The sequence below is a fragment of the Solanum pennellii genome, chromosome 4, assembly GCF_001406875.1.
Source record: "Solanum pennellii chromosome 4, SPENNV200".
NCBI classification, from domain to species: Eukaryota; Viridiplantae; Streptophyta; class Magnoliopsida; order Solanales; family Solanaceae; genus Solanum; species Solanum pennellii.
In genome coordinates this window covers 43309772-43377283 of record NC_028640.1, presented here as the reverse complement: position 1 = coordinate 43377283, position 67512 = coordinate 43309772, and the positions used below count along the sequence as shown (strand labels likewise).

The window sequence follows — 67512 nt, the reverse complement described above, 5'->3', positions numbered from 1 at the left end:
TAATAATAATAATAATAATAATAATAATAATAATAATAACAACAACAACAACAATAATAATAACAACAATAACAATAACAATAACAATAACAATAACAATAACAATAACGATAACAATAACAATAACAATAACAATAACAATAACAATAACAATAATAATAATAATAGTAATAGTAATAATAATAATAATAATAAGAATAAGAAGAATAAGAAGAAGAAGAAGAAGAAGAAGAAGAAGAAGAAGAAGAAGATTTAAACCATGGTTGAAGATCAATCTTGCGTACTTAAATTACTTTGAGAAGAAGAAGAAGAAGAAGAAGAAGAAGAAGAAGACGATTTAAACCATGGTTGAAGATCAATCTTGCGTACTTAAATTACTTTGGACTTTGATAGTGAGGTATGATAGTTTCATTCATAAAGTTCCCGATTTCCTCAATTCGAAAGATCATAATTCCCCAATTAAGTTAGATTTTTCTTCAATTATCACGGGTTTTCTTCAATGTTGATTTAACTAATTCAATTACGATCTTTTATGCATGAATCGATGAAATACTATGATTTTATGATGATTTCCCATGAACCCATGTAGATCCCATATTTTTCAATTATGATGATATAGTGTGGTTTTGGATTATGAATGAAGGTATTATGAAATTAAGTATATATTACAAGTTTAACATGTATTTATGATGAAATTCATATCAAACTCGTGTCTTCTATAATTTTATGATTGAAAGTGGACTTTGACCTCAAAAGGTGAATGATGGACTTATGCATTATTTTATAAAATCTATTCAAATGTTTTAAGAGTGCTTTGAGAGTAAAGTATCAATGATGATGATGTCATTGTGTTGTTGAAAGGATATTCTCATAAATACATAAAAGCATGATGTGAAAGGTTTTCTCACATAATAAGGATTCTTTGGTTTAAAGGTTTTGTCACCTAGTTGAATAAAACATTAAAAGCTATTATAAAAGATCATGGACGGTCAAAGATTTTCTCATGAGCTATCCTAATGAAACTAACTGTGTTTGGATGTCCAAGGTCACATTTCCATTGACTATGAGATGTAAAAAGTTAAAAACTATTTTGTGGGATTCATGGTTAGCGCCGAGTGGATATTGTAGTGGGATAGAAGCTCTCCCTCAGAAAGGTCGGGTTTATAGAAGCAATCTCGTCTGATGGAAGTTCTCCCATATAATGGTTGGGTTTCTAGTAACAATCTCCTTATCCCATAAACTATGTGTCCCCATTAGGATGCTTAACTAGTGGATACACCTATGATAAGAGATTGTGGTTCTACCTTAGTAAAGTAACCAACCCTTTTTGGTGTGGGAAACACCGAGGATCATGTAATAGCTCACATGGCCTCTTGTTGGTTAAGGATAATTACCACAATAAGATTAATAATGAGCTAAGATATGCTTAAATAAGCATCCCGTAGTGTTCAAAGATTTTAAAGATGATGTTGGCTTGCGTTGATCATGATTTATGACTTATGTTTTACAATTCTTTTATATGATGTTTAACTTGGTCAATTGCATGTCATGAAATAAAATATCCCTTTTGGCATGTTTTAAAATGTTTTATGCATCGCAATCATACTTGTACACTGTTTTATAATAATGCATACTCTTTCGTACATTTTTCCCAAATGTAGGGTCCGATATTCAGGATATTCAGTTTTGTGGGTGGTTGGTGTTTGATTGATGATGACCTTTGGTGAGTACTCATTCTTCGAGGACACATTTTTATTATCTAGTTTATTTCATGTATTTTCTCTTTTGTACATGATGTATGGACTAGGACAAATTTCATTCTACTGTATTAGATAGCTATGATGAGACAAGACTTAAGACTTTTTCCTGTCGGTTTATAAAATGTTTTGGACTTGGACTATGTTTACTCTTATTTTATATTTCTTATGTTATGAGAGCTAAGTGTCTTGTATGGAGTTCTTTGGGGTTTTGTATGTTATGTTACATCTAGGTGGTACATCTATGTTGTGACAAACTTGGTAATTAGAGCACAAGGTTTAGAATAGTCCTAGAATGTTTCATAAGTCACGTCTAGTAGAGTCTTGTTCATGAGTGTGAAGCGCGTCATATGTATGAATGAGAGGATACCAGATAATTAGGGAACTCCACTTCTATTAGTCCTAAGTCGTGTGATAGAGTTTAACTTTATAATATATCTCTCCTAATCCTTATCCTACGTTCATTGGGATATGACTACTAGAAGAGCTTTTGCTGGAAGAAATGTGATGGAGAGTGAGGAACAATTAGATCCTCCCCAAGCTCCTCAAGTTATGGGTGATCCTTTGTCCAAGCATGTTACAAGCGTGAAATCTAGGGTGTCTTTTCAAGTATTGTTCCAAGATATGATGGCCCAACCAAATAGGGAGGTAGTAGTTCCCGTGAACCTTAATGTGAATTCGGCGGCTTAAAGAGTGAGGGACTTCACAAGAATGAACACTCCAGAGTTTCATGGTTTTAAAGTTGAGAAAGATCCATAAGAGTTTATCGATGATGTCTATAAGGTGTTGATGATCATGGGAATTACACCATCGGAAAAGGCAGTATTGGCTGCCTATCAATTGAAAGGTGCGGCTCATGTGTGGTATAACCAATGGAAAGAATGGAGGCCAAAGAATGTGGGTCCTCTCTATTGGGAAAAGTTTAAGCTCACATTTCTTGGTAGTTTTTTTTTCAAGAAGTTACTCTCAACCATTATATCCATTACTTTCCTCCATTATGAAAATAATCATAACCTCCAAAACCTCCACCTTTATAATTATTATTCTTGTAACCTTTTGTAACACCCCTAAAAATGAGCTAGGTTAAACTAGAGCCTAACTTGTGTGTCATGATGTTTTAAAGTATTAAAATTTTTTATAATGGTGTTTAAAGGAAGTATATAAAGTTTGGTAGCATTTGGAGGTCAAACGTCCAAGAACATCCAAGACGTTCGGAAACTAGTCAAAGATGAACTAGTGTGTCGTAGTGTGTCGTGGTGAAGATTTGGGAGATGGTTTGAGGGTGAAATTGAGTATAAATGGTTCCTATGAGTAGAATTACATGTAAAGGGTCTAAACGTATGAGAATGACGCCACGGGAACCAGCCTAAGAGTCCCCAAGGAGTACCCAAACATGGGACAACAAGCTGCCGCACCAGCCAAGATTGAATAGTGGTTGCGCATCGTGCAGCTGGCACTAAAGTGGGAAAAAGTTTTCCATGTGATGCGGGTCCGTCACGCACCGTTCTGTCACAAAATATTCCAGAACCAAGATTTAAAAATGCCTTCACAACGCGCGGTAAACTCCCAGTTTTGATCCCGTCGTTTTTACATCAAATTTGAATTGGTTAAAATGTCTAATATGTGCAGGGGTATTTGGGTAATTTGGATATGAATTATTGACGGTTATTGAGATTTTTAAACACCTAAACTCACCAATCAAAGCTAAACCCTCAACTCAAAACAAAACCTATCCATTCTTCTCTCCAAAACCTCCATTGATGAAGCTTTGAAGCTCCAAGGAAGAAGACGGATTTTCTCAAGTTTTCTCCATCAATCTCATGGTCTTTTCATCACAATTAAGGTATGGTTTTTCATCCTTGAATTCTCTTTCTTCAAGGAGGCAATTCCAATGATTTTTCAAAGATGATCAAAACATGAATCCTTCTAAATTCAACATCTAGCCATGGGTTCTTGCATAAAACGTTTTGAATCATTGTATTATGATTGAATTGATGTTAATTTGATGATTATAACCTAAAAACTCTATAAACCTATGGAAACTATGAAATCCTAGTTTTGATTATTTTATAGGTGATGTGATCATGTCTTTATACTATTGAATTCTTGTGTAGTTTTATTTGGGCTATTGAATTATGGAAGAATTATGTTAGAATCATGTGTAGGGTATATTATATTGATAAATTCGTATTGAAAATTACCCTGAATTCATTATACATTATGATTAGCGGATTGAATTGGTGATCATGGTCATTGGTAAGGGCCTTTGGATATCGTGTTGGTTGAATTGTCTATAGATTGAAGTTGTGAGAGTGGATTGGTGGTATGCTGCGCTAACTCTCTTTAAATTATGTAATATACGTCTTGAATTGTGATTATAATTGGAATGGTCCACTTATGGTGGCGGTGCTTATGCGCTATACTTGTGAATTATGTGGCCTCATCGGCATTACTTTATAAATTGTGAAACAATGTGGCCTCGTCGGCATTACTTAATGTATTATGATATTATCATGTTATAACTTGATTATTTGAGTAATAGGAAGGTATTGATGACTTATGTGTTGTGTGAAGTCTAAGCATGAGTTCTCCTAGTTGATGATAGGTGTCAGTAGTAGGCTATAGTGAAGTCTTTATGCAAATGACTTGATATTGAACTATGATGCTTCTTGATGACTTATATGATGCTTGTGATGGCTTATATTTATGATTTTATAGAAGTGAGTAGGTTGACTAGCAAGTATACTTAGTTTTCTAAGTGCTTCTTAAATTTTATGTTATATGTGATAAGATGATAATGAAATGTGTCTTACTTTGGTATACCAATGTCTCTTACTTGATACATGAAGAATATAAATATAAACATCTTGAATTAATTGTCTTATGCACCTTTGTCTTGTATGTGTATGAATTAATGTTGATTGAAAGTCTAGGATCGGTAGACCTAATATGGTGCCCTTCTAAGAATCGTTAACACGTGAAACCTTCTAAATAAAAAGAAGGTTAAGAATGAGCTATCCCGATAGACCTTGAGTGGCAGCCTTAGTGGACCCATTCTTGGTAGGGGTATTATGAGTTGGTAGGAAAAAGAGATTGTACTTTCTCATATACCTTTAGATGATTGAACTTAGTCTATGAAAAAAAAAGGCTAGCATTGAGTGAATATGTTATGGGTTGTAGCTCTACTTGAGAACGAGATTAGAGTGCAATGTAACTCTACTTGAGAAGGAGACTAGAGTTCATAAAAGCCCTCGATATTCCTTAACCATGTGTTTACATGGGATGTGTCCTAGTTCTACCCTTTGGAAAGTAGAACACCCTCCATCGGATTAGGCTAGACTCTAGATTCCATGCCTAGCTAATATGGTCTATGATTGTTATTGCCTATTTTCATCATGCGTGAGACATGCTAGTGTTGGATAACTACTAGAAAGTTTAGGTAGTGGAATGGGACGTTATCTAGACATTGCACGACTAGGCTTTGAAGATGTTAATATGTGAGTCTCATGTCTTCTCCTAGACCATTATGTGAAAGTCATTAATTGTTGAATGTCTCTTAAATGGTCTAATGTACATAATGACACAAGTAAAGGAATGCAAATGAAAAGGTATCTATCTAGAGTAGCTTTGAGGATTGCTTAGGTAGGCTTGGACAGGGTGTATGGGCGGTCTCTTCATGTCTTACTTAGGCGAGTCTTAGAGTAATTCTAGGTAGGGAGTCTAAAAATGAAATGGAAATAATCTTATCTTAGGTAATCTAAAGGATCTCTTTGGTGTGTGTGAAGGGATTGTATGGGCGATCGCTTCATAAGTCGCTCAAGTGAGCTTTAGAATCACCTTTGGTATGAGGGTCTCACGCTTATGTGTTTTGAAGTGATCTTGTGTAATATATGTGATGTTGGTGTTATATGTGATTCTTATTCTTATGGTATGAAATTTTACTCAAAAGAGCATGTTCTATACAAATGTCTTTTTATCATGATTTTATGCACTACACCATACTTAGTACATGCAATGTATTTATTCCATATATTTTAACTATATTTAAAGGTGTAGGTGCCATTTGAGAGGAGTCTTGAAGTGAAGCTTGAATTAGTATTTCATTAAAGCAAGATTTAGTATGTACTCACTAGATTCGAGTACATCATGATGTCTAGATTTCCTTATTCAAAGTATTGTAATAGACTTAGTTATTTCTATACGCTAAAATATGGGTCGTGTCTCAATATATTCGTATATCTAAAATGGAGACACTTAGCCTTTAATCATGTTTTTCTATAAAAGAGATATTTTTAAGAATTTCTATTTCATGTGAAAAGCTTTAATTCAGCACTACTTTTCATACATGTATGCAATGAACGATGTCAAAGGGCATGTACAAGACCTCCGAGAGGTCAAGTACGCCGTGTTCTGAGTCGAGAATGCCCCAACTTCTAGGGTGTACTTGCGGTTCGTAACACCTTTCACTTCCATAATCTCCCCCATTATATTCATATTTATGACTAACCATTTGCATGACTCTATGTTATAGTTCATATTGTATACACTTTAAGATTTGGTGAACACTTGAAAGAAATAAAGTTATCTCATATTGATCCTTTTGTCTAATATTCTTCTTGTCTTCATCTTTATATTGCTCTTTTGTTCTAAGTTTTACAACAAATTATTTCAATTAAATAATTCATTCTTTGCAAAAGAATAGTAAAAGTTACTTCTTATTTTGGAACGCTTCTTTTCTTCTTTTTATAACTGGTGAATTAGTGATGCATAGTAGGGACCATAAACTTATTAATTGATGCTTCATATTATAATATTAATTTGCTTACGAATAAATTAATCACATTACAATAAATTATAAATTATTACACTAAATATTTATAATTGCACTCCTCGATTTAATTTTGAAAACTATTATTACATCTTATTTAACTCCCCGTGTTAGAAATACTGAAATCAATCAATTAAACTAAAATTTTCAAATAATTTGATTCATTGACTAATTTAATTCTTTATTATTATACTTAAAATATTTCATATGGCAGATATAAAGTCCAAATGTAGGGTTATCATGTGTGAAAACTTATAAGTATCCATAACAGATGTCTTCTATGTCAAGTATGAGACATGATTCTATTAACTAATTACTATTTCACTAATGTGATTTGTCATTACCTAATCTATTAGAAATATATTGACGCATAATAAAGTCTCACCTTTTAATAGATTAAAATAATAAATCAAGCTACATAGATCATAATAATCATATCATTATTAAGAGTATAATGCACATAATGAACTAGAGAAGTTGTTTATAAATATTCGAAACATAAACAAACTTCTTTATTGGTCCGTTCAATACGCAGAATGTACTGTTACAAGAAGTTAGAATTTAACCATTCTCATAATTAAGATAAAATTATATTTTAATATTGTTCTACAATCATCAAAATATTTTTAAAACTTTATCTTTGATTGTGACATTTAATTTATAACTTAAAAGAATCGACAATTTTAATCTTTTGTATATGAATTAAATAACTCCAAACATAAAAATCGGCTACTATATAAACAATGGACACACATATTAACACAGTGATCTTTCTAAATAATGACTTTATTGTCAACTAAAATGAAATAAATAGCATTTTCAAGATATTAGATAAATTATTATAACTCAATCATGTGGTTAATTGTATATCCTGATACAAAGCTCAATACGTAACTTTTCGGCATAAAACTTGTTTGTTTGGCCTGAGTTCTGTTGAATTGCATGTCAACTTCTACCAGTTATATTGCATAAATAACATTAAATGATAAAAATGTGTAAAATGCCTAAATTAATAAATTACAATACTTGGTGTTGTGAATTGTCTACTTTCACATTTACGAGTCTTGACTTCAATTTTTTCAAGACTCGTGATGTGTTTTATACTCTAAAGTTCTATTAGATGCTCTTAATACTTATTGTTATGCGGAATTCGAGATAATACGAGAAAATATAAACGCGAAAAACAAGACAACAGATTTACGTGGTTCACCAATAAATTGACTACGTCCACGGGAAGAGGGAGAGCAGTTTTATTAAGGAGAGGCAAGAACAGAATTACAGAATAGGGTTTGCCATAGCGTCTATATATAGTGCTAAGCTACGCCCTAACAGCGAGACCCCCGTCCTTTCTGTTTGTAACGGGTCCGATTCAAGGCATTCAACAGATTTAGTAATATAATCCAACAGAGACGATAATATGTATAACTCAATCTTAGGAACAAGCTCAATGTTGAGATAATTATCAAGCACAAAATCTAATATACTAGTTGACTTGGTTCATTAAGCAAATCACAATTGAAGTCATTACCTGCACCCAAGCTAATTAGCGTTTCCTTAACTATTTTCCGTTGACGAAGAAAGTACCTTTCACTGTGAAATTGCTCCTAATTAGTAAAGCAGAACAAAATAATCCCAACGATACAGAACCTTTCGAACATATTTGATTAATCACCTGCTCCTGAACTAAGTATCTCCTTTCCCTTCCTTGGTCGAAGCCAATAACTATAATCTGTGGGAAAAAAGACATTGAACTGATGAAACCCCAAAAGAAAACAATAAAGTTTCTCTCGATTGCATGACAATAATGCTGCAACGGAATAATCAAGAATAGACATTCAAACTTGGCGTCAGCCGGCAAGTAATATAAGTAGTACACAACTAGACACTCCACTTGATCTAAACTCAACTGGTAACTAATCCTTATGGAGGTGTTTGGATAATCATTTTGTAAGTTGAGTGTTCAACTAACACTCACACAATAGTGACAAGTTGCACTACATCAAAAATAATCATTAGCGACAATTAATTCTTAATTTTTGTTAAAAATATGTATTTTTACCGGCAATTGACACTCTTTATATATGTATCTAAAGTCTTTAGCGACATTGGTTTTAATGACACTTAACTAATGCCGGTAAAGACTTCAGCACTCTTTATTAATGTCAATATTTATTGCCGTTAAAAGTTGTTTTTGTTATAGTGTTGATGTGTCTAAATTTGCATGCTCAAAAAATAGAGTTCAAGTGTGTTTATGTATTATATCTTCATCAATTAAAGAACTCATAAAATTTGATGCATGTGCTTTGAAACAATCAAACTTGAGTAGTAATTGTGTTTTATATACAATAACTTGACAGAATTCTGAATTGAAAACTAATCAATTCCATGAAGCCTCAAATTAAGTAATAGCAGAGTCAAAATTGGAGTGCTTACTGTGTTGAAAGTGAGATGCAGCCTCTGAACCCTTTACCATGTTGAAATTCCAGAATATCTTTATCTGACTTTTAACTTAAAGAGAAAAAAAGAAGTTGTGTCATCAGAAGTGTTACATGCAATATACATAAAGAAGACAAATTCATCCATATGCAATGCTTGTATAGAGGATTTAGCCATAACAAGCATGCGTGAGGATGGATGATCATTCAAGTGAAGCAGCAAAGGAATATTGAGAAAGAAATTACCAGAAACTGTAAATTGAGTTTTCTCAGTCTTTGAAAACAGGGTTTGGTGACAAAGTGGGAGAAATAAAAAAGAAAACTAAGTCTTGAGTTTGGGGACATAGTGAGGTATAATAACAAATCCCCAACTCCATTTAATCATTGCATCATGCAATAAAAACTAAGTCTTGAGTTTGGGGACAAAGTGAGGTATAATAACAAATCCCCAACTCCATTTAATCATTGCATCATGCAATAAAAACTAAAGTCTTGAGTTTAATTTATTGATTATTACTCCTCAGTTTCAATTCATATGAAAGAAAAAAGTATTTTTGTGGACTTAAAGCTAAAATATGGATTCTCTTTATTTTATTTTTTGTGATATTATTTGACTTGACATGGTGTTTAGAAAAAAAAACTTATTTTACTTATGATCTAAAATATTTTATATATTTGTGTAGTTAAAAAGGACAAAACGAATATTCTCAACTTTTATTGTTTCTAATTATAAAAAATCATATTTTTTTTGAATAAGATAAAAATAAAGATACCTCGTAAAATAGGACGGATGGACTAAATGTATTCAAATGTATAAGATAAAAAGTTGAAAAATTGCCAAAAGAAGACATTGTAAATACAAAAAATAACTCACAATTTACCTTTCATTTATTTCTTGTCATAATTTGCCATATTTCTTGTGTTATTGGGTTTTAATTTTACAACAGAGATGGGAATAAAAGAATAAGGCATAATACATAGATTTGCCCTTAAACTTGGCTTCAAATTTTAAGTATGACCTCAAACTTTCACAGTGCACAAATAGGCACTTTAACTATCCTATTTTTTTATAAATACACACGCGATTTTTGGACCCAAAGAGCGTGAAATACAATCGCGCCCACGTGTATTATTGAGCCACTCACTAACTGCCAACGAATTAAATATTTTACACGTCATTATTTTTTTAAAAAAATTTACACGTCATTTAAGAAGTTAAAAAAATTAAAATTAATTTTACATAGAGTGTAACGTTGCCTTTCTAGAAGGCAACTTTCTAGAAGTTGAATTATCCAAGCTTCAAAAAATTAACCCGTTTGTTCATATCAGTTCTAAACCGAAAACCCTAGGTTATTTTGGAATCAAAATCTTGGAATCAAAGGCGAAAATCATTCAAGATTGCTACTGTAGTTGATGTTCATCTGTTCATCTTCCTCGATTTAGTTCAGGTATGCCCCGATTTTGCTCTTTTGAAAGTTTATCTTTGATTACAAAGTAGAATTTTTCTATCACCATTAGTGTAAAATTGTTAATTTCTTACAGATTTAACCATATGGGTCATATTATAACTATTTTTCACCATGGAGGTCGCTTTTATAAAGGTCAATATGTGTCGAAATTGGGAAACATCGTTTTCAGCATACATAAGGACCACTTCTCTTTGACCGAACTGAAATCGTATGCAAAAGATATTGGGTATGATGAAGTTGATGCTTTTTTTACTGAAGACCCTATAACCCATAATTTTGTTAAGTTAGAAAGTGATAGCCAACTATATAACTTTGTTAAAGATTTGTGGAGTGGGTCATCTATTAAGTTGTTTTTGAAGCATGTGACTGATAAAGAAGGGGGGTCCACTACTTTGGGACAATTTTCTATTGAAAAAAATAATCAAGAATTGGGAAATTGCTCTAGGGTTTCACACAGGGTAGGTGAAGTTGAACAACCATTAGAAGAAGGTGATTCTCTTGACTTTGAAGAGGATGACTTAGATGATGTTCCAGATCAGGATGATAGTGAAATTGATGAAGAACTGATAGCTTTTAGAGAAAAACTTAGCGAAGACAAAAAGAATGAATCTGTAAAGAAAAAAAAGAGAACTAAAAAACCCTTAAAGGATCAAAGTGTTGAGCTTGGAGAAGTTGGCATAGATAAGGGATTTGAAAATATCTTCAACAATAAGGCAGCCAAATATAATGGAAAATTGGGAGGTGATGAAGTGTTTATTGATTCATCAGATGAACCAAGTGAAGATAGTGATGAGGAGCTAGATGTTTTAGCACAACCAGGTGTTGATTTACCTTCAAGAAGAAAAAGCAACAAACTGAGGTATGATTCTTCTTCTTCCATTTCTTTCTTTGAGTTGGGTATGATATTTGAGAGTGCAACTCAATTTAGAAAGGCTGTTGCTGATTATGCTGTTCAACATAAGGTTCAGTTAAGGCTTAAACCCAATGAACCTCATAGAGTTAGGGTAAAATGTGAAGGGAAGTGTAAATGGGAAATCTTTGCAAGCTTGGATAAAGATTCTGGAAATTTTTTTGTAAAGAAATACTATCCTGCTCATAGATGTATTTCAAAGAATAAGAACAGGTTGTGCACAGCCAAATATGTGGAAATGAAGATGAGGGATAGAATAATATCTCAGCCTGACATGAGAGTTCATAAGCTTCAAGAGACACAAAGAAAAGAATGGGGATTAAAAGTAGGAAGATCAATATGTTACAGGGCAAAAATGAATGTCATTGCCAAGTTCTTGGGTGATTGGAAACTTGAGTTTTCAAGGTTGTTAGACTATGCTGATATAATTAAGAGTACAAATCCTGGGAGTTCTTGTTGGGTAAGAACTGATAATGAAACAGTCCCTGGCTTACACTTGTTCAAATATTTTTATGTCTGTTTTGCTGCATTGAAAAATGGATGGCTAGAAGGTTGCAGGAAGATTATAGGATTGGATGGATGCTTTTTGAAGGGTGCTTGTAGAGGAGAATTATTAGTGGCTGTTGGAAAAAATGGAAACAATCAAATGTATCCAATAGCTTGGGCTGTGGTTGATCAAGAAACTAAACACTCTTGGAGTTGGTTCTTAAGCTATCTCATTGAAGACTTGCAACTTGGTGATGGAAATGGCATAACAATCATGTCTGACATGCAAAAGGTATTCATTCTACCTTTTTTTTTTTGTGTTACTGTAAGTTTTCACTGTCTGTTGTTAGTGTGTGAAGTAAGTTAGTCTTGATTTTATATTTCTTAGGGTCTTGAGGTGGCAGTGGAAGTCTTACTTCCTAATGCTGAAAGAAGAATGTGTGCAAGACATATTTGGGCAAACTGGCAAAAAAGATGGAGAGGTGAGGAAAGGAGAAAAGCATTTTGGAGATGCTCCAAAGCTAGTTTTGAGGTTAAATTAAGAGATGAATTTGAATATATGGGGAAATTGGGTCATAAAATATGTGAGGCATTGCTTGGATATAACAAAGAATATTGGTGTAGAGCTTTATTTAGTGAAAGATCAAAGTGTGATGTGGTGGAAAATAATATGTGTGAAACATTTAACTCATGGATTGTTGGTCCTAGACACAAATCTGTGATTAGTATGCTTGAAGATATTAGGCATAAAATGATGGATAGGCATGGAGATATGATTAAGTTTGCAGATACTTGGATCAGTGACATTTCACCTATGGCAAGACTGATTTTAGAAGAAAATAAAGAGATTGGCAGGGCACTAAAGGTGAATTGGAATCATGACATTGGATTTGAAATCCAAGAAGGAGAGTATAGACACATACTTGACATGACTAAAAAGACATGTAGCTGTAGGTTGTGGCAGTTGAGGGGCATACCTTGCCAACATGCAGTTTGTGCCTTATATCATATTGGGCAAGAACCAGAAGATTATGTGGAACATTGGTACAAAAAAGATACATTTCTAAGTGCATATTAGTACTTTTTACAACCCATTTCCAATATGGTAATGTGGCCTGACACCAATAACCCACCAGTTGAGCCTCCTGAAGTGAAGCCAATGCCTGGAAGACCAGGTAGATGTAGAAGAAAAGATAAAGATGAACCAAGAAAAAAGAAGTGGGGAAAAACATCAAAGAATGGAGTGAAGATGTCATGTTCCAAATGCCATCAAGTTGGGCATAACAAAAGAACCTGTATATCAGTGGTAAGTACTTTTGTCTTTCTTTTAAATTGTAATCAGTTTTATACTTCTAATTGTGTGTCTTTACAGTCTTCTGAACAACCCACACAACAGCCTGCAAGGCCCTTTCAACAACCACCAGTGAGGCAGCCTTCACCACCACCATTGAGGCAGCCTAGCACTGGAAATGCCTCTTCTTTATGTGCAGATACTTCAAAGGTTAAAGGAAGGAAAAAGAAGCAGTCAACTGCAAGGGCATCATCTTCTTCAGTTGCATGGACATCATCTTCTTCAGTTGGAATGCCACCACCTTCTTCAGTTGGAAGGCCACCAACTTCTTTAGTTGGAATGCAACCAGCTGCTTCAGTTGGAAGGAAAAGAACAAGAGATGTGGGATTTGGTGTTTACACAGACATACAATCTGGAAGACAAGTGATTAACGTATGTATATTGCCTTCTTTAATTGATTTCCTTACATTTTTATTTAGGTATACTAAATAATGCCCTATGAATTATGCAGCCAGGAAGATCAAGTGAAAGAGTTATCTCAAGTGGAACAGGGGTGGCATTTAAAGATGCATCACAAACAAATGTTGATCTTGGATTCAAGCCACCTAGTTTAAAATGGAAAGGAAAAGATGCAATGACTGGAAATCAACTTCAACAATTGTCAAAGAAAAAGGTGCAAAGCAAATCCAAGGGAAAGTGGGTTCCATAAGAGCTCAAAGTCTTACTGATGTGTATAAATGTTGATCTGGGAGGTCTTTGTTTTTGTTTATTTTGGTAACTGTTTGTAAAGGCATACTCCAATTACTGATCATTTTGATGTATTTTGGGTTATTTTGATGTATGTTTGCATAGACAAATATTTGGAGTTTGTTAAGTTGTGTTTAATGAATATTAAGTTGTGTTTTGTGAAGCCTTTTGGTGTTTGTTATGATTGATATTAAGGCTGCCTTGATGTTAGGTGTTTACGTAGTATGAAAGTGTGTGAATAATGCTATTCGATTGTAGAAGTGATGAATATTGAAGCCAATGTTGGAGACAAACTGTCAACTCTAAAACTCTAAAATAGTGCATTTCAATCCATTACTTTGATTGCTTAAAATACATATTGCCCCTAACCCATAAAGAAAGCTATACATAACAATTCTGGCATAATTTTTTCAACCAGTATACATAACAGCCTAACATTTACTACATAAAGAACTCTCTATAAATCCAAGATAGTATCACAATGATCAGCAAAAGTCGATATTTTCTCCTAATCTTTTCCTTTTCTTCATCATGTTTTTTTATCCTCTTTTGTAATCCCGAAATAGCAATTCTAGCGTGTTCAGTATAATCAAGTTCACACCACCTAAAAAACTTGCAACCAACCTGTTTAAGAAGAACAAATTCACTATCAAAATTGAATCTTCAGAACTAAAATTTAAACCAAAAAATATGTTTTAAACGGAACCATACCCGACCATCTTCACATCCAAGAAACCAACGACCTGGATTGTTTGCAGACCAAGAAATCTTCATTATAGCTCTTTTTCCACAATGACAAAAAAAATTAGAAGCCATTTACACAAAATATGAGCACAAATCGTTCTAAAGAGGAAAAAAAAATTTGATTTGAAAGAGGAGGAAAGAGAAATTAGATTTTAGGTAAATTTTAATTTGGAAATATAAAGATATATATAAAGGGAATTCATTAAGGGTATATTTGTCATTTCTGCTTTTTTTTTACCGTTGTGGGCCTTTAAAATAGTCATAACTCGCGCAGAAAACGTGCATAACACGCGTTTTGCCATGTAGGATTCGCGTGTGTATTTATAAAAAAATAGGATAGTTAAAGTGCCTATTTGTGCACTGTGAAAGTTTGAGGTCATACTTAAAATTTGAAGCCAAGTTTAAGGGCAAATCTATGTATTATGCCAAAGAATAACATGAGAGACACCAAAGTCCAAACGTCATCCAATAATTATCGTAATATCAGAATACAACACCTCTAAAACCCTTGCAGCACTCCATTTCCCAAGACAATGGCATCCAAACTTTTGTTCATCAGGTAAAGCTAATACTCATTATTGTGCAGAAAAGAAGAAGAAAAAAAGTAGTTGGTCTTTTCACACTGCTTCTAAAGAAACTTTACAATTAAATTCGTGCTTGAAATTGTGTATAGCTACTACATCTTATAAGAAGAGTATTATGGTTTGCTTTGAATAATTACCATTCAAATGACCCTCTTTGGATGACGAGCTGCAGCTGCAAAAAACACATCAAAGTTACATACAAGAATCACAACACAGGTCCTAAAATGAAGTCATCTAGTCTTCTCAAGTACCCAACTGTTCACAGCTCACAACATACCCAAAAATAGATGGAATACACAAGGCTCTAGAACGAAGCATGCATCTAAATATGTTATATTATTAAAACAAACGGAAAATATAATTGGCAAGACAGGATTTTGGCACCAAATGGAACGAGCAACAAATTTGAGGTAATTTTGTAATTTCTATGAAAAATTGAGTGTTTGGGTAAGTTCATTAATTTTTTATACTCAAATTACTCTCAAAAGTAAAATTACTTACAATATTTTTAAAACCAAATCACTTTTCAAAAGTCCATTATGTAATAATTATTTTTTCATTTCACATTGCCCAAGAAATTTATATTTAATGTCATAATCTATGAACTTTAGAGGTTTTTTTTTGTAAGGTTCACTTATATTTCTACTATGATTGAATATTTTTTATTATTATAAAGAAAAAAGGGCGAACTTACCTTTGAACTTTAATAAATAGTACGTATTTGCCCTCTGATATACTTTGTGTCCACATAAGTCTGTGCTGTCCAATTATATATACACATATACCCCTCTTACTAACGGATTCATAATTTTTTACATGTGTCTTAGTCCTATTAAACAACCTGTTTAACCCCTTTTTTAATCCATAACCCAATTGTCTACCGCATAACCCAATACCACCCAATTTCCTCTATATACGACAGAATACATTCCTCTGTCAAAACGAAATAGAGAAAATTCCGATGAAAAAAAAACTAACAAAACAAAGAAAATCAAGACGAGAAAACGGAATACCATAGCATCAAGCTAAATAGAACACCTTTTACAGCTAAATTTTCACTAGCCCGAGTACAACAACGCAAACACACACAAAATTAAAAACCTAGCTAAGAATTGAAAGTAACATAACATCAAGCCAAAACCAACACCTTTAACAACTAAATTTTCACTACTCTAACCACAACAAAGCAAAAACACACAAAGTTGAAAGAAACACAAATAAGATAATCACCTAAAATATACTGGATCGAATAAAAATTGAACATTAAAAACTCATATAAATAGTATACCAGCACAAAATCATTCTCACAATTAGGATTCTTTGGAGCTAAGCATCATCATGAACAATATCACCGCTGCAATTATAGCAGGAATGTTCAGAAGAACTTCACAAATGAAAATTACAAAAGTAATTCTCAGAAAATCCATGGGGTTCTCTTAATTTCAATTTTTTTTAAAAAAATTCTTTTTCTTTATGGGTACACCAAACAACTCTTGAAAATATGAACAATCAATGAAGAAAATTAACGAATTTCATACATAGATAGAAAGAGACAAAAGTGATAAAAAAAATTTAATTTGTATGCTCCAAAATTAAAGAAAATGTTGTTTATAGGTGTTTTAATCAGGATTTCTTTTAGAGAAATTGGGTGGGTATAGGGTTATGGGGCGGATAGTTGGTTATGGGTTAAAAAATTGGTTAAATAGGTAGTTTAATAGGATAAAGACACGTGTAAAAAATTATGGGTCCGTTAGTGAGAGGGATATATGTGTACCTATAATTAGACGCCAGGGACTTACGTGGACACAAAGTACAACAGAGGGCATGTACCTACTATTTATTAAAGTTCGGGGTATAGCCCCGTCCCTTCTCCCTTATTATAATTTCAATCATTACGAAGAAAATAAACCTAAACTATATAGTAACATATGAGTCATGCTCCCTCACAAATACAAGTCAATTGAATGTGATTATATATGCGTGATCAAGTTATAAATGGATAATAACAATTAGTTACGGTACATGTCACCCTACGTCTATTTATCTTCACACTTTAGGATTCATTAGACCATATTTATTGATAATATCTCATTTTATAATATTACATAGTGATTTTCATTAAACAACTGATATGAAATAGACTAAATGCATTTTCCTTCGCCAATATGAACGAATGCTATTGCAGCATGAATAAGTTAGGGTTAATCGATTGTCTATAGGACACAATTCGAATCTAGGATAGGCCACAATTTCCAGAATAATGTTTTACAAATTTTCTATTTAAAGATGAAGTTATTGGTTCAAAGGTTAAAGAAGGCACCTGTTACTTGTTAAAAAATTAAACCGAATTATGCCTTTGAAGTTAATGATACTCTTTCATCAAAGACAAAATGTATGTATTCGTTATACATTTATTAATGTGTTCCAAAAGTCATTTTTTTATTCTTCCCATAAATCAAATAAGATATTGTAACTTAATGATTTTCATTAATTCAAAATGGATGTACATTGAATGTGGATTGTGGAATTGTAATGATAGCACATCCTAAAAATAATTAGTAGGGTTTAAAAATATATTTATATGTTGAGTTGTATATTAATAAACTTCACAAATAATATTTGTCACTAAATTAGCTTAGAAGATAATTCATTTACTAAAAAATACGATGTAATGAAACTATAAGAGAGTAGCTTTTTGAAACGAATACCTAGACAACTACTTCATTAAATGAACTGATCTAATTTATGGAACAACTTTCAATGCACTCTCAATATCATTCATTTATAGCGAAATGAATTTTCGTTTTCGTATAACAAAATGAAAAGTCACAACTTCTGCAACTCTTCATTACACTATTACTGCTTTGAAATGGTTTCAAATATGAAACTATTCTTTACCTATTACTATCATTTAAGAAGAAAAATATCAAAAAATTTACATAATTTTTTACTTTGAATAGAAACTTCTTTGAACCCAAAAATCTATTTTCAATTAAAAAAGATGAGAGACCAAAAAATTTACCTAATTATTTTTATTTAATTGATAGGAATTTGGTTGAAGAGATTGTAAAAAGGGTGGCTTCATCCTCTTTCACTGATTCAATAAATCTTTGACTGAGGTATTTACCAGAATTTTAGTTTAATTATTTTCTTATTCTTTACTAACTCATAGATTTTGAAGTTGCAAGCTTCTTAATGATATAAGAAGTGAACAATGGGTATATGGTAAGGTGTCGCTGGAAGGGATTGGACGTTTTCAATTCATAAATGATGTGAGGATTGCATCATTAAACGTTTCATTAACAAATGCATAGACTGTAAAAGTATAGACGCCATGTACCGGAAAGTCTTGATAACAATTTTTTTTAATTTTTATATGTATTGTACAGGTTAATTTGTTCTTAATAATAGATGTTTGTTTAATATTTTGTTTTCCTGAATAATTTAAAAAAAAAAATATAAATACAAATGTTGTCCTAGAATTAATTTAGAAAGCTTCAAATGGAGATGAAAAATGTTATTTTGGCATAATATTGATATAATTAGGTGGTTATAAATAAAAAGGGGTAAAAATAATTGGTGAAATGAAGGTTATCAAAGAACAAAGAGAGATAACAAGACAGTATTGTTGTAGATTTCAAAAAATCAAGAAATATTACTTTGTGTTAAATCCTATATTTTATAATAAACCTTCGGGATATTGCCTTATTAAGCATGTTGCTTTTGTTCGTAAGCGTGTTTGGGATAGTGCAGAGGATGAGGAAGATGAGCATCGCAACGGATGTAGCAATGATGAAGAATTTAGGCACTTTGCTTATTACGAGTTATTATCTTGATACTAGTATATGTTGTATTATGTTTATGGGTTTTTTTCATAATGTGTTATTTTACTTTTTATTTTACAAAAAAATCATTTTGGTAGCTATTCAATTTTTGCCTTCATAACTCTTTGCATAGCATATACTCAAGTGTTATCTATTTAATGTGCTATGATGTTCACTTTTATAATACATTATTTAAATAGTTGTAATTGTTTGTGAAGATCATTGATGCATAAGAGAGAGTTAAACATACATAATATAGTTAAGATAAAAAATCATTTAAGAAATTGACTAGTAAGTACATGTAATAGTCTAGTGGAACAACTTGGGAGAGGAAGGGGTGTGAACAAAAAATACACAATTAAACATAGAAAGTAAGACTAAGAGTTCTCGAAGCCGTTGTCTACACTGCCTTGTTATTTGTCTTTTTTCTTGTGTTACTTTTATCTCGCAAATCGTTTGTAGTCCAAATCTTTTGGATTCACCGCTTAAGAATATAGAGATTAAGGCAAACACATATCTTGCAGGTTTTGTGGCCTCCTAATGCTTTCTCCAACATTTGAAGTGCTTCATCTATATTTTTGTTTTCCAAATAGTTTCTCTAAAAGTGAAAGCACATAACGATGAATTTGAACGGATTAAAACTTTGATAAAATTGTGTAACCAGAGAAATATATTTTTTAAAAAATAAATATTTTAAAAAACCACGCCAGTTTTGTACAACCATCTAGTATTTCCACATTCTATGCACCGGTTAATGAACGTCTCAAAATTTTTGTGATTTTCATAGTTTGAGAGTATAAATGGATTAATTGGAACGTCTAACAACAACAAATTCGTATAAGGCCATCTTTGACGTCCTATGCCATTAAAATTTTTGCAACTGAAAAATCAACGGTTTAGTAAATAAGAAGTAAACAATTTGTTGGAAAAGAAAAATTACGATTACCTTAGTCTGAAATTAATCAAATCCGTGAACGATTTAGAGGTCACCCTTTCTACAATGTTGTCAAGTAATCCACTGTCTAGTGATTCTAAGGAAGAGAAAATCGTCTTCAAATTTTTCATTGAATGATGCTTTTGATAAAGACGTTAGAATGCAAAGGGTTGTAGATTTCTAGGGTTTTGCGGCTTCTTAAAACGTTGGATGCAAAGATTATAACAAAAAGACGCGTCTAAATACTATTTATTTTAGCAAAATTTTAATTAAATTTTTGAGTCTGAATTTTATCGTGAAAATAAGTTTTGACAAAGAGAGTTTATTTTGAAAATGAACAATTTATGAGCGACTCTTTATATTTTTAACATTGAAAAAATGGAATTCATATTTTGGGAGTCTTACCATAAAAATATATAATGTAATCAATAGAATTTCAATACAATATTTTTTTTGAAATTGTTCCATATTAAGAGTAAATATATTTTCTTTGATAATTATTAACGAATGTTATTGCAGCACAAAATAGTTAAAACTTAAATGATTACCATATAGGTCACGTGTTCGAGTCTAGGTCAGGTCTGTAGTTTTTATAATTTTTTCAATAACATCTCGCGTCAAATAAATTTGAATTGTCTTGTTTTGCTTAACAACATAAAATTTCTCATCAGAATATCTTAACAAACAACCCACTTAAACACAGAAAGTAATTAGTTCATAAATTGAATAAAAACCATATGCATATAATTAAAAGGTTAAATTACAATTACTAAATTGATCTTAAAAATATTTAGAAGTATCAATTTATGCACATAATTTAGATCCAATAAGAAGTTACAAAGAAGAAAGATAAAACAATCCAGACTTAGGCAAAACATCAAATACAGAATCAACCTCAATATTAGAAGCACATTAATAATATTTTTGAAATTCAAGTTATTCGTCACTGTCGACAGGTCATCCACTTACCCAAACATGACTTTCATGTTCACCAGAGCAACAACAATCTGGTAGTTGCATCAAAAAAATGAGATTACTAATCGAAACATTATCAATAATATTGATTAAACTGTCCCTCCATTCTTTTAATTTGCTTCTCTTGGGGAGAGATTTTTTCATTTGACCAATGAAGTTGATCGCGTCATATCTGTCGCTGGCTGTAGCGAAAATGGAAATAATAACAAGCATAGATGTTGCGCCATTGTTTTTTTTAAGTCCCAAAGCCTCTGCAATGCAAGTGATGGACAATTATATTTTTAGAAATCCATCTATCAAAAGGAGCACACAAACATTATTTTAAGAATCTTTAAGTTCGTGAGAAAAAATTCAAATGGAAAAACTCGGTGAAAATAGCAAGCTGAAAAAGATATAAAAACTGAGTATCATTCCAAATTTGTGTAGGGCTTCTTTATTTACAACATCCATGGACCTGGTCATAAACAAAACTCTTTGTTCTATTTGGTCTCTTGCCCTAAAAGACCAAGAGAACATAGTAAAGTCCTAGAATGTCATCTTCTTGAGAACGCTCTCTTCATTACCCAAATTGTTAAATAGAGTTGAAATGAAAAAATGAAATCAAAACTTAACAAATATCTATATAAAATTTGTTAATAAATACCTCAATCGGAGATTTATATTAGGTCTTTAAATGACCTAGAAGCAACTCTTATCAACAATGTCTATGAGTATGCCTTTCTTGATTGTTTCTACAGAAGCACAAAACCTCTTCATAATTTAGTGTTACTAAATTTCTGGAGTTGTGCAATGGAAGGTTTTCTTGGAGATTTCTTGAATAGAATAGATAAAATAGATGTGAGTTGTAATTCTTAGTTTTGTAGAAGGTTATTCATTGAAAAAATTTCAAGATAATGTGACACGTGGTGGGTGAGCTGTGTTACAACATTTGGGAAATGCTTTTTATTGTAAATTTTTTATTATAATGTAAACATGAAGTTATTTTGATTCAGATAAAAAAAGAAGGAACACATTTATTCAACACATTAATGATTTATTTGTTTTTATAACTTTAGGATTTTTGTTACATTAATATGTTATCAATACTCATTCTTAAATGAAGTCAATGATGTTCATTTATAGAGGCTTGTATCGGTGTTTATTATTGTTTGAATTACTTGACTATTATTGTCGTGTAAAAGAGTCAAACTTGAATTGACATAATTTTATGATGCATTAATAAATGTAGGGAGATATCTTAAATGTTTCTGATCCAAAATGTTCCAACGAATCCAATCATGTTCATTAATTTTTTGAATTTATTATGCATTTCATTTTGTGATCCCTGTATATTTAATACGGAGCTGTAATTAATAATGTGATCTATTATGCATTAAAATAGTTAAGAAATGAAAACAAAGGGTAGAGATGAACAAAACAAATGGGTGATTTGAACGAATGAAAATATATTTGGCAGAGGACTTATACAAGCTGTCAATATGTCTCATTCATTAAATGCACGGAACAAATTTCAATTAGTTTCCTAAGCTACTTATTTCTCATCATTGCACGTACAAATACACTCAGTATTACAAAACACTCTAGATTAATTCATGCAAGAATCCAAGAGCAAAAAAATTGTAACTTGTTTGAGTTGTCATAATTTTATGATGCATTACACCATGTTTCTTGTAATGATGTCAAATAATTGGTATTTGATTAAAAGAAAGATAGTAATATGATCAAAGGAGAAGATAAAATACCATGTCAAATTACAGAAAATATATTTATATTATCATCATACTACAAAATATATTTACACTAGATACATACATATATTACGTAAAGGGCTAATAATTACGAAAGTGTTAAATTTCTTAATCACTGAGACAACTATAACAATTATCATATGCTGAATTATCCAAGTCAGTATTATGAATAATAGGAACATGCTTAATAGTGCAAAAATAGGGGGAGGGTTATTATCAAATAAAAGATATAACACAAAAAATATAATATAAGATTTGTTGAAATCTACGTCGATACTGCCTTGTTATTTTCCTTTGTTTTTGTGTAGTCTCGATTTCGCCAATTGTCTTCACCCCTTGTTGTCTATATTTACCGTCTAAATATAGCAAGATTAAAACAAATGCATATGTTGATCCATCGTGACCTCCTTCTGAAGCTTTGTGAATTAATTCTAGAATTAACATCTGAATTCATGTTTCTACAAAAAACTAAACTGAAAAAATAAAACCAAATAAACAGATATTTACTAAACATAACGAATTAACAACTCGAATATGTACTAAAGATAATTAAAAGAAGAGCTATTACCATGTCATTGCGATACATGACTTCTTTACTTCCACATTCTACACATTTATCCATGAAACTGTTGAATGATATGTTCATCATATCATTTAAGTGTATGAATGGACTAATTTTAACATCTTGCAACGACACCTTGCCATATATCTGTTGTTTACTTCCTATCTCATTAAGGAGTTTGTAACTACAAAATGCATGTGTAAGTAAACAATAAAGTAATAAATCTTTAATTAAAAATATTTTTTTGTATACCTCAATCGAAGACTTATTAGATCTTTTAATGACGATGAAACCACCCTCTCTACAATTTCTTCAACCAAACCCCTACCAATGGAATCAAATGCTAAATCAATCATCTTCATTTATTTGATTTAATGTATAATATCATATTCAAACTAGTAACAATTAAAATTGATTAATTTAAACAAGGTAGATTTTGGGGTCTAAACGAGTAGTAAAATTTAAAGAAGAATGATGTGAGTATTATGTGTGTTATACTAGAATACTGACACGTGTCAATTTTTTGATTTAAACATCTGTATTTTTTTGTTGTTGTTCTTTCATTTTTTTAACAATCATAAGTCAAATAGATAAAATAATTTTTTTTGAATAAAATAAACGAATGCTATTACAGCGTGAGAGGATTCTTTATTAACAGATATATAAATAAACAATATAATATCATTTAATTATGTTGTTCCAACTATATTATTTCAAATATTTATCTTTCATTATATATTTTTCTTATTATTTGTCATTATAAATTTAAAAAAATCAAGTAATGGAAAGAGAGGCACATACTTAGAACATACTAGAGAATTACACAAATCACTTAATTAAATGGTTGTATTTATGTAGCAACTTCCAAAGCATTTTCAATATTTCAACTAATTATTTCAGAGTGTCGCGTGTTAGCTTAGCTAAATGCATGCAATTGTTTGTCAACATGTTGAGTAGCTAAACATTCTTAGTAGTAGTAGTACACTGTAGCAACAATTGATTATTTCTTCCCACATTTTAGGCATTAATAGTATATCACTACTGCAATATGAACAACATTCGTTTGACATCATTACAAGTTCAAATTATGCCTATGCAAACAGGTTACAAATAGATGGATTTAAAAATAAGTCTTTTTTATTTATTTTTCAGTTTGTTGAACTCTATTTTTTTTGTTCCCATTTTTAAGAGATATGTTTCATTCATAACTGTTTAAAATAGTTTATGTTTTTAGGATCCAATAATTAAATGCAATACTCGTCACGTAAATAAATAACTCACAAATAAGCCACAATTAGTGAACAATAATCAGTTCATAGGAATATTTGTAATTAACTAAATTCACATAATTAAATATTCAATATATAGCACACGTATACGCAACAATTAATAATAATCATTGAATTCATTAAATTTTTTTGGACTGGTCACTTATTAATGTAAATTTTCTACATTTATTAATCTATATAATATATAATCATGAATTAATTATTTAGTTTATTTTTTAGGCATCTTATAAAAACATCTTTCTTGTTTATTTCTTCCAATCTAATATCATCATGTTATTGAAAAAATTTAGTAAATGTATCTCACAATTGGAGTGACACAACTCACCATACACGTGTCAATAAATCTGAAATCTTTCATGACAGGCCTTAATGAAGATCTAATATTACAAGTCACACAATTCTATTAAAAATCACTCTATGGAACACTTATCCTAAACAATTTCAAAAATTTCCTAAATCTAAAATTGTGAAGAAGATTTGTGCTTCCTTAGAAAAATGGAACATGGCATACTGATAGATATAGTTGAAAGAGTGACATCTACGTCATTCAAAGACATAATAAATCTCCGATTGAGGTATTTATTAACAAATTTTATATCAATATTATTAATTTTTGATTTCACCAATATTTTTTCTAAATAGTAGTGTTTTCAGTTCAACTCTATTCAACAATTTGGATAGTGAAAAATGCGTTCTCTAGAAGGTGACAATTTTGGATTTCCTCTATGTTCTCTTGGTCTGTTAGGACAAGGGAACAAGAAGAACAAAAGGGTTTGTTTATGACTAGGTGGATGAATGATGAAAATAAAAGAAGCCCCGTAAAAAATTAGAACGGTACTCATTTTTATATCTTTTTTCAGCTTGCTATTTTCACCGTATTTTTTCGTCTAATTACTTACTCACAAACTTAAAGATCCTTAAAATAATTTTTTCTCTGCTCCTTTTGACAGATGGATTTTTTTTATAATAATGCCCAACTCTTACATTGCAAAGGTTTTGAGACTCCAAAAAAAAAAAGAAAGGACACAGTGGCACAACATATGTGCTTGCCATTATTACCATTTTCGCTGGAGCCAGCAACGGATGTCACACAGTCGAATTCATTGCCAAATGAAAGAAAATCTCCCTCAGAGAAGACAAGTAAAATAATGGAGGGACAATTTAATCAACATTATTGGCAATGTTTGCCTTTGTAATCCCATTTTTTTGACGTAACTACCATATCATTGTTGCTCTGTTGAACATGCAAGTCTTGTTGGGTTAGCGTATGGCCTGTCGATAGTGACGAAGAACTAGAAAATCAAAATTTTTATGAATGTGCTTCTGATTCTGAGTTTGATCATATATTTGTTGTTTTGCCTAAGGTTGGATTGTAATTTACCATCTTTTATGCAATTCTTTGTTGGGGCTATATCTGCATAAATTGGTACTTCTAAGTATTTTTATGATTGATTTATATGATTTTAATTTATCATTTAAGTATATGTATATGTTTTTTATTCTATTTATGAACTAATTATATTTGACTTTTAACTAACTTTGTTATATGTTTCTGTGTTAAAGTGGATTGTTTGTTAAAATTCTATGATGGTACATTTCAAATTCCCAGAAAGACCGAGTATAATTTTTCAAGATAAATTTGAAGCGAGTGATTTTTTTAAAAAGCAATTAAAACATTTTAATATGTAACCTAGACTCAAACTCGCAACCTACAGTCTAATCGTTAAACTCTAATCATTCCCGCTGCAATAACACTTGTTCATGTTTACAAAAGGAAATGTATATACCTTATTGTCAAGTTCTTCTATGTACTTTTAAGTTTACCTTGACGTTCCAAAAGTGATTGAAAGTTATTTTAGCAAAAACTACTAAAAATAAGTTACATTAAGTTAATTATATTGTTTATCCATTAACAATGAAAATATAAACATTTACAATGTTATTTACCAAAAAAAAAAATTAAAACTTATATAAATACGAAAAGATTCAAAGAATCTAATTTCTTAAAAAATAACTTAAAAGTACGACCTATAACCTAGACTAGAACTCGCAACCTACAAACCAATCGTTGAACTCTAACCATTCGTGCTGCAATATCATTCGTTCATTTTCACTAAAGGAAATGTATATAGCTTACTGCCAAGTTCTTCTATGTACTTTTAAGTTTACCTTAACGCTCTAAAAGTGATTAAAAACTATTTAGCAAAAAATCATTTAAAATAATGTACATGAAAATGAATTATAATGTTTCTCCATTAACAATCCAAATGTAAACCTTTACAATGTTATTCACCAAAAAAAGAAAATCAAAATAACACAAATTAATGTGAGAGGTGATAAACTCATATACAATCATGTTTGGGTTGGAAAAGTACATGCAAACATCTCCAAGGATCATCCAAGGGTCCTTGAGGAAGAACCTTTCATGGTGCCCAAAACTGTCCAAGACAGCCCAACCAACGGTTGGCAATCGACGCCCCGTTGGTGGCATCTCGTAGATTGTAACTTAGGCGTGGGGGAGAGAAATCCTAAGAAAGGCCTCATTCCCAGACAACGGACCAACAGGACGATACGTTGGTTAAGGTACCAACCGTCGATGGGCAACCGTCGATGGGTCTGTCTCTTGTGTGCAGTTCACTGCCAAGTGAAGGGTGAACTTGTAATTTCATCCCACTTCCAAATAAGAGGTTTGGAGATTCCTAAGCGGTATTTTGGATATTTTAAACATGTATATAAGTATTTAACACTTAGAAGAATTCATTCTTTCAAATAAAAACCCCAAATCCCTTAGAAATTCCCTAGAACTCCATTGGAGCCAAAACTCAAGGAAGGGCTTATATTGAAGAACTTAGTGGAGATTCTTCATCAAATTATAAAATAAGCTTCATCAAGGTATGATTTTTGATCCTTGAAACTCTCTTCATCAAGGATCCCAACTTTCAAATATGTTTTCTAAAGATTTCAAAGTTGAATTATCCAATTTTATGATCTATTCCATGGGTTCTTGCATTAATGGTTTATAAACATTGAATAATGATTGAATTGTTATTGTATTGATGATTTAAAACTAAAATAACCTATTAACCCATGAATTGGATGAACCCTAGTTTTTGACTAAGTTATGGGTTACTTGATATTGATCTAATGTTGATGAATTCTAATATAGTTTCATATAGGCTATTGATTGATGTAATAATTATTGTAAATTTATATATATGTTTTATTATATTGTTGAATATGTATTAATTTGACCTAGTTTCTTGAATATTGTTATAATTATGTTGAATCGTTGGTTATGGCCATGGGTAAGGGCCTTATGATTTCGAATTGGGTGATTTGGCATTGGTTTGAGGTATTGAGAAGGGAGTGGTGGTAAGCTTCCCTATTCCCTTTATTTTATGATTATTTTACTTCAATTAAGTTGTGATTGGTATGGTCCACTTATGGTGGCAGTGTCATGTGCTTAAATTGCAATTGATGTGGCCTTGTCGGCGTTATTTAAAGTAATGTAATGATCATGGCCTTTTTGGCAAACTACTTGAAGTAATGTAGTTATTTTTGTATTTGATTATGTGAAGTATGACAATATTTGTCTAAATTTTAAGTATTTGAAAGTGTATGTGCTATATTGATGTTATGTAGGTAATCATGTTAGACTATGAATGTCGCTTTGTGTGTATAGTCTTAGGTTTGGTGTATGTTTTCCTACTTGACTATATGAGTATATGATGATCATATTTATGTTGCTATGATAGTATATAGAATGACAGTATTATGAGTTAAAGTGAAGTATGTGGTGTCTTGTCTTGGTTGACTTGTGTCCCTTGTTTGATGTATGTATGAATGTGAATATGTGATATATTGACTTAGGATGCTTAAGTATCTTAGTAATGAATGTATTAATGATATGTGACCTTAAATGACGTTAAGAGGGTCTTTTGTTTGAAACCATGAACCTACTGATAAAGTTATGAATGTTGAAGTCGAAAGCCATAATGGTATCCTTCAAAGTAAAGGAATGATAGACTTAAGGTTAATTGAATGGAACAACATCATATTAATCATTAGGGAAGTCATGATGAGCTTCTTGTCGCCATTGTGAGGTATCCCTAGTGGACTTTTCTTTGGTAGGGTAAATGTGATTGGGTTATGAACTTGATATGGAACCCCTTTATATGAACCTTAAGTGTAAATTACTCTATGAGAATGAAGGCTAGCACCGAGTGAGTATGGTAAGGGAAGTAGTTCTAGTTAAAGAATGAGACTAGATTACAAAGAATTCCCTTCATATTCCTTTACCATGTGCCTACATGGTATGTGTCTAAGTTCTACCATTGGAAAGTAGAAGACCCTCATTGAGTAGGTTAGAACTTGGGATTCCATGTCTTGCTATCATGGTCTACGTCAGTTATTACCTATTCACATCATTTGTAATACCTATTAGCAATAGAGAAGTTCTATGAAGTTTAGGTGGTGGTATATATAGACATTGCACAGTAGGCTTTGAAGGTGTTAATTGGAGTTCCTAGGTCTTGTCGAAGACCATTACTTGAATGTCCTTTGTGTGTTGGATGTCTCCTAAATGAACTAATGAATGTAATGACTTCAGTTAAGAAAGTATATTTGATTGAATTAGTACTTATCTAGAGTAGTTAATGGTTGTCTAGTTAAGATGTGAAGAGGGCATATGAATGGTCACTTTGTATCTTATCTAGATGAGTCTTAAGAATGACTCTAGTTAGGGAAATTGGTCGATCATGTGGACATGATCTAAACTTAGGAAATCTTAAGGATTATTTAGGTAGTGTTGAAAAGGTCAATCATGGACGTTATTTTCTTTATATACTTAAGTAAGTTTTTTGATAGCCTTTGGCAAGAGAATATCGTATTATTATTATATGTATTCTTTAGGGTCATTTAGGTATGCTTAGGGAGGTTGTATGGGCAGTCTCTCTTTGTGTTTCTTAAGCGAGTCTTAGGATAGCTTTTAGTGGGATGATTATATGATATAAAGTGTCTAAGGAAGAAATAGGCAACTTCACTGTAACAATGAATTCCTTCACTCTACAGTGTGTTGAGCTCATTGTTAAGTTGGCTTAAAGATGGATTAAATTGTCTAAATGTTATCTTATGTGTTTCTAAGTTGTTAAATGTTGTTGTTATGATTATAATATGATTTTTAAATGAAAAGATGCATATTCTTAATAAATGTCAGTTTTCACGATTTTCATGCATTATGCCATATTTAGTACAAGTGGTTGTACTACTCCGTGATTTTATCTATCTCTTTAGTTGTTGGTAAGTGAGGAGCATTTGGGAATAAAGACTTGGATAGTACCATCGTTCAAGTGAAGTCGAACAATGTACTCATTTGATTCGAGGGCATGTATGTCTTTTATGTTTCTTATTAAAATATTGTAATAGACCAAGTATTTTATATTAGTATTGTGTATGGGCCGTGTCCCAAAAGTATTCTCGTGTCTTAAGTTTGATGAGATTGAGACTTTGTATTTCCTATGACTTTATATGAAAGAGTTTTTAAAGACTATGAAATGTTTTGTGAAAAGTTTTAATTCCGCACTACTTTTCATTATATATATGCGATGAATGATATGTATGGGCTTGTACAAGATCTCCGAGAGGTCAAGTACGCCGGTTGCAATCCGAGATTGACCCTAACTTCTAGGGTGTGGTTTTGGGATGTGACAAGCTTGGTATCAGAATATAGGATATGAAAGTATTATTAGGAATCGAAATGTCTCACCAAGTCAGGTCTAGTAGAGTCTTGACCATCGGTGTAAGTCGCTACACATCTATGGGTGAGAGGCTATAAGACGATAGAGTTTTCCTTCTTTTCTACTCCTATGTCATGCTGTAGAGTAAAAGTTATGAGTACTCTTTTCTTACGGTTTTCCTTGTGATTCTAGGAAGATGAATACGAGGAGGACACCCTCTAGGAGAGTTGAGGAGAATGAGGTGCAAGAGGAGATTCCTCTCAATTTTAGGAAGTTGAGCAAGTTATTCAAGGTGCTCAAGATGATCAAGTCCCTTTTGTGGGTGGAGGTGATGATGTCCCGGAGTTGAGTAATAGGGATATTAGAGAGGCTTTGCTTGCTTTAGCCCGAGCCGTGACTACTCAAGTGAATTTGAGTTTGGTGCCTAGGGTGAATGTTTCAGAAGCACTATGACATCTAGGTTAAGAAATATTGTGAGGATGATACTCCTATCTTTCTTGGCTCTAAGGTGGGAGAGGATCCCCAAGAGTTCCTAGATGGAGTGTACAAGGTGTTGAGTGCTATGGGGGTTACATCTAGGGAGAAGGTGGAGTTGTCTTCATACCAATTGAGGGTTGTTTCTCAAATATGGTACACTCAATGGAAGGACAATAGGCCGGAGGAGTCGGGTCCTATTGAGTGGGAAGAATTTAAGGAAACTTTTCTTTGTAAGTACTTTCCCCGTGAGAGGAGGGAAGTTAAGGTAGTGGAGTTTATCAATCTCAAGCAAGGGAATATGAGCCTTGAGGAATACTCTTTGAAATTGTCACATACGGTTTTACCCCCTTGACGTAACTAGCGTCGTCATCCTCTTTGAGGACTAAGACTAGCCTCTTAGCTTACATCATCACATTCATATGTCGAATTTAGCGGAAATTTTAAAACTTCGCATTACTTCTACGAGGAGGTTTACATAGACCTCTACATACACATAATATATATGTCGAGTATACAAAGACCCTTCGTATAGGAAGGTTACATAGCCTTCTACTTTTCTTGCACACACACACACACCATCTAAACGATTGTCTCATCTCATACCATCTAAACGATCATAGCAATTTGGGCATAGTCCTACATCAATGTAAAGAAGCCAAATATAGGCTTATACAAATCATACTCAAATGAAAATAGAGTAAACATAAGAGTCTTAGGAAACAAAGCAACTCCATAAGCTAGATATTGGCATCGCCCTCGGAAAGTGAGGACCTACCCATTTGGATGGTAGAGAATATCCAAGTCTTCTTCAAGTTGTCTCGAATGATCCTTCAATGACCGGAACCCAAAATATTGGGAAAAAAGGAAGAAATGGGGTTAGTACGCCACTTGTAGTAAGTATGAGACCATATGCATATATCCTTGTAAAATATTCTAAGAAAAGGACATTTCAATAAGTATGCATTTTGCATTTAAAACCTTAATGCATATTCAACAAGACTATACTAATGAATATTTCACATTTATTAAGTCATAGACATGTTCCTCACAATAGTACAATATCATGTCAAGTCAAATCAACCATTCATACCATATAAGTAGATACATACTGAAGTAACTCTACATTCAAGCCATATTAATGATAAGCATGAATAAGAGTACATTTTATTATAACAAAGCAAGACAATTACCCATGAACCTCCATCAAGTCAACACGTGCAAGGATCAAGCAAAGTACCATAGCCTTACTCAATCAAGTAACCCAATAAGAATCATGACTAACACCCTACATCACATAAGATGACATTTAGATATACATTTCATCTTACTTTAACGATATAAGCGAACACATATTCATAAGTGAACTAATCAACATATAGTATCAACAATGTGCAAGTTCATCATATATGTATCATATATCATTATAAGTATAAACATACATAAGAGCATCCTTCTAAGACTCCCCTCAAGGCTAACTAGTGCAGTGCTTACGTAGAGTCCCATACCCCTACCTAGCTAAGTTATACCCCTTAGGTTATCCTAGTTAGAGTTCAATCCTTTAATTAATTTTACCTTTTGGGAACATCTTTCCCTAACCGACTTAGACCACATGAGCTAGTGTGGAATTGGGTGTCATAAAACCCTACACAGAAGGAAGGCGGACTACTTGCCAAGGTATTATCAAAACATAAAATATAGCAACTACGTGGATCTACTAGCTAGTATTCCTATGGAGGCAACATAGTTCAAGAACTAGGAGATATAATTGGGACCCTCTTTATGATACATGCATTGTAGTCTCAAATCTCAAGAGTACTTTAGTGATCCTACCTTCCCTATGTGGGAAGGGACACTCCTCACTCTAGGTCACTCGGTGCTAGGCTAGAGTCCCTTTTTGAAATGTCTTTAAGCCTTTAATTATCAATGATAACTTACTTTAGGTCATAGGGTCTAACCGTTGTATAATCATCATCAATAGCTCAATAAGAATTGCATGAGTATAAATCCTTTCATTAGAATTCATATAAGTGAGGTTAACACATTAGCAAAAACAAATCATAATAAGTGACATTGATAGGCATCACCATCCCTATAACATATACACCTTAATCAACCTCACAACATAGTCAAGACATTTCAATTTAATATCATACCACTCTATCAATTCTAATACAAGGCATACTCCAATATCACATGATGACATAATCATAATTAACCACAATTTGAAGTAAAGGATAGAGATCACAAGACCTACCAAGTCTCCTACATAGTCCATCATCAAGGTATTACCACAAACCCTTAATTCAACCCAAATTTTAGGTATACAAAATCATAATTAAATAATCAACATCATAAAAAGTCTAGGAGAATCACTACATCACAATTCAATACTAAATCATAGGTTAAGATAAGATCCTTAGGTCAATTCACTTTCTAACCTAGATCATCTTCCCAAGAACTAGCATGAAAGACTATAATTCACTCAAATTTGTTCATGATAAATGTAAAAACATCAATTAATAGCAATTCAACCAATAACCAAATCGATTGAACCAATTCCAACCTAATTCACATCAATATCAAAGCTAGGGTTAAAGTTTAAGGATATCTACAAACTAAATCAAACATCAAGATATAACATAATTAAGTTAGATTGTATGTTAATCTATTCATATTATCCAATAGAAAACATAAACAAACCAATTCATAACCTAATTTTCGTGATTAAGAAGAACCCACATGAAAACCCAACTTTTGAAAATACTTTGAAGGAACCCTTTGAGGAAAGAGGTCTCAAAGGTGAATTAGATCCCATACCTCAAAGTTTGATGAATATTTGATGGTGAAAATTCGTTCCTTTACAGCCCCCAAATCCCTCCCCTAGCTAGTCTTCGATGGTGTCTTCCAAATTAGAGCGAGAAAGAAGAGAGAAGGAAGAGGATTTGTTTTGTGAGTTATATTTAGTCTAATGAGGGTTGAAGTCTTTATATGGGGGGTTAATTAACTTAATTAGGCTCCCTTAAACCCCTAATTAAACACCTAACCCCTTAAATAATTAAATGAAACTAACTTAAAATGTGCAGGAAAAGTGTAGGCCCATCGATGAGACCACGATCGACGGATGGTTGGTCCATCGACTACCAGGCCTCCCTACGTGCTGCACAACCAGAGTTTTGATCAGAGACTTGTGCAGGCAAGGGCTCCAGTATTTTGGCTAAGTGTTGTTCGATGGTTTTCATTGACACCCCGTTGATCCACACACAAGCCATCCTTTGCATCTTGTGGTTGCACACTGCCCAGGCAGTGTTGCCTCCTATGTGCTAGGGTCCTCCTCAAGGGCCCTTGGTTTGTCCTTGTGGAGTCGTACCCAGAAATTTAGACCACAAATCATATTAAACACCTATTAAATACCCTTCCGCCAATTTTCATAGATTTCTGACTTCTAAAAGCTCGTCAAACAGGCTTAGGCACGCTAGTACCTCCTAGAATTAGTTTCCGGACGTCATGGACGTTCTTGGACCTTTTGGTTCCTAAACTTACTAAATGACCTAAATACATTAAAATAGGCCTTAAAACAATGTTTAGACCTCATGGCGCCTACGTTAGGCTTTAATACTCGTCTTGGATTTTCAAAATGTTACATTATCCCCCCTTAGGAACATTGATCCCCGAATGACACTAAAAATCATTAGAAGGAAGGAATAGATTCAAGACTAGCATCCCAACCAACAACAATACATAATAATATCAATCATATTACTTACACAAAAAAATTCAAAACTTCAATTACCATAAATAATGACCAACATTACATTATAAGAAATATCCTTCTCACAACAACAACATTAACTCAACATGCTTTACATGAGCCGATTATGTCAAAGTTCAACTTATCAACATGCTACATATCATTTCATAAAGACTCATCATATCAAAATGCACAAGATAACACAAACAAGACATAGTGCCAAATTTCAAGTTCAAATGTTACACTTCACTGTAAATCACTGTAAAGTTACTCAAAATTGCACATTTTGAAGGACTTCACCAAAAAGTAAAGAAACTTCAATTTTAGTCATTATTTTCATTATTAGTAAGAGCTACTAACCTTACTTATGAAATAGATGAGCGTAATGGGACTTCATGTTGGCGTCGGCCTCCCATGTTGCACCCTCAGCTAGGTTATTCTTCCATAGCACCTTTAGGGAAACCACCTCTTTATTTCTTAACTTTTTGACTTGCCTATTAAGAATTTGACCAGAACTTCCTCAAGAGAGGTTATCCTTGACACCAAGACCCTCAATAGGAAGAATATACTCGAGATCACCAATAAACTTTGTAAGCATGGAAACATGGAAAATTGGATGAACCGAAGCCAATTCACTAGGAAGTTTCAATTCATAGGCTACTTTACCAACCCTTTTCAAGATTTCTTATGGATCCACATAACGAGGACTCAACTTCCCTTTCATGCCAAATCTAATCACCCCTTTCATTGGTGAAATTTTCAAATACACCTTATCACCTTCTTCAATCTCCAAATTACTTCTCCTATGATCGGCATAAGACTTTTCGCAACTATAGGCCATTTGAAATTGGTTCCTTATGATATGAACTTTGTCCGAAGTCTTATAAACCAAATTGGGACCAAGAAGGGAAATTTCTCCCACTTCAAACCATCCAATAGGAGACCTACATCGCCTATCATACAAGGCTTCATAGGGAGCCATGGAAATGGATGAATGAGAACTATTATTATAAGAAAAATCCACCAAAGGTAAATTTTTATCCCAATTCACCTTTAAATCAATAAAACAAGCCCTAATTATATCCTCAAGGGTTTGAGTAGTATACTCTGCTTGACCATCCATTTGGGGATGAAAAGAGGTACTCAACTTCACCTTAGTACCCAACCCTTTTTGGAATGACCTCCAAAACCTAGATGTGAATGGTGCACCCCAATTCGATATCATGAATAACGAAATACCATGGCAACATACGATCTCATCTATGAAGATCCTAGTATAATCTTCCACCGAATAAGTTGACTTGACGAGAATAAAGTGAGCGGACTTGGTCAACCTATCCAAAACCATCCATATAGAGTCATATCGATTTTGAGTTTGAGGTAGACCCACTACAAAATCCATATTGATGTCTTTCCACTTCCAAGTAGGAACTTGGATTTCTTGTAGTAATCCACCCGACTTTTGATGTTCGTCTTTTACTTGTTGGAAATTCGGACACTTAGCAACAAACTCCGCTATGTCCTTCTTCATACCTTTCAACCAATATACTTACCTAAGGTCATGGTACATTTTTGTCAAACCAGGATGAATAGAGTAGCGGGACCCATGGGCTTCCTCAAGGATCCGATCCCTCAACTCATCTACCTTGGGAACACACAATCTTCCTTGGCACCTTAAAATACCACCCCCCAGGGAGAATGCCTCGTTAAACTTGCCAAGGACCGATTCCTTGAACTCCATCAATGATTTATCAAGGTATTGTTTGGACTTCACCTCAACTACCAATGATGACTCAGAGTTATGATGGACCTTGAATCCGCCATTCGGAGAATCTTCCAACCTCACACCCAACTTAGCCAACCTATGAACATCCTTCACTAGGTCTTTCTTGGCTTCATCTATGTGAGATACACTACCCATAGTCATACCACTTAAGGCATCCGCAACCACATTAGCCTTGCTGGGGTGATAGAGGACACTCATGTCGTAATCTTTCAATAATCTAACCACCTTCTCTGTCGGAAATTCAACTCCTTTTGGGTAAACACATATTGGAGACTCTTATGATCGGTAGAGATATTAACATGGACACCATACAAGTAATGCCTCCAATTTTCTAGGAAAAAACCACGGTCGCCAACTCAAGGTCATGAGTTGGATAGTTTGTCTCATGTACCTTAAGTTGCCTAGAAGTATAGGCTATTACCTCCCAATATTGCATAAGCACACACCCCAAGGACACTCAGATGCGTCAAAATACACCACAAAACCCTTTGTAACCTCCGGTAAGGTCAACATGGAGCGGAAGTAGCCTATCTTTCAACATTTGAAAACTTCTCTAACATGCCTCCGACCACTCAAATTTCTTACACTTTTGGGTCAAAGTAGTCAAGGGAGATACAATGGACTCAAAACCCTCCACAAACCTACTATAGTAACCCGCTAAACCCAAGAAACTCCTAATATCGGTTGGAGTCAAAGGTCTAGGCCAATTTTTCACCGCCTCTATTTTCCTTGGATCAACCTCAACTCCCTCACTAGAGATGATATGACCAAGAAATGTCACTGACCTCAACCAGAATTCACATTTTCTATAGTGGTAAACAATTGATGTTCTTTAAGTACTTGCAACACTACCCTCGAATGGTTCATGTGCTCACCCTAATTTTTTGAATATACCAAGATGTCATCAATGAAGACAATGACAAATGAATCTAGGTAATTTCGAAACAACCTATTCATTAGGTCCATAAACGCCGCCATAGTGAGACCAAAAGACATTACTAAGAACTCATAATGACCATATCTAGTTCAGAATGACGTCTTTGGTATATCCTCACCTCTCACCCTAAGTTGGTGATACCCCGACTTCAAGTCAATCTTGGAAAAGTAGCTTGCCCCTTGGAGTTGATCAAAAAGTCGTCAATCCAAGGGAGAGAATACTTGTTCTTGATTTTGACTTTTTTGAGTTGGCAGTAATCAATACAAATTCTTAAAGACCCATCCTTCTTCTTCACAAACAAAACCAGAGCACCCCATGGAGAAATACTAGGTCTTATAAAGCCTTTGTCTAGTAAATTGAAAGAGTTGTGACTTCAACTCTTTCAATTCGACAGGAGTCATCCCATAAGGAGTAATTGAAATGGTATTTGTATCCGGTATCAAATCAATACAAAAATCAATTTCCCATTCGGGAGGAATATCGGGAATATCATTTGGATAGACCTCCGGCAATTCACTGTAAGACCCCAAAATGAGATGGGGTGTATAGATACTAACCTGTTTGTCTTAAGTTTATAAGGTCCTAAAATGTCTTATTATATGTTTTAGGGTCCGTGTGCAAAGTTTGAAGTGATTTGGAAGTTGAACGTCAAGGGACGACCAAAACGTTCGACGACTAGTAGCATATGTGCCTCATGTGTCTATGCATGCTTAAATTTGTATGAAATGAGTTTAACAAGTCTTTAAATGGTTTATAATTATTTAAATGATTGTATATGAATATTAGTGAAGTTTGGAGTTCAAGTGACCAAGAACGTCTAAGGCGTTCAAAAGATAGCCATTAAGATGTTCAACGTGTGTCATAATAGGGCTTGGACTGTTTGGACGTCTTATAGGTGTCTGTTTTTGATGAAATTTATGTTGAAGGTTTATAACTTGTTAAGTTTCTTAATCACGTTGGAAACGTACGGGTTCTAATTCTAAAGGTCCCCACAAGAGGCCCCAAAAGAAGGACCCAAAGTTGTCTAAGACACTGCCTGGGCAGTGTGCATTGACGGACCCAACGACGGATCGTTGGTCCACCAACGGCCCGTCGAGCAGATATCATCGAGGGATATATGAATTGGTCAGGTATTAATCCAATTTTTGTGAAGTGTCAGGCGACGGAGTCCAGGAATGACCCGTCATGGCCTCGGAGCCCCATCATTGCCATTGTCGACGGTGGCCTGCAACTGGCAGCTTGCGAGCTGTTAATTAAAATGGGTGAATGGGAAATTCACCCCACATCCTAAACTGATTTTTATGGGTTTATGTAAGTTATTTTGGGTTTATATAAGTCATCAAAAACGTGATCAAGCCATTCTAAAATCAACCCACATGTTTTAAGACTTTCCCTCCCAAAATACTCTCTCTAGAAACCACCATTGTTGGTGAAGCTCAAGAACAGATTCAAGCGTTTCCATGGGTGAATCATCAAGTCTTAGAGCTTTTAAACTAGACAAAGGTATGGTGATATTTATCTCTAGTTATCTTTTCATCTAGAGATCCATTCTCAATGATTTCAAAGAAGAAAAAATATGATCAAAGTCCTTATTCTTCAATCTTTCATGGGTTCTTTCTGAAAAGGTTTTGAACGATTGAATCATGATTAATTGAAGTTAATACAGTGGTTTTAATGTGAATTTTACTCCGATCGCATGATGAACCCATGCTCCTTCACCAAAATGATTTAGCCTTGCATGGGCTTGATCTTGAATTGCTATAGATTGAATTATGATTCTATTACATTGAAGTGATTTTATATTATGTTATTTACATGAATTTATGTTTAAGCATCCAAAAGGGATCAATGTATGAAAATTTGAGCATGTTTAGCCTAGTTTCCATAGTTCACTGTAACATTTCTTTCTAAATGAATTAATGTGGATTTTGAATCTACTTTTTTGGGTTAGTACCATGATTTGATTATGAATACGAATCTTGTATGATTGAAGCAAAGATTGCTTATGTGAATTGACCTGTCTTCTAGTTTATCGATGGATAATATTATGTATGATGATATCTTGAATTGTTGATAGATGAAGCATGATTTCCTTTTGATGAAGCGATTTATCTAGCTGCTGCCTGGTATGTACATTATTGTTAAAATATGATGGAATATCAAGGTCCTAGAGAATCAATAGGGTTGGTTAATTCCCTCTCTACACTATAGCAAATTGACAAGTCTAATGTCTATGTTGTAGCTTGATCTTGAAAAGCTTTAAGAATGATTTTTTATGATTAAATGTATGATTATCTACTGTATTAGATTTACATTATCTATGAAATATTAATTAAAATCAATGCAAGTGAAGTTAGCTAGGGATTTATGTTCTTCTACTTTCCTAGTATGTGATTTGTTGTATTATGTAATAGTATAAGCTTGTAGTGACTTGTACATGGTTTCTTATATGATTAAAGTAAATTTAGATACTTCCATATATATGAATTATTGGTAAACAATGTGTATTGATCAATGAGGATCAAAGGTTGAGGAGTTGGTATGAATGCTTATTTCCTCTATTCTTATACTTCTCTATTCTTTATAGAAATGTTGATGAAGACTTGTATTACATTGTGTGGTATGGTCCACTTATGGTGGCGGTGTTTACTTAATTTTAAATCTATATATATGTTGACCATGTACATGAAGGCAAATTGATGAATATATGAGAATGTGCTTATGATGATACTATGTGAAGCTTATGTCTACTTTCCTATTTTAGTTGTGATTTAGGTTGTATGACTATTGTTTAAGAATGTGTATATCCATGTTAGGGTGAAGTATAGGTTATTCCATTGATGAGTTAAAAATGGTTGATAATCCCTTACCTATGTACCCCTATGTGAATGCATGAATAGCACAAGTTAGGAGTCTTAAGTGTACTATGAAGTTGGCTTGTCTCCTATGCTATTGTGTGTTGTGTGGTTTATGCTTGAAGGTATATTATGGTATAAGAGGGCAGCTGCCTCGATATGTGTTTGATATCCATTATTTGATCATATTGTCCAATATACACACACACACTCACTCACATGCATACTAGAAGTAGTATAGGTCATGGTGTCTAAACGAAAGGTTGTCCTCATATTCACTAATGTGAAATACTATGCATGTAAAGTATATGTATGTGAAGTATGTTATGTATTCCTTAATAGGATGAATTGATAGGTGTACTAGTACGGGTAAGGGTATGGGACTTATCCTATGCATTGCACATGTGTACCTTGATAGGATAGTTCTAGTTTTGGTTTCTATATGTATGAATATGTATGTATGAACTTGTGTGACTTAATGTGTTATGTGAAAGGTTTGCTCACATATATGTATACACACACACACATGTATGAAGATCTAGTCAATACATGGGCCTTGAATGGTCTATTCGTGTGTACCCTAAACTAGATGATGCTTTAGATATGCTATGTTCATGTGAAGGGATTCTTTACACGATTTAGGTTGATGAACTTCCATCTATGACCTATGAGTTAAGCATATGAGGGGATGACTCTCCTAAAATTATGATTTATAAAGTAAAAATATAATAAAGGTTTTCAATGAAGGGAACTTAGCTTAGTACCGAGTGAACTTGAATATGAGTGTGTGTCCCTTCATAGAGTAGGAAGGTAGGTCACCATAAATCTCATGAGGTGGATAACCACGATACCTCAATGAGCATAAATAGGGTTTCCATAAGTGAATAGCTACAATGCCTAATCTTGGCATAAAGAGGGTTTTCACATGTACCTCCAAGTTCTATAACTATATTGCCACCGTAGGATACTATCTAGTGGATCCACTTATAAAGCTATGTCTCATTTGGTTCTACTTTGGCCGATAGACAACCCTTTATCGGTGTGATATTTTTATGACATTGGATTCCATGTTTAGCATCACATGGTCTATGTTGGTTAAGGTTATAGTTTCCCTAAAGTAAAATGGACAATGGAAGTTAATGACTAAGACCCTAAATAGAATGACTTAAGGGAGGTTACTTAGAATAGGTGGAACTAATGAACCCATCTAGACATTGCACAAGTTGCTCCTTAGGAAGTTCTAGGAAGGTGTTCTAATGCATGTCACTATGTATGTGTTCCCTATGCATAAAATTGTAGTATTTGTCTACTTGTTATGAATATGTGCATGATATGAATGTTTATGCAGGATGTTGATCTTGTTGACTATATGATGAAGGTCTTGACTTAACTATGTCCACATGGTATTATACTTCTATGATGGTATGTGTTCTCTTGTGTAGATGATATGTATGATTTTCCTTGTGGTCCTAAGGTGATAGATTGCACCAAGTATCCCTAAAGGATTACTTGGGAGACTAATGAATTAAAAGAAATAGTTCATTATAAAGAGGAATGAGCTCACTGTAAAGTGACCTCCAATTGGACTTAAATTCTATATGTGCTTTTCTATGATGTTTGGCCTTTGGTAGTGTTTCTATGAAGTATGAAAATGATTTAAATTCTATTGTTTAAAGGTTTCATAAGGATTTACTCAAAAAGGCATGAAATATGATTTTCAAGAAAAAGGTCCCTTTTAAATGCATGTTTTTGCATGGTTTCCATTCTTAGTGCATTCTTGTACTAATCCCATTCTTCTCTACTTTTTACCCAAAGTGTAGGTTATGGATGCTTAAAGGATGTCTTGAATGGTGAAGAGATGCATATAAAAGAATCCTTAAGTCCAAGGATGTCCTAATGTGTCCTTATTGTAAAGTCTATTAAATATTGTATAGTTTTGTATTATGTCTTAAGGGTCGTATCCCAAATGTATTCTAATGTTGTTGAGTCTAAGATGGCAAAGAGACTTAGCGTTTATATATGTATTATGACTTATATTTTATATGCATATGAAGTAAAGTTTCTAGCATATGAGGTGCTCTGAAAAGTTTTAAATTTTCCGCTAAATTTACTATGTCAATGCGATGAATGATAACTATGGACTTGTATAAGACCTCTGAGAGGTCAAGTACGCCATGTTACATCTAGGGGGGTGCTCTCCGGTTGTGAAATTCACTAACTACGGGGACCAACTAATGGGAGGAATTTCACAGTCAAGATCTTTGACTCTTACAATATAGTATAGACAACCTTTTGAGATCATTTTGTATTCTTTTAGACAAGAGATGATACGACCTCTAGGAATAGAGTTTCCCCCCTTCCACTCTATAACAGGTTCATTTGGGAATTTAAACTTCACCACCCTAGTCCTACAATCAATAGAAGCAAAGAAAGCATGCAACCAATTCATACCCAATATAATATCAAAATCAAGCATATCTAGTTCTACTAATTCAACATAATAAACTCAATTGGGCAACATTATAGGACAATTTCTATGCACCCTTTTTGCGACAACCAACTCAACCACCGAAGTAGACACTATAAAAGGCTAATGCAAAATATCGGCAAAATGTCAAAATTTTTGGCTACTAGAGGACTAATAATTGATAAAGTATCACCAGGATCAAGTAAGGCATATATATCAGTAGAGAACACTTTCAACATACCGGTCACCACATCGGGAGAAGTCTCTTGCTCACCCCTAGAGCGGAGAGCATAAAAGAGGTTCTTCTTTGGATCCACATTTAAACCACTTGCTTGAGCTTGACCACTACCCTTGTATTGATCCCTCACATTAGATCAATCCCTAACCTTGTGCCCGCTCTTACCGCAACCAAAACAATTGTCTGTCCCCTTAAGGCAATCAACATAGTGCTTTTTTCCACACTATCCACAAGTTGGCTTCTCGGTTGGTGAACTAGCACCTTTTCCCTTCTTAGGATTAGGGTTATACACCTTATCACAACTAGCCTTAGGGAACTTGGAAGGAACTTGACTAGAAACCCGCTTCTTAAATCTAGGCTTGTCTTGTATCTCAAGCCTATTCTTTGAATAACCTCCCTCAAACGATCTTGCCCTCTTGGCATCTCTTTTCGTCCTCTTAGACCTTGCCTATTCCACATGATTTGCATGTACCATAAGACGAGAAATGTTCATGCTGTCATGTAGCATAGCCGAATGACACTCCTCTTGCAAATCATCCGACACCCCCGTCACAAAGCGACTCGTTTTATCTCTAGGATCGAAAACCAAAGAAGGAGCATATTTTGGCAATTTTGTGAATTTCAAGGAGTATTCATGAAGTCTCATACCGCCTAGGCAAAAGTTGATTTACTCCACCACTTTAGCTTCCCTCATATCCCTAGGAAAGAGCTGATCAAGAAAAGCCTTCTTGAAGATCTCTCAATTCACCGGGCCACCACTCAATGGCCTATTATCCCTCCATGCACAAACCATGCTTGAGCCATGTCCTTAAGTTGATAAGTGGCCAACTCGAACTTCTCAATTGTGGACAACCCCATAGACGGGAGGCCATGGTTATTCCTCAACCTTAGACCACTACAAGTTAGGAGGGTTCATAGTAGTAAAGTCCCTTAGACGGGAGGCCATGGTAGCGATTGTTGATTTAGACGGGGTACAACCTTCCGGTTGGCTTGGGCTGTGATAGCTTGGGCTTGAGCTGTGGCGGCTTGTTCTTGAGTAGTGGAGGAACTTCTTCAAGTGGAGGAACTTGATCACCGCGGGGAGGAGCTCCCGCATTGGCGATTTTCTGTTCAAGTCTTCGTGTCGCATTCCTTTTGGTGTTTAGTCATCCTATAATAAAAACAATAGTATTAGATGCAAAAGCACACCATAAGTATACTCTAATGGCACGATATAAGATTTCCAAGAAAATGAGAGTTTCCTAGGCATTATGTGGGTTCCCATCTATATGTGTGGCGCGCTTAACAATTATGAACACGAAATTACATAGACGTGGTCTAGAGATTCATTTAGTATAAGATAACTCAACCTCATGCTCTAATACTGTCACAACCCGAAACCATACCCTAAAAGTTTAGGGTACAATCTTGGATTGTAACTGGCGTCGTCGAACTCTCGGAGTTCTTAGACAAGCCTTTTTCATATCATTCATTGCATATACATAGCGAAAAGTAATGCGGAATTAAAACTTTTCACAAAAAATAATATGGTGTTCAAAATCTCTTTCATATAGAAGTAATAGGAAATACTAAGTCTCTATCTCATTATCTTAAGACACAAGAATACTTGGGACATACATATATATGCCCTTTAGTCAAGTGAGGACATATTTCAACTTCTCTTGAACAAGTCTTCACTTCTCAAAGCTCCTTACCTACAAAGAACTATAAATATAGATAAAATCATGGAGTTAGTAGAACCACATGTACTAAGTACGACTTTATGCATAAAAATCATGAAAATGGACTTTATTGGAAATATGCAACTTTTCATTTAAAAATCATATTTTAATCATAATAAAATCATTAATTATTTTAGAAACACATAAGATAATAATATATCAACGATATCAAATTTAAAGATCACTTTGTAGTGAACTATATTCGCTGTTATAGTGAATTGCTAAATCCTCTTAAAACAACACTTATAGCATGTGATTTCCTCACTTAAAATCATCCTAAGATTCGCTTAAGTCACACAAAGAGAGACATCCCATACACCCTCTCTAGATGGCCTAAACAACCTTTAATATTACCTATAATGAGTCAGATACATACTTACAAGCAACCAAAAACATTAAGGTACAATTCTTCTACCAAAGGTGAACTCTAAGTCTCACTTGAGTCAGTTGTGAAGCGACCGCCCATACAATCCCTTACACACACACTTAAGAGATCCTATAGACTCCCTAAGATGATATAATTCTCACTAAGTCACCAACACATAGATGATATGACATTCTCTTTCAAAGGGCTATCAAAAGACCTACTTAAGTAAATCAAGAACATAATGTCCATAGTGACCTCTTCGAGATTACCTAAATAGTGCTTAAGACTACCTCAGGCTTAGATCATGTCCACAAAATCAACCAACTTCCCTAACTAGAGTCATTCTCAAGACATCCATAGATAAGACATGAAGAGATCATCCCTTTGCCCTTTTCACACTTTAGCTAAGGAATCCTTAAGTCACTTCAGATTAGGTACTCATTTATTTACATACTCCTTAACATAAGTCATTAGTTCATTAGTTCATTAAGACTCATACATCATATAAAGGACATTCAAATAATTGTCTTGTACAAGACCTGTGAACTCCACATAACACCTTTAAGGACCATTGTGCAATGTCTAGATAGCGTCCCTTACCACCACCTAAACTCCATAAAATCCTCAAATTCTAATAGGTATTACATATGATGATAATAGGCAATAACCAACATAGAACATGATATCTAGACAGGGAATCTAGAGTTCTATCCTACTCAAATGAGGTTGTTCTACCTGCCAATGGTAGAACTTGGACACATCACACTACACACATGGTTAAGGAATATGAAGGGCATACTTTGTATTCTAGTCTCATACTTAACTAGAACTACTTTCCATTACCATACTCACTCGGTGCTTGCCTTAGTTCTCATAGATCAATTCTCATTTAGGTTCATATAAATGGGTCCCATATCTAGTTCATGACCCAATTATATTCAACCAACAAAAGCAAAGTCCACTAGGGCATATCTCAATATGGAAACAAGAAGCTCATGATGACTTTCCAAAGGATTAATATGATGTCGTTCCAGCCGACTAACCTTAAGTCCATCATTCCTTTACTTTGAAGGATACCATTACAGCTTACGCTTCGACAATCATAACCTTACCCTTCAGTCAAGGTTTTCACATAATAGACTCTCATATCATCATTTAAAGTTACATGTCATACATATATTCAAGACTAAGAGTTATAACATCCTAAATCAATGCATCATGTATTCATCATCATATATACATAAAGCAAGGGACACAAGTCAACCAAGGCAAGCTACCACATACTTCACTTTTAACTCATAATGCAAGTCATTCTAGAAACACCTAGAAACAATCTAATATCTTCAAGTCATCCTATATACCTTCATAACATCATTAATGTACTCCACGTAGACTCACAAAGCCAAGTAGGAATAACCAAGACTTAACCCTAATACTATACTCAAAATGTTAAAGTCATAGTCTAACATGATCACTTAAGGCAACATAAATAGAAGAACACACATATGAATTCACATGTAGTTGATAATGTCATGCTTCACATAATCAACTACACAAATATCCGAATTACTTCAAGTAGTTTCCAATAAGGACATGCTCATAATATTGCATAAAGTAATGCCAACAAGGCCATGCAATTGCAAGTAAAACGCATAACACCGCCACCATAATTTGACCATACCAATCACAATAGAATCAAATTATAAATAATATCTAATTAAGGAAAATGGGGCAGCATACCTTCATCCCCTCATCGAAACTTCAGTTCAATGCCAAATCAACCAATTGAACATCACAAGGCGCTTACCCATAGCCATGAACAATAATTCAAAGCAATAACCATAAACTTAATGTATCTACATCAATTCAATCAAGGTTTAATAATCTAATATCAATTAGATATCAATTGAATACAATTATTATATCATTAGAAAGCCCATAACAAACTACATAACAATTCAACAATATTAGTTTAATATCAAGTAACTCAATAAGTAGTAAAAACTAGGGTTTATCAATTTACATGAGTTCATAGGTAATTTATATTGAAATCATCAATACAATATCAATTAGATCATAATTCAATGTTTATAAATCATTAATGCAAGAACCCAGGTAGAATCATGAAATTGGACAATTCGCTTCAAAAAACTTTTAAAAACATCTTGAGAGTTGGGCTCCTTGACGAAACGAGTTTCAACGATCAAAAGTCATACCTCAAGGATGCTAATTCTTCACTTAGATGAAGAATTTCGACACAAAAATCCTCACCAAGATGCCTCTTCAAGTTGGACTTCAATGGAGGTTTTGAGAGATTTTCTAAGTGTTTTGGGTTTTCTATTTGGAAGAATGAAGTATTTAAGGTGTTTACCTTTATATAATTAATTAAAATACCCAAAAGACCCTCAATAAACCGTACAACACTTAATTTAGAAGTGGGGTGAACTTATAATTCACCTCTTTACTTGGTAGCAGACCTGCGTAGGAGAACAAATGGCGCGACACCTGCCCTCGACGGGGTGTCACCACCTCGATGGGCCGTCACAACCCTTTATCGGTGGCAACAGTGGCTTGCCAGGGTTCCATTCTTCACAAAAGGCTAATTACATCATGAAGGTACCCTTTGACGGGGTGTCACAGACACGACCGGCCGTTGACTGCTCCGTCGCTAGGGTTTTCCTGGGACAGCCTGCACACTGATTTTTGGTCCTTCCTCAACGACCGTCTATAAGTTTACACTTCTCACATGAATTTCTACCAAAACGAACACATAAAACTTGACGAAACTTGCCTAGACGTACAAGGTCGACTTAATGCATATCTTTCAAACGCCTTTGAGGTTCTTGGTCGTTTGACCTCCAAACTTCACGAAACTTTAACCACTTCCTCTTCATGATATAGAAACTCTATTAAAAACCTTAAAACACAATGAAACACACATAAACACATAGAACCACATTTTAGACATTTAGGTGACTTAGTTGTCAAACGTCTTAGTCGTCCCTTGACGTTTGACTTCTAACACCCCTAATACTTTAGCTATTGCCTCTATACCATACGTTAGACATATTTAATACCTTATACCATCATTACCAACATATTATTCTCTAGTTAACCTAGCTCATCTTCGGGGTCCTACAATCTCCCCCACTTGGACAATATTCATCCTCGAATGACACTCGCCACTCTCTGAACAGTTCCAAGATTGGAGACTCAAATAGCATCTAATAACCATTACATACAACAAATAATCACAAGAAAACATCAATTTCCCATAGTCAAGAGATTCACAATACAACAAGAAACTAGAAAATTTTTTATAACTAATGATGCTACAAAACTCACATTCTTCAATCCAAATAGTAAAAACGCATTTTATACTCAATATTCTACTCATATACATTAGTTCTATAAACATCACAACTTTTTAAGGCAAACGAGTCAATTAGTAATTTTCCCGAAAATATGGCAGCATGCAGTTTTAAAGCAATAGTGGTTTTTAAGCAATTTTTTCAAAAATCCACATTTTAATCAAATTCATGATATAAATATGCTAATATGCAAAGTAACACCGTATAGACACCTCTTACAATTAAATCAATGCTTCATAGAACACACAATGCAAGAAGCAAATGAAATTCAATTTAAACCAAACTCCTAAACATCATGCACAAACAACAAATTCAAGAACTTCTATCCCATCTACAAACCATACTCCGTCACTTAGAAGGAACTCATATCTTAACAAAAGAAAGAGAACTTATCAACATCATTATCACTCTCCTTCTCATCCGGCTTCTCCACTCTAGAACGGAGTGCATTAAAACGCCTCTTTGTTGAAGCATCATATTTCGGAACACTGAGAGCAACTTGCTTACCCTCTCTACCTCTACAAGCAATCATAGGAAAATCTCTAACTTGTGCCTATATTTACCACAACCAAAGCAACTCCCGGTACCCAATAGACACTCACCATAATGTTTCTTGCCACAATTTGCGCAAGTAGGCTTTCCATCCTTGGAACCACCTCCTTTCTCTACACTGAACTTAGCACTCCTAGATTCTCCTTGAGATTGAACCTTATTCTTGAACCTAGTTTGATATTGATCACTAGCACCACTCCTTTACAAACTTCTATCCATCCTCCTAAGTTTATACTCTTCAATTGATTGTTCATACACCAAGAGTCTATCTAGGGTCATATCATCATGCAACATAGCGGTACGACATTCTTCCACCACTAAGTCGTCTACCCCCATGACAAAACGACGCATTTCATCTCTTGGATTGGACACAATAAAAAGGGCATACCTAAAAAAAGTTGAGAATTTCAAAGAGTACTCCTCAACACTCATATTGCCTTGCTTGAGATTGATAAACTCCTCCACATAAATTTCTCTCCTCTCTCGAGGAAAGTACATACCAAAAAAAGCATCCTTAAATTCTCCCCATTCAATAGGACCCGATCCTTCTGGCGTATTATCCTTCCATTGAGTGTACCAAATTTGAGAAACATCCCTCAATTGGTACGAAGCCAACTCCGCCTTCTCTCTAGATGTAACCCCATAGCACTCAAAACTTTGTACACTCCATCAATAAACTCTTGGGGATCCTCATTTACCTTAGAGCCAAGAAAGATAGGACGATTCATCCTCACAAAATCTCTCAACTTAGATGTCATAGTGCTCTCCACAACCATAGGCATCATATTCAAATTAGCTTACATAGTCACGGCTCGGGCTATAACAATCAAAGCCTCTCTAATATCCCTATTAGATATCTACGAAACCTCAATACCTCCTTCCACATAAGGAATAGGATCACCTTGGGTAGGAACTTGGGCATCTTGAGCACCTTGAACTCCTTGACTACCTTGAGGAACTTGCTCAACTTGAGGGGGAACCTCCTTATTCACCCTTTCCTCTTCCAACCTTCTAGCGGCCATCCTTCTAGTATTCATCTCTTAGAAAACACAAGGAAACTCATAAGAAGGATAATCATAACATTTATTCTACCGCACGACATAGGAGTAGAAAAGAAGGGAAACTCTATCGTCCTATAGCCTCTCACCCATAGATGTGTCGCGACTCACACCGACGGTCAAGACTCTACTAGACGTAGCATGATGAGACTTGTTGATTCCTAATACTACTTTCACCATCCTATGCTCTGATACCAATTGCAAGTAAAACACATAACACCGCCACCATAAGTGGACCATACAAATCACAATAGAATTGAAGTATAAATAATATCTAATTAGCAAAATGGGTCAGCATACCTTCATCCCCTCATCCAAACTTCAATTCAATGCCAAATCAACCAATTCAAAATCACAAGGCCCTTACCGATGGCCATTAACAATAATTCAAAGCAATAACCATAAAACTCAATGAATACACATAAATTCAATATAGGTTTAACAATCTAAGATCAATTATATATCAATTGAATATAATTCTTATATCATTAGAAAGCCCATAAGAAACTACATAACAATTCAACAATATTAGCTTAATATCAAGTAACTCAATAAGTAGTCAAAACTAGGGTTCATCGATTTGCATGGGTTCATAGGTAATTTAGATTGAAATCATCAAATTAGATCATAATTCAATGTTTAGAAATCATTTATGCAAGAACCAAGGTAGAATCATAAAATTGGACAATTCACTTTAGAAAACTTTGAAAAACATCTTGAGAGTTGGGATCCTTGATGAAACGAGTTTCAAGGAACAAAAGCGATACCTTAACGATGCTAATTATTCACTTTGTTGAAGAATTTCGACACAAAAACCCCTCACCAAGCTGCCTCTTCAAGTTAGACTTCAATGGAGGTTTTGGGATATTTCCAAGTGTTTTGGGTTTTCAATTTGGAAGAATGAAGTCTTTAAGGTGTTTACCCTTTACATACTTTATTAAAATACCCAAAATACCCTTAATAAACCGAACAAAATTTAATTTAGAAGTGGGGCAATTCACCCCTTGACTTTGCAGCAGACCTGCGCCGGAGAACAGGTCACACAACGCTTGCCCTTGACGGGGTGTCACCACCTCGATGGGCCGTCACAGGCCTCCGTCGGTGGCAACAGTGTCTTGCCAAGGTTCTTTATTCACACAAGGCTAAGTACCTCACCAAGGGACCCTTTTACGGAGCGTCATAGCCACGACTGGCCGTTGACTGCTCCGTCGCCAAGGTCTGCCTGGGACAGCCTGCACACTGATTTTTGGTCCTTCCTCAAGGACCCTTTGGTGGTCCTTGGGGATAAATTCCCTGACGTTTCAAACCCAAATACTACCTTCTATAAGTTTATAACCTCTCACATGAATTTTAACCAAAACAAACACGTAAAACTCGGCAAAACTCTCCTAGACGTACAAGGTTGACTCAAGGCATATCTTTCGAACGCCTTGGACGTGTTTGGTCGTTTGATCTCCAAACTTCACAGAACTTTAAACACTGCCTATACATGCTATAGGGACTCTCTTAAGAACATTAAAACACCATGAAACACACATAAACACATAGAACCACATTTTAGACATTTAGGTGACTTAGTCGTCATACGTCTTAGTCGTCCCTTGACGTTTGATTTCCAACACCCCTAATACTTTAGCTACTTACTATATACCATATATTAGACATATTTAGGACCTTATACCACCAATTCCAACATTTTAGTCTCTAGTTAACGTAGGTCATCTTCGTGGTCTTACAAATACCAAGTTTGTCACATTCGGGTTTACCCCCTCGACGTAACTGGCGTCGTCGTCCTCATTGAGGACTAAGACTAGCCTCTTATCTTACATCATCACATTCATAAGTCAAATTTAGCAAATATTTTAAAACATTTCATTACTTATAGGAGGAGGTTTACATAGACCTCTCCATACACACAATATAATATCGAGTATGCATAGAACCTTTGTATAGGAAGGTTACATAGCCTTCTACTTTTATTGAACATATAAAGTAGAACATAATCTCATACCATCTAAACGATCACAACAATTTGAGCATATCCCTACATCAATTTAAAGAAGCTATATATAGGATTATACAAATCGTACATTAATGAAAATAGAGTAAACATAAGAGTCTTAGGAAACAAAGAAACTCCATAAGCAAGATATTGGTATCACCCTCGGAAAGTGAGGACCTACCCAGTTGGATGGTAGAGAATATCCAATTTTTCTGCAAGTCGTCTCGAATGAACCTTCAATGACTGGAAGCTAAAAAATTGGGGAAAAAGGAAGAAACGGGGTTAGTACGCCACTTGTACAAAGTATAAGACCTTATGCACATATACTTGTAAAAAATGCTACGAAAAGGATATTTCCATAAGTATGCATTTTTCATTTAAAACCTTAATGCATATTCAACAAGACCATACTAATCAATATTTCACATTTATTATGTCATAGACATGTTCCTCATAATACTACAATATCAATTAAAGTCAAATCAACCATTCATACCATATGAGTAGATATATACTTATGTAACTCTACATTGAAGTCATATTAACGATAAGCATAAAGAAGAGTACATTTCATTATAATAAAGAAATACAATTACCCATGAACCCCCATCAAGTCAACAAGTGCAAGGATGAATCAAAGCCCCATAATCTTACTCAATGAAGTAACCTAACAAGAACCATGACTAACACCCTAATTAACATAACATGACATTTAGATATACATTTCATCTTACTTTAACAATATAAGCTAAAACATGTTCATAAGTGATGTAATCAACATATAGTATCAAAGATGTGTATGTTCATCATATAGATATCATATATAATCATAAGCATAAACATACATAAGAACATCCTCCTAAGACTCCCCTCAAGGCTAAATTATGCAATAGTTTGATAGAGTCCCATACCCTACCTAGACTAAGCTAGACCCCTTAGGTTATCCTAGTTAGAGTGCAATCTTTTAATTCATTTTACCTTTTGGGAAGATCTTGCCCTAACCGACATAGAACACATGAGCTACTGTATAATCGGGTGTCATAAAACCCTGCACCAAAGGAAGGCAGACTACTTGCCAAGGTAGTACCAAAACATTAAACATAGCTACTACGTGGATCCACTAGCTAGTATTCCTATGGGGGCTACATAGTTCAAGAACTAGGAGATATAGTTGGAACCCTCTTTATGCTACATGCATTGTAGTCTCCAATATCAAGATTACTTTAGTGATCCTACCTTAACTATGTTGGAAGGGACACTCCTCACTCTAGTTAACTCAGTGCTAAGCTAGATTCCCTTTTTTAAATTTATTTAAGCCTTTGATTAACAATCATACCTTAGTTTAGGTCATAGGTCTAACCATTGTATAATCATCATCAATAGCTCAATAAGAATTGCATGAGTACAAATCCTTTCATTACAATTCATATAAATGAGGTTAACACATTAGCATTTCATATCATAATAAGGCACATTGATAGTCATCACCATCCTTATAACATATACACCATAATCAACTTCATAACATAGTCAAGACATTTCAATTCAAAATCATACCACTCTCTCAAACCTAATACAAGGCATACTCCAATATCACATCATGACTTAATCATAATTAACCATAATTTGTAGTAAAGAATAGAGATCACAAGACTTACCAAGTCTCCTACTTAGTCCATCATCAAGGTCTTACTACAAACCCTTAATTCAACCCAAATTTTGGGTATACAACATCATAATTCAATAATCAACATCATAAAAAGTGTAGAAAAATCACTACATCACAATTCAATACTAAATCATAGCTTAAGATAAGTTCCTTTGGTCAATTCACTTTCTAAACTAGATCATCTTCCCAAGAACTAGCATGAAAGACTATAATTCACTCAAATTTGTTCATGATAAATTTAAAAACATCAATTAATAGCAATTCAACCAATAACCAAATCGATTGAACCAATTTCAACCTAATTCACATCAATATCAAAGTTAGGGTTAAGGTTTAAGGATATCTACAAACTAAATCAAACATCAAGATATACCATAATTAATCTAGAATGTATGTTAATCTATTCATATTATCCAATCTATAAAATAAAAAAACCAATTCATAACCTAATTTATGAGATTAAGAAGAACCCACATGAAAACCCAACTTTTGAAAATACTTTGAAGGAAACCTTTGAGGAAAGAGGTCTCAAAAGTGAATTAGATCCCATACCTCAACGTTTGATGAAGATTTGATGATGAATTTTTCCCTTTACATCCCCCAAATGCCTCCCCTAGCTAGTCTTCAATAGTGTCTTCCAAATTAGAAAGAGAAAGAAGAGTGAAGGAAGAGGATTTGTTTTGTGAGTTATGTTTAGACTAATGAGGGTTTGGTTATTTATATGGGGGGTTAATTAAATTAATAAGGCTCCCTTAAGCCCCTAATTAAACACCTAAACCCTTAACTAATAAAATGAAATTAACTTAAAACGTGCTGGAAAATTGCAGGCCCATCGACGAGACCACAATCGACGGATTGTTGGTCCACTGACAGCCAGGCCTCTCTCCATGCTGCACAACCGTAGTTTTGATCAGAGACTTTTGCAGGCGAGGGATCCAACATTTTGTCTAAGTGTTGGTCGATGGTTGTTATAGACTCCCCGTCGATCCACACACGAACCGTCCTTTGCATCTCGTGGTTGCACAATGCCAAAGCAGTTTTGCCTCCTATGTGCTAGGGTCCTCCTCAAGGGACCTTAGTCAGTCATTCGAGAGTCGTATCTGGACGTTTCATCCACGAATCATCTTAAACACCTATTAACTACCCTTCCACCAATTTTCGTAGATTTCCAACTTCTAAAAGCTCGTCAAATAGACTTAGGCACGCTAGTACCTCGTAAAACTAGTTTCTGGATGTCATGGACGTTCTTTGATATTTTGGTTCCTTAAATTTCTAAATGACCTATATTAAATAAAATAGGCCTTAAAACAGTGTTTAGACCTTATGGCACTTCTGTTACACTTTAAGATTCGTCTTGGATTTTCGAATATTACAATAGTTCTCTATCTTATCTAGATATGACCGTTCCCTTGTAACTAATCCAAGATATAAAATGAGTCGTTTTGTGATGGCTGTCCCAGATCTAGTGAGGGAGGAATGTCGGACGGCGATGCTACATGATGATATGACCCTTGCTAGACTTATGTTGTATGCCCAATCAATTGAAGAGTCTAAACTTAGGATGATGTCTAGAAACTTGAAAGTGAGTGGTTCTAGTGACAAAGATCAAACTAGGTTAAAAAGGAGGCCTTAAACTCGAGAAGAACCGATGAGTGTTAGGGTGAAATTGGATAAAAAATTTGGTTCTCAAAATATCAAGCCTATATGTGTTGCTTGTGGAAAGAGGTATTATGGTGAGTGTCTAAGGGATACTTGGAGTTGCTATGGTTGTGGTAAAGAAGGACTAAATTTGAGAGATTGTCCTAACATTGATTCTAGAATAAAAGAGGGTAAAAAAGTTGCTCCTAGGGTTCCAAAGGATGATTTTCAAGAAAAGAGGCGTTTTTATGCACTTCGGACTAGAGGAAAGAAGCCGGATGGTGATGATTATGATGGTAAGTCCTTGTTTTTATATTTTAGTGATATGACTTCCTTCTAAGTGGGGGAGTATGGTTAGTATATGGGATAGAAAGTCATACAAGTATGTTGCATGTGCATGATGTTTTTATTTTTGTTGAAATTGAATTTCATTAACTTCTTGCATTATGTATATTATGAAGTTATGATTATGTTGCAAGATATGTTTATATGATGTTACCTTGCATATTAGCATGTTTCTATCATGAATTGCCAAAAGTTGCATTTTTGAAGAATTTGCTCAAAATCACTGTAGCATTGGAAACTACTCACTGTTAAATTTTTTAAAATTTGACTAATTGATTCTTTGGTCTAAAATTGTTGTAATGTGGTTGAAACTGGTGTCGCCCAACTGTTCAGTCGACACCCTGTTAGTGGGGTCTCGTAGATTGAGACTTAGGATGGGGGAGAGGAAGCCCAATACAGTCCTCAATCCCAGACAACGGACCAACAAGATGGTCTGTTTGTCATAGGATGGACCGTTGATGGGCAACTGTCGATGTGTCTGTCTCCTGTGTGCAGTTCGCTGCCAAGTGAGGGGTGACCTTATAATTTCACCCCACTTCCAAATAAGAGGTTTGGCGGTTCCTAAGGGGTCTTTTAGGTATTTAAACATGTATATAAGTCTTTAATACTTAGAAGATTTCATTCTTCCAGATCAAAAACCCAAATCCCATATATATATATATATATATATATGTATATATATATATATATGTATATATAACAACGACAGATTTTCTATGCAACAATTCATGAAAGACTCAAAACATCTGTAATTTTCATGGCTTGGGAGCTGCAATGGGCTAATCAAAATGTCTAACAACGACAGATTCTTATAAACCCACCATTGACAACCTATTTCGTTAAAGTTTACAACTTGAAAATTGATGGGTTAGTAAACACAAAGTAAATAATAGAAAATGGAATAATTACTCTTTTTACCTTAATCTAAAATTTATCAGATCCGTGCATGACAACGAAGCCACCCTTTGTATGATATGTTGTAATATTCTGATATCTAGGGATTCAAAGGAAGAACATATCCTCTTCATAACGTTAGAATGCAGAGTGTGTACATTTTTTAGACTAATCTTCGGCTTCTTAAAAGGTTAGAATGGAAAGTGCAAAGTGTATATAAGACGACTTTGAAATTTAAACTTCTTCTGACACCCTCCCTTATTTGAGTATCTATGTTGTAAATATTGTATTACTATTGAGTAATTTTATGGATAGTTATGTTTGGAAAATTACCTAGGGATATTTATTAAACAAATGATAAAAACAACATAAATACGTTTTTTTGGAAAGTACAAACGAATGCTGTTGCAGCGTAATTGGTTAAAACTTAAAGGAATAGTCATAGGTCACAGATTCAAATCTAGATTTAGGTCACAATTTTAGGGAATCTTTTCACAATTACATCCTAATAGTTAAAAATTTTCGAACAGAATATTTTTTGGCTAGAAAACAATTAATAACTCTATAAATACCCAATACTCTTTATTAATATACACCAATTTCTTTCTCATTCATACTAATGTGAAACTTCACTACAGTGACTAATCATCCCCTACCATGCTTCAGAACCAGACTAATTAGATCATATGCAACACAAACAAGAATGATAAAATATCACATTTCATTGTTTATTATTTATTTTGTATATATATTTTTTAAGCATATGAATCATATAATAAATGTCTTATGTTTTATTTTTTATGTAGTGGATTCTACAATTAGTAAGTCAATATATTCCCATGCACCCAATATAAATGGTGTTCACGTTTGTACATCCTAGTAGTGCATGTGGAGATCAATACTACAATTTAACTGTAGGTCACAATGATTTATCCAAGCGGCGGAGATATTCAAAAGGTTGGCACAATTTTAATGTTGATGCGAGATTGGTTGAGAGAGATGTATTAAAATTTGTAATTTGTCATAGTAATGAGGAAATAGTATACATCGTTTTATATAAAGAAATCCATGAGTACCTTCTTATGGATTTTATCAATGACACAAAGTTGATATATACTTATCATTAAAATATTATTGTATTTGCACAACTCCATTTATATGAAGCATTTTCGATGCTTACTAGTATTTGTATTCTGAAACGTTATATTTAATCACTAACGAATAATAACATAATAAATATAAATCAATCAAGTCTAAATATTAATAATCTTGAAAATATATACTTTGACCTGAGAAATCTAATTAGTGCGGAGTAATACAATACTCCGTTCGTTTATCCGTTATGAACCTAGAGTAGCTGATTAGTCTTGCTAATATATTTAACCCAATCTAGGAAATTACTAATAATTCATATATTAAATGTTATAGTTAATATTTAACGAGTAATACAAGCATGTTTTCAAACTAAATACTTTGATCTATCAAAATCAATTATTCTTGAAAAAATATGCTTACCTTTTCAGAGTAAAAAATTATAGTGGGAATTATAAAGGTTGTAATTTGAGTTAAAAGGTTATAATCAAGCATGGTAAAGAGACATGTTTCCAATGCATTAAAAATTATTTATGAGAATAATTATTTGTGATTTCCTAGTTAAAAATTAAAAAGGAACCACAAAATCCACCAAAGAAAACCTAAGTGTCACCCATTCCTCTCTCCTGATATTTTTAAGATCTAAAAAAATATTCTTCAAGATATCAATTTTAAAATAAATTAACCTTTTTTCTATTTTTTAGTTAAAATATATTAATTTAAAATGATAAAAATATTCAAAAAGGTAAAATAGTATAAGTAAGATGCTATTTTGGGCAAATATTGGCCAAAATGATTTTTCCACAAAATATATGCTAATATTTTCGAAGTAAAGATTTGTGGTGGGAATTGTAAAAGTTATAATTTCTTAAACGTTAGTACTAATTAATACTCTTTCCTTCATGAACCTAGAGTACTCTGATAATTAAATTCATTGTATGACTAATCAACAAATTGAATGTCTCCAGAAAAATATTTCGGGTGGGATATCAATAAATTTAACAAATACTACTATAAATAACCAATACTATCTCTCGATTTACACTGTACTCTAATCTCAATCTCTTCTCAATTAATCAATGGGAGACTTTAGTACAATGTGTAATCCTCCATTACCTTTGTTCAAAATCAAACTAACTTCAGCATTTGTCTCGTATAATAGAATGGTATTTTTTCCCCGCATATCACTGATTTTAATTTTATTTCTCTATTTGTTTTTTTTGTGCAATAATGAATTAATTTGTTGTGAATTTTTGTTGTATGTAGTGGATACCACAATCAGTAACTCTATATCTTCTGGCAGACCTAATATTTATTATGTTAACTTTCATACATCGTGATAGTGAATGTGAAGATCTATACCTGTTATATGTAGGTGCCTCTTGTTTTATCAATCGGCGGAGGTTATCAGACGGTTGCCATGATTTTGTTGTTTGTGCGGGATTGGTTGAGGGAGATATTCTAGTTTTTGTTATTTGCCTTAATAAAAAGGACTATGTAGAAATATTTGTTTCTAATAAATCCAGGAGAAACTTCTTATGGAATTCATAGATGAAGAAACCTTGGAATGTGTTGATTAATTAAAATATCTTTTGTAATTGCGTTGCTTAAAATTTGTTTTTTATTTTGTTTAAGTTGGTCAAGTGTTAGTGTAAAAATAGGACAGTATTACTCTTGAAAATTTACATTTGATCAATTTAGAAAAGCCAAATAAATGATACTACTGTTTAAATTAACTTAATCAGGGCTAAAGAATAAGTGTAAAGATTACGGTGAGAGAATATTAAAACTTTAATCCTTTATTTTATGTTGATGTAACTTTAGTTAAAAAAAATATCGAAGATTCAGAATTTTATTTTATTTTATACTAATACAAATGCAGGTATTAGTCTAACCAAGGAACGTCTTGGAATAACCAATGCATTTCTCTAACCATCTTTTCTATAAAAGCAGTGATCTTCTACCCACAATCCATAACAATTCTATCTCATAAAACACATACTCTAGTCTCTAATATGTCTAGACCAGATAAAGAAAGCGACCGCCACAGTGATGAGGGACGAAGATCAGACTACCTCGAAGAGATTTTAAGAATTAAAATTAATTTGTTGAATCTCATTGGGAAAATTCTAGGGCTTTGCCGTCAAATATGAGTATTGAAAGGCCTGGTTGGAGACTTGATTCGTCGTGCTGAGGCCTTGAAAACTAAAGATGCAAATGGTGGTGCTAGTACAAATAATGTCAATGGATCTCCTAGTAATATTAAGTAGAATTTTACAAATCTTTAATAAACGTTTAGGACGAAATTTCCGTTTAATTTACTAAGTCATTATGTATCATCTTGTGTGTTTAATTAATTTCAATCCACTCTTGTCTTTATATTCACGCATAAATTATGTTCTCTTATAATATATGTAAAAAAATAATATTAATTTATGAGATATACAATAAATTTCAATTTTATAAGTTGATTTTAATAAGAGATGGTAAAATCAGTAAAATCTAAATGATTAATGCTAGCAGTTTATTGAACGTCAAACGAGATCCTTGAAGCAGACACTTGAGTGTTTTCGTTCCTCAAGTCAATAACTTGTATAGATAGTTTAAAACCACTTCCCAAAGATAGCTACTCCTTCAACAAATGGTAGGTTACTAAAGTAACTTTAATTAGGGTAAACAACTTCGATAATCTAGTTCACGCATTTCTGGAGATTAGTATAATTACTAATTACAATGTACTGATAATGAACGAATAATGTTGCTGCGCGAACGTTTATAGCTAAAATGATTATTCATTAGGTTATGAGTTCGAGTCCAGTATTAGGTCCTTGCATTTAATTTTTTTATTATTATTATAAAAATAAAATTGTTCAATCTATTCGTACAAAAAATATTTGCAACAAAACTTACATTTTATTTGCTTACATAGTAATATAATAGACTTACAAATGAACTTATCTTAACTGGAAAAAAGAAATGTGCAAGAAAATTCAACTCTTCAAATCAAGTCTTTCTATAATAAATAGGTATATATAAAAGGGATGAATAAATAAATAAATGATCCCATTACTCTCACACATTTTTGGTTCTTCATTTACTCGGATGAAAAACGAATGCCATTATTATTCATGTTTATATTTTCAATGTTAATAGCTTATTAAAAACAAATTAATTACAGAGTTCGTTCAGTTGATGGTAAACGAAGAGTTCCAACTTTTGGTGGGAAATTAATCCATAATTATAAAGTGGCAACTATGAAATTTTAAACAATCCTATTATTAAACAACACATGAGTCTAACTTATACGGTAATAATTTCTCTCATTGATAAAATGTCAGAGTACATCCAAGTCGGTTCTCCTCCCCTACCACAGTTGAAAGTGAGACTAAGTAGATTATATGTCAGACGCTACAAAATGGTAAATTATTTCATTGTATTTGCTCTTTATTTGTTTTATTTCATGAATTAATGTATTATTATCTTTATTTTATGTAGTGGCTTCCGCAATTAGTTGCTTAGTACTTTCCCAAGGAATTAACAAGAACAATGTTAACATTTATTGGAATGTACAGAACATTTGCATTACACCACTATTTACATTTAGGAAGTTACGGATCAAGGAACCGGAGGAGGTTCTCTGATGGTTGGAGGTCGTTAATTCGTGATTCTGGATTGGTTGTGGGGATATTTTGATACTTATAATTTATATTATTTAAGACAACATGGTTAACGTAATTTGTAGCAAAGAAGAAGATGAACACCATTTTCATGATTTCGTCGATCTGTCCACTGTGAATGTTATTGATTGAAAAAGATTGATTTTTAATGAATGAGATTTGTTGTGATTTTTTCTAAGTCTTTTATGTTCTGATTTCATTCTTTATTTTTTCGTTGCATGAAAAACTCTTAACTGAGTTAATATTTTGGAAATCTTCAGTCAATTTAGACTAGGCCTCTGTTTTCTGACAGATATAACAGAAAAGAATTTTCGTATACACTTTGCTGAACCAATGTGACCGTTCGGACTAATGAAATGTTTCTTCTACTTGATGGGCTTTGAATAGTTGCAACTATATTTATAATTTCTTTCAAAAACTTGCACTTCTACCATAACTTTTTCTTTCTTATATCTCTAACTTACCTCGTTTATTCAACAATAATGCACATGATAATCGTAGAAGACAATTTCATACAGTTTGGGAGGTTGAACTTCTAAAGGATGAAGTACGAGACCTCAATCATGCAATGAAAGCACTCAAGTGTGAACTGAGGATATTATCTCGTTCTTTCCATAATATTTCTACTCACGTTCATAATGCATTATAAAATAACAACCATGCTGCCGATAATAATGAGGGTGGTGGGATCGATAATATTAAGGGGGTTGTGCTTGTAACATTTAGTTCTTTCTTTTTGATGCAATGATATTAATGTCTTTAGGAATGTATTATCTTTTTTATACTTTTTTATTTATAATTTCGATCCGAATTACTCTGTACTATTTAAGGAAAAATCTTTTTGGCCACAAAATTTAGTCATAATTTGGCAAGAATGAGATTTTTTCTATGTAATTTTACTTTCTAAAAACATTTTTATCCTTTTATCTCTTAGACCTTTTACTAAAAAATTGAAAAAAAAAATACCGATCTATTTTGAAATAAAAAATATGTTTTAGTTTTAAATTTTTTCTTACCAAATTTTGGTCAAATATAACTATTACTTCATTACACTTAACTCCATTTTATTATTATAAATGTTTGGCATACTGAACAGACGACTCTTGAACTAAGAAAACAAACGGTAGGGTAATTATAAATTTGAGTATGTCATATTATTCTACCCTCAATCCATTAAAATTTTGTAAAATAAAATAATTTTTCACTATCATATCATTCTCAACTAACAGAAGCGGGATGTTAGTTTTATAGAACATGAAGAAATCCTTTGGGATATTTCATTGCTTAGTCAGATTCTGAGTCTTCTCGAAGAGGAAATTTCATGTGTTAAGGATACAATTAGGAGGTTGACAGGTCGTATTCATGTTTTAGCTAGTAAACTAAATGGAGATGATGTTGTTCGTGATGTGTATGTTGACGGAGGTTTTGTGAAATAATGGTGTATGAAAGTTTGTCTATTTTTACGTTATTTAGCTTTAATTTTACAACCTAGTTTACTCTTATATTTTATGCTGACGTAGCATGTTTGTTTAAACGGAAGATATGATATGATAATATTAATGTTATTCTTACAACATTATATGATGTTGTTCTTCTAACCAAGAGATATATTGAAATCTTCAAAAATTCTCTAACAATTAATGAAGTTGTTTATCTAACCAAAATAACTCTTGGAATAACCAATGCAACTCTTAGACTATCCTGCTATAAAAAGCAGCCATCTTCTACCCAAAAGCCACAAAAATTCTATCATAGGACACACTACAACTTTAATATGTCTAAACCAGAGAAAGAAAGTGTCAATTCAACTCTTAGGGGACGCGTATCGATCATCGATGAACTTATCAATCTTAAAATTAATACGTTGACGCTTGTTCAAATTTTTTTAGAGATTCACTATGAAATGTAGAAATTGAAAGGGCACGTTAAAGAAATGATTCGTCATGCCGAGGCCTTGAATATTAAATATGCAAGTGGTGATCCTGCTGAAGCTTTGGATACGAAAGATGCAGGTGCTTGTGGCAGAATAGTTGACAACAATGTTTCTCCCCAGAAACTCTAAGCAGAATTTATGAAGCTTCAATTTTCGTTTTAGGAATAGATTTCCTTTAACTTACTATGTTTTATTGTACCGAGTTGGTTTTTAGTTAATATCAATAAACTCTTTCCTTTTAATTACTTTTATATTATGTTTATTCATAGAGTTTAATATCTGTACAAAAAAATACTAACTAATAGGAGTATAATACAAAAATTAAATAATTATTCAATTTTTATATATGTCGATTTTCAAAAGAGATGTTAAATGGAAGAATTTGGTTAAATCAATCAAAATCTAAAAAATTATTGCTAGCAGTCTATTACACGTCAAATGAGAATTGGGCAACCGACACTTGAGTGTTTCTCTATCCCAAGTTAATGGAGTGTAAATAATGTTTCAGAACACTTCCCAAAGTCAACTACTACTTGTATTAAATATTTGTTTGTTTGTCTTCCCCACATTAATGGCGTGTACTGAAACTTAAATATTTGAGTAGCGCCATGTAATTATGAATCAAATAACTAGATAATTTCCTATTTCCTATAGTTCAATTATCTTTAAGATAACTCATATTTTAGTTCTTTATTTTTGATGATCTTTTTTATTGATTAGAAAACTAATAGGATATACATAGAATAAATAAATTTACTTTCGTAATTATGAACGAATGCTATTGCAGCAAAAATGTCTAAAGCTTGAATGTTTAGTTAGTATGTCACAATATCTAGTCTAGGTCCCAATATTTTAGTTCTTACTTTTTCTAAACCTCTTTTATTGATTAAACAACAGATATGAAAGCGAGTAAATACATTTCCTTTTGTTAGTATGGATAAATGCTACTGCAGCGCAGATGGTTAAACCTTGAACTTATAGTCCCAAAGGTCACGATTTCAAGTCTAGGTTATGCAGTATTTTATTTTTATTTACAAACATAAATTATATGGACTTGTTTAAAAAAGAAGAGTGAATGATAATTCAACTTATCAAACCATATCTTTTCAATAACTTGCAGGTGTACTCAAGTAGTTCTATTAGAGTACTATTGCTCCCCAATATACCCAAAAGTATACGTGGTCCCGCAAGTAATACAAATTCTTTTCAGAAATGAGTTATCGTTCCTAAGGGACTTATGATTAATTTGTATTCAAGATTTAATTCTACAACTGAAAGTAACAGTAACTATGTCAAAAGTTGATGATTTATTGTTAACTATGACTACTTTAATACTGAAATAAAATAACTAAGATTGAACGACTTAAATATGGTGTTTCAAGATAGAAAAAGGCAATTCCAAGGCTAGAACATATGTTGAATCTCATGTATCATAATATCGACTTCGAACTAATTATGGTTATCAAGTTACTGGTTTATAGTGTTAATTATATGAGTCAGGCTATACACCTCTCGTCGCCTATCTAATTAGATACACCTAACTACATCATTGAGCGAGGATAATTTAACTAATTGATGAGCATTTATATTTCATTCTATTTAGTTACCAAGCAAATTGTTCGTCTGGACGTCACTCCTGACCACAAATTACCTCAATCTAATGGGTTGATCCAGCTTTCTATATTCCTTGGTCTATTAAATTTCTCCTCTCTCGATTTTAAGATTAGACACTAAGTTTATCTTATGGCGATCAAGAATAAATAGTAAAACAAGAATATAGAAGTATCTTGTGTTGATAACCAAGAATCAATTCAAAAACAAATAATATTCAACATTCAATTCGTAGCTGCAGCCACAAAACAAGGGTGATTAGCCGCTCATACTATTCAAAAACTATAAAAGACGATTGCTCATGTGATTTCTGAAAAATAAAAGAGTTAGAAGATCAAAACCTATTACAAACTTAATTCATTGCTCTTGCACACCAATTAAAAAGTTGAACCCCCACAATGAGGCCCTAAGGGGATTTTTATAGTAATTAGGAAAATAGAATCGAATTCTACTTCAACTAGGACTCCTTTTAACTTAAGCTTTATTCAAAAGCTCCGCACAGGGCTATGGTGCTACACCAGAATTGCGCGTGGCAGGCTGGCGCGCCCCCGCCAGTGCACCTGAAACCAGCCTAAACCAGTTGGGCCTGGCATGTCACACCCTTGCTACGCCAGGGTTGCTGGGGCGCTGCCCCAATGTCGCGCCTGGCTGCATTTTTTCGCCTTCAACTCTGTTTTCTTCCAATACTTGATCATTCCCCCTAGTAACCAGAAGAATCACTAATCATGATTTTATTGTGTAATCATCATAATCTTGAGAAAAAACATGCTAATAGATTAGATAATGTCCTAAACCAACGTTAAACATGGGTAATTTATAGTAATTGGGCATATAAGTATGCCCATGATAACCACCCCATACTTAAACATTTGTTAGTCCTCGAACAACTCTATATATCAAATACGCTCTTAACCCTTTAGACTCTTCACTTCGCTTTACAATCGACCAAACATATTTAATCATGAACTTTTGGCATACTTCATACAATAATTTTAACTCTTACTTATAGTGTACCAATCAAAGAAATAACAACCTCGTTGCCTGATATTTGTTAAATCATTTAGGGCTAATGCATCATTATAGAGACAAACCACAAGATTAAGCACCAAACAAGTTTCGTAAATGCCCTTACGAATATAAGTATAACCTTTCTTTAAACACTAACAATCAATTCAGTATAGTATTAAGGCCATTTTTTCATAACATGAACTCTCACCCTCACAAATGAAGTTTCATACCTTCTAACATGCCATAATATTGCCCTCCGTTTACTTTAATTTTCACAAAATGCTCACATAGAATCAAGAGGACTTCCATTCGGTTGTAATGTCGGCTATAGGTAAGGAAGGATAAATTTGGATATATTTCAGTGACTCATTCTCCCTAATACAGATGTTTTTTTTCCTTACTAACATTCACAACTTTTTATTTCCCTATAACTTGTTTTCCAATTGACTTCAATGTCTTGCCTTCACTTTCACTTGAGTCCCTTCTTTCTGCAGAGACCCCTTTTTGTATGTACATATTTTTAATGTATATATATATATATATATATATATATATATGTATATATGTATATATGTATATGTGTATATATATATGTATGTGTATATATATATATATATATGTATATATGTATGTGTATATATATATATATATAAAGAAATAATTTTTTTACTGGTATAGCTTACTGGGTCTCATTTGTGTACCTTTTTTTTCTTTTCCTTTCGATCTCCACAAAACCACTAACCAACCTCTCATTTCAAACAAATTTGTCATTTTCTTCAACTCAACATAGTGCATTGAGGAATTTTGGATCAAAACTAATGGTATCAATAAAAGGAATTTCGCTCAATTAAGTGGGTTAGAAAAACAATTAAGGCCATACAACTCAATGGGGCTAAGCTAGAGGTATTTAATTTTAGCGGCATACAAGGGACATTCAAACTTAGCTATACAACGAAACACCTCAATCATATTCAACAATTCATATAAGTTACTCATTAATCACACTTGGGGCAAGTTCTAGATGTTATTAAAGGCAAAATTAAATAAATATCCTCACACATGGCATCACTTCACACATAAGGGACCAAACTCATAGCATGCTCACATACAATGCATTATGGTTTTTTTCACTAAATTATGCACAACTTCTTTATTTTTCAATTAAAGTAAAAAACAAAGCGATTATGCTTTTGTTATAGTTACTATCTTACTATTGCCACAAAGTGTCACCACTCATGACATCTAGCCAAATATTAAGACAAGGGTTCAAAGTTCAAAGAGATAGATTTCATACTTCGACTCCTAATGACTAATTTTACCTAAAGACGGTCTTCATCCATCCATCATCAAGAAACATCATTCCTAGATGACTCTAAGACTCAATTATGCAATAAACTAGACCTAAATGGTTCAAATGGACTATCCTCGCGAAAAGAACCGAAAACAAAATGCGAGGAACCCTCCTAAAAATAAAAAAAGATTCGATAAAGTAATAAACTATGTACAATGAAGCTCAACTTCCACCCCACACTTAAACACTACAGTGTCCTCACTTTATTAAACTTAAAACAAAGTGTAAAGGTAAAACAGAACTCCTTGCCGACCTCTAGGCCTTGTCCTAAGCATCCTCTGCAGTGCTAGTGGCCTCAAACTCATCCTCCTCCGAGACATCCGCTTCATTAGCCGTTGCATCATCATCATCAATTGGTTCCTAGAATGCCAGACCCATCCAGCACAAGTACATGGCA

General features: G+C 33.4%; 2 protein-coding genes and 1 long non-coding RNA gene across 4 annotated transcripts; 2 read left to right on the top strand and 1 right to left on the bottom strand.

Moving 5' to 3' along the window:
* Window positions 1-7991: 7991 nt before the first annotated feature.
* LOC114076785 lies at window positions 7992-16859 on the bottom strand. 2 transcript variants are annotated; one of them, XR_003577824.1, is made up of 5 exons: window positions 16540-16859; window positions 15389-15423; window positions 9019-9093; window positions 8258-8314; window positions 7992-8175 (listed from the first exon to the last, which is right to left on the bottom strand). It is a non-coding gene; the product is annotated as an uncharacterized LOC114076785 (long non-coding RNA). The 2 variants fall into 2 exon arrangements; XR_003577825.1 differs by lacking the exons at window positions 7992-8175; window positions 8258-8314; window positions 9019-9093 and adding an exon at window positions 14382-14547 and having other exon boundaries at window positions 14635-15423.
* Window positions 10558-12985, top strand: LOC114076783. The gene is made up of 2 exons (XM_027916288.1): window positions 10558-12177; window positions 12274-12985. The coding sequence occupies exons 1-2, from the start codon at window positions 10573-10575 to the stop codon at window positions 12961-12963; spliced, it is 2295 nt and encodes a 764-aa protein (XP_027772089.1). The 5' UTR covers window positions 10558-10572; the 3' UTR covers window positions 12964-12985.
* LOC114076784 lies at window positions 12969-13907 on the top strand. Its single transcript, XM_027916289.1, has 3 exons — window positions 12969-13191; window positions 13258-13608; window positions 13688-13907. Exons 1-3 carry the CDS (start codon window positions 12988-12990, stop codon window positions 13883-13885), a joined length of 753 nt encoding a protein of 250 aa, XP_027772090.1. The 5' UTR covers window positions 12969-12987; the 3' UTR covers window positions 13886-13907.
* Window positions 16860-67512: the final 50653 nt, after the last annotated feature.

What these genes read in the sequence shown, in the direction of transcription:
- LOC114076783 (XM_027916288.1), top strand. Translation starts at nt 10,573, where the DNA reads ATGGGTCATATTATAACTATTTTTCACCATGGAGGTCGCTTTTATAAA. An exon ending in TCATGTCTGACATGCAAAAG is followed by an intron (nt 12,178 to 12,273) that starts GTATTCATTCTA and finishes TATATTTCTTAG; the next exon opens with GGTCTTGAGGTGGCAGTGGA.
- LOC114076784 (XM_027916289.1), top strand. Translation starts at nt 12,988, where the DNA reads ATGGTAATGTGGCCTGACACCAATAACCCACCAGTTGAGCCTCCTGAA. An exon ending in AAAGAACCTGTATATCAGTG is followed by an intron (nt 13,192 to 13,257) that starts GTAAGTACTTTT and finishes GTGTCTTTACAG; the next exon opens with TCTTCTGAACAACCCACACA. An exon ending in CTGGAAGACAAGTGATTAAC is followed by an intron (nt 13,609 to 13,687) that starts GTATGTATATTG and finishes TGAATTATGCAG; the next exon opens with CCAGGAAGATCAAGTGAAAG.